We start from the raw sequence: 60,948 nt of genomic DNA, 5'->3' as shown, positions 1-60,948 counted from the left end.
TTAAAACAACTTGAGAGAGTAACTTATGACAAATAGCATTTTTAGGAGAACTATCCCTTTAATGTTAATAAAACAACAAAATGCAAAGAGAAAATCACTCACTGCTCCTGACTGATAACTTTTAATAGTAGCTTTAATAAGTATCAATGTATAATTTATACAGTGAAGTCTATGTTTTGTTTTATTTTCATATTTGTTATTTTTGTTATTTTAAGTACTTTCTTCAATGCTACTGTTAAATACACCTACTGCAGCTGAAAACATAAAGCACTGTTTATTTAATTTGTATATTAAGTTGTGTATGTGTAATGTGTATCTTTGATCTTAATATTTAATAACAAAGAAAATGACAAAAAAAATATCTTCGCCCCTGTCTGCTATTCTTTTTTATTTTATATCTTGTTACCTAAGGCTTTGTTTTTAAAATATGGACATTAGTTTGGCTGTAATGCTCAGTCACAAAATAGTAAAACCAACATTAAAAAAAGAATCGTGATAAAATCGTGAATCGTGATATTATACTTTTGCCATATCGCCCACCCCTAGAGTTGAGCACTGAAAATACATAAAATGTAAATATTTCAACATGTGAATGTGTCTCTTATTATCTCTTTTAAAAAGCCAATTTTCTATTTGTCATTGGTTTGGTAGTATAAATGGTGTATTCCTAGTGATTTTTTAAGGGTTATTTTTTTATTCATTTATATTGCATCTGGTAGTCTACCTGGTACATTAATAGGGTTAGCCTACAAGTTTATCAGTCCAGTATTACATGAATAGGGTGGTGGTGACTGCAGCAGCAGAGGTGGCCTGGCAGTGGAGTCAAATTCCCGGCCTGAATTATTGTCCCAGTCCGCCACTGCTGGTCATTGTCATGAAAAATGTGGATCAAGCATGTTCATTGGTGAAAACAAATTTACAGAGGATCTTCTACAGCAAAAATATCAGCGAAAAGGTAAACAATGATATTTAAATAAGCCCCAGGCTCCATATCCTGTTGCTGACTTGCACATCGAGTTTAAACTTGAGTTTGACCTTCTAAATGATTTGTTCTTAGATGGAATGGTGCAGTATTACAGTGGGTGTTCCAATGTGTCACATCTTTCCAGTGAAGAACTAGGAAACTGAAACCAATGATGACATGGACATTCTAATTTTACAGGTATTAACTCAAATTATACAGGTGGCTGATGACAATGTAATAGACCATTCAGCTAATCAGTCATAATTCATGTGAAGGAGAAACTTGTTTCATCCTTACTGTATACATTGTAGACATAGGTTTTTATAGTTTTTCTTTATATACATACATTTTTAAATGAGAGATTTAATCTATGGTTAAAAAATTTATATTTCTTTAAATTTTCTGGTGGATCTAAGAGTCAAGAGACTTTTCAAGGTTTATTAGCAGGAAGATATTTAGGCAACTTACCAGATGTGGACCAGACAGAAATGCAAGGCCTACCTTTTTGGTTTTGAGAATGAAATGACAGAACGAACAATCATTGAAGCACACGTCGCATAAGTCAGGTTTATTGACATTCAACATCAAATCCACCAAAACATGTTATTCAATACTTTTCTGATAATTTAGTTCATTATGCAGATATGAAATGTTTAAATAGTAGCACCACAGACATTTCCAAAAACATTACAAATAACATCTACAGCATGGCACAGGTGGCGAGGGCGAGAGAATGAAAGAGAGAACAGTGTGCCCACACTGCTCAAACACAATCATTAACACTGCTTTACAAAACCAGTGTATACAGCCATGTGCTATGGTGCTAAGTAAGAAGACCTCGGGTCACTAAAATGATCAATTTGAACAACAATCCTACAGGACACTATTTCTCACTGCTAAACAGCCAGGTTACTTATCTGTGCAATATATTTTCATTTTCAATCTCAACCTTGTTGATCTAAGTTAAGCCTAAATAATGTAGCTCTCTCAACCAATAAGCAAGTAATAATTTTTGATAATTTATCATAAATTAGAGGAAAGAAATATTAAATGTGGCAATGTCAAGTTACAACATTTAAACTAAAGCGTAAGAATAGCCATAACATTTACTGTCGTTCATGTCACTGAATTCCAAATGTAAAAAATAATAATAATAATAATAATACAAAAAATGTAAAGTGTCAACTTTCAGAAAATAACTGTAGGCACTGATTACTGAACTCTGGCACTTATAAAAGAGAGCTGAGGCAAAATCTGTGTTCTGAATGATTGTAAAGTTGGGAAAATGGGATGGTAGTTTTTGATGTGAGAACACCTTTAGCATCCACATTTCTTGCCTTTTCAAAGACCAAAAAAATGTACACTCTAAATGTGGCTTACTGACTTCTTCATAACATACCAATAACAGTTCCAATAAAATAGTTACAAAGCAGAGTCACCCAATTTTGTCTTTGGAATGTTCCAGATACTATAATTGTATTATTGTTATGTAAAACAGGGCAACGTAACACCCATGTGTCCTTATTTGTGCTGGCCTCTTGCAAAGTGACAGGCAAAGTCATAGCTGTTTCTGCATCTGTGTCCGCATATGTTACACTGAAAAGGGTTCTCGTAACCATGGCAACCCATGTGGATGGTGTAGAGGATGTTGTCGGGGAAATATATGTGACAGTGGGGGCAGTGGTGGAGCATCTGGGGGTCCTGTACTGGTGTGGGCGTCCCTGGCTGGCTGTTGGTACCGCTGGGAGTGCTGGTTCTCTCGCTGCAGGGTCCCACCCCTGGGCTACAGCCACTGTGCGCTGCCGGTCTTGGCTCGGGGGTGATGGGAGAAGAAGCTTGAGCCGCGCTGACAGAGACGGCAGCGGGTGCCATCACAGGCTGCTGGACGAGGAATGTGGGTTTTTCGTCGGGTAGAGATTCTGCTCCGGGAGATACCGGTGCACCTTGGGCTTCAGACGGGATGCTGGCAAGCTGACCGGCCAAAGTCGAAAGCTGGTTCAGCGGGTTGTCCAAGACCATGTCCTGGTCCTCCCTAGAGCCACTTCCAATTGCTCCACCAATTTGCGCATCCTTTCCTAGACTGTTAAAGGCCTCCTGATGGAGGTGGGCGTGAGGAGGCAGATCATGACCGAAGTCACCCAAGTGGTGCTGCTCTGAGTTGGGCTTTTGCAATACCATGGATGGCGGGCTGAGGTTGATGAGCAGCCGGCGGCCATAACCCAGAGAGTTTCCTCTCTTCTGGAGGACACTGAGCATTTTTCGGTGTGAGATAGCAGAGCGCGCGCCCTTCATGGGAAGGAGTTTGTGTCTTCGACGCCGGTGATGAGAAAGGTTACTGCGATCGCTGCAGCGGAAAGAGCACAGCTCACATTTGTAGGGCTTCTCACCCGTGTGAGAGCGCATGTGCGCCTCCAGGTGGCGCTCGTACGCTGAGGCGAAAGGACACAAGTGGCATCTATGGGGTTTTTCACCTGGAGGAAGAGATAGAGAACATCTCAACATGTACTTGGTAAGCTGATGAAAAGACCAAAGAGCACCTATATAAGTGCAACTAAAGTTAAAGATCAGTCTTACCTGTGTGGATGCGAATGTGTTCGATTAACCTTGCAGTGCCTCTAGTGGCGTAGTTGCAATAGCGGCACTTGAGTTTGCCATCATATGTTCTCTCAAAGCCATCCACTAACATCCCTGAACTATCCTCTAAGGACATGTCCACTGCTGGGTGCTCCAGGCCATTCTGGCCAAGTTCTTTAAGGTAAGAAAACAAAAACAGAAAATAACTAAGATCAAGACATATGATTAAGATGAGGATATATAGTAAGTTATATTAGAGTTTTGCATTCAGCACACTAGAATCAGCATGCACTTTCCACAAATAAGGTACCGGTACACATTTTTCAAGAATTAGAGGCATGAATCCAAATGTTGAGAAAAATGTTGGACATGTTAATCTATAATAAAATAACCTAAAGGTAAAATATGTAACTTTTTTATTTATTTTAATTTTAATAAATTGTTCACAATAGATAATGCTTTACAATGAACTCTGTTAGAGAGCTACAAATGGCAATTTATCTGTTCAATAAAATGCCTTACTTGTTGAGCAAAAAAAATCTTCACTTTTACAACATTTCAAATCCCTCAGTTCTCGCCATCTCCAAAAAGCCAAGCCAATGTGGATTCTTGTTTTAATACAAGATCTGTATCTGTCAGCAGATTCTATTCTGCGTTTATTGTAAAGGGGTGATTCGAGATTTAGCCTGCCCCATGTCATCCTTTCTCGCTCGTTGTGAAAATTAACCTATGCCTCTCCCACACCATGTACAAAGTAGCTGGAGAAACTTTTCTCTATCTACGGATATGACTAGACACTCACGGCGAGTGACGCATGTATGCAATTTCCCGTGAAAACCATCCTGCCCTTACCATAGTGAATCAGAGTAAGAGAAAAACATGTTTTGGAAGAAGGACTGATGATGTATTGACAAATTATTACAATTTTATTCATTTCGAACAAAAAAGATACTGTACCTTTAATTTATTGTTTAATTCATTCCAAAATAACAAAAAAGTAACAACATTGGGATCCCTACAGCGTGGCTAGAACAAGAAGACATAAATAATTAAATAAAAACAATAAATAAATATTTAAATGCTTAAAATAAATAAATAAATACCATTAAAAGTTTATAAATAACTACAAACCAACATTTGGTCTCAAACTAGCACCTACCAAATGACAGCTTAAAGGGTTAGTTCACCCAAAAATTTTAATTCTGTCATTATTTACTCATCCTCATGTCGTTCCAAACTTGTAAGACTTTCGTTCATCTTCAGAACACAAATGAAGATATTTTTCATAAAATCTGAGAGCTTTCTGTCCGCCCATTGACAGCTTCGCAACTGACACTTTGATGCTTCAAAAAGTTCATAAAGAGATTGTACAACTAATCCATACGAATTGAGAGCGGTTTAGTCCAAATTTTCTGAAGAGACACGATCGCTTTATATGATGAACAGATTCAATTTAGGCTTTTATTAAACATTCATCAACTCACACATTAGTTGTGGTAAATGGAAGCTCAAACATGTTCGCTTGACATGCCAGACCCAATGAGGTTCATTCTTGTGTTACGAAGCACGTTTGAGCTTCTGTTTATGTTTGCTGGTAAGGTTAAATGTTTTTCTGTGAATAAAAGCCTAAATACAATCTTTTATCGAAAAATATAAAGCGATCGAGTCTCTTCAGGAAATTTGGAATAACCCGTTCAATTCATGCGGATTAGTTTTTACAATTTCTTTATGAACTTTTTGAAGAGGCCAAGTTTCAGTTGCGTAGCTGTCAATGGAGGGACAAAAATCTCTCAGATTTCATCAAAAATTGTGTTCTGAAGATGAACGAAAGTCGTACAGTTTTGAAACGACATAATGACAGAGTTTTCTTTTTTGGGAACATATTTAGTCAAGTCTAAAACAACACACTGGAAGGCCCTCTAAGCATTACCTCCTTGGAGATCCTCACTGTCTTTCCCTCCGATGACAGAGCCAGATATCATGTTGACATGTTGGGTCTGTTGACTCAGGTACTCCTGAAAGTCCTTCACAAAATCCAGAGGTTCTGGCTTCTCCTCGCCCATTGAAAGATCTAACGTTACGCCGTCGTCCTCTGTTGTCTTAAACTAGACCAAACAGGCTGTGAATAAAATACAACCAGAAGATCTTACATATGTAAATTTAATAAACGAATTATATAACATGATACTGACTTTAAACAGAAACAAAAGAAAAGTTTACAAGAAATTTGTAAAGTGTGAATCCAGTCGATTCTTCTACAATAACACGCAACCATAGACCAACGGGTGCGGTAAACATATGATATAGCGTTATCTTAAGCTCATAAGTTATAGTGGAGCTTGCGACAATTGTACTAATCAGTTGTATTAACGTTAGTCTGGCTGTTATCCAGTTGACAAGGTAACATGCGTTGCTATGATAGCGAGTGAACGTTGACGTTGCTAAGCATTCCCAACATTTACGTTATCTTTAAAAAAAACAATTAACAACAGTTACCTTCTCAAAGACGTCAGAGGAATTAAAACCACACTCAGTTGTTGAATGTATTGACTGTCGACCCGTTCTTTAAGGGGATATTAGAAAAATGGGAGTAAATAAAGCTTCATGTTGAAGTTGGACAGCTAACGTCAACGAGTTAGCACGACTGATTCAGTTGAACAGATTTTAAACGAGCTTTACATTTGACCAGCAGTTAGATCGACGTATTTGAAACATACTCAGTGTGTCCATTAGGACTGTGTCATTAGTAAACAGACAGTAAAAACTGGTGTTTGGTGGCCTAAATGATGCTCTGCGACATCAAAACAAAAGAAAACGAAGGGGTGAAAGTTCAAACAGGAGGTGCGCTGCTGAAATGATTCCGACTTCGCTCCGATAAATGAACTTTAGTTCCTGTGTGTCATTGTGAGTATACGGGACTTTTGCAGAGCAAACCAGACTTTTAAAAATTAATGTATCCTAACACAGTATCCTAAAATGTGCGAATACAGTATTTACTTACATAATTTCCATTTCTTGAATTGAGCAGGTGTTGCTATTTTGCCATGTCTTTAGTTGTTAGCCTATATGTAGCCCACATTTGTTAAAATAACAAACTGTAGGCTAAAACATTTAAGACGTATTCAGCTTTTCCATTCCTCTAATCAAATCATGTTTTCTTCTGAATATTGTTTTAATTGATATTCAAGCTTCCCGATGCTCTAATATTCCTTTATTTTAAATAACAAAAGCCATGTTCCTGACGCCATCGAAAGGACATCGTTTTGGTGGAAAACAACAGCACAAATATTTGTAAGTATTTACAATGGAGTTTAACTTGATGTCACATTAAACATGCTGTCATTAGCAACATAAATCTGTATGATATTATAAATATTTCAAAAAGATTTAAAATATTACATTTAACTCTCATTCTCAATCCCTCATTGAGCAATGACTAGCTCTTTATTTCCATCTTGTGTTAGGCATCCTGTAAATTTTCTTTTAATTAAAAACATATTTCTGAAAGTGGTGTGTACCATTTTAGCATTTTTAATACTTTCTTAAATTACATCTTAATCATATTAATTGATATTCATATCCAAAAGGTACTGCAAAACAGCTTTGATCCATTAAAGAAAAAAGAAAAAGAAAACACTTTTAGAGTTCTGCATCAAGTGCATTGATGATTCATCACCTTTTACCAGATTAGCTAAATACATGGATAATTTCCATATTCAAATGTCACGGGCAATTTGATGAGTACTTGAGCCAATTGCATTACTTTAAATAGCAGGATTGGCTCATTTATGTTTCATAGCGTTTAATATTTAACAAGAGGGGAAGTTAGCCGAAGATCGCATTGCCCCATTTGTGTCAGGGTTGTAGGAAAACCATTGAAGAGGGTGTGACAAATGACCAGTTAGCGAGAGCTTTGGATCCTTATGACACTCTTCAGAGTTGTAATGAGAGGGTTCTAGTGTAACATGCGGCAATTCATTCCCTGTGATCATGGTTCAAATGACCAGAGAACAACTTGCCTTGCTCCCATCGTAGACTAAAATGTTAACAAACTGTCTCATATAGCCTTTGTATATATATATATATATATATATATATATATATATATATATATATATATATATATATATATATATATAATTTAGTTGCTTAGTATTTATTTATTTTCTACACTGTTTTTCTTTAGACTTTTCCACAGACACTGCATCTCAAACAGACAATTCTTCTTACCAAAAGCATATCATTGCTGTTGTATGTCTAATTCTATACTTTACTGTAAATAGGGCTGAATCCAGCTTTATTTCACAGTTAGGACACTAGATGGCGCAGGATGTCAAGTTGTGATGACCATGATGGGAAATAAGGTAGGCCTGTATGTTTTAATATAATTTTTTTCTTTTTCTTTTATTATGCACAAAGCATATTGAGAGTTGTCAGTATTTTGATTGTTGCATATGAATAAGCTGAGAAGTCTTGATTCAAAGTGCACTGTTATATTAGCATTATTGAGTGAGAATTACAAATAGACTTTAGACAGTTACTATGAGGTGCAGTATTTACAGTCTGCGGGTTTCAGTGAAAAGCGCCGTAAACTGATCCAAAGGCAGGCAAGACAGCCTGACCTTGTGGGGTTGAACTACGACCCCTGAAGCAGTCAATTACAACACTTCCTAATGGCCTGTCCACACTAATGTTATTTTATAGCAATTTAATTATGCTCAGGTTTCCCGTGAAGCCACTTCCCCTTAAATAATTCAAGCAGGGTGACAGTAATTTGTCAGTTGAAAAAGATTAATTGGGGTTTCAAGTGGGCTTCTTTTCATGAAGCGTTATTGTTTTCAAAGCCGGGGAGCAACAGTGGGCCTACATGCGAAAAATAGTTGCTGTGATGATAACAGTTAATTAGATTAAGAGATTCTGGAAATCTAGAAAAATATTGTTTCAGTATCTAACGATGTTGCAGTATGTTTTATAAATGCCAATAACATTTCTTTCTTTCTTTCTTTTTGGTTTTGACAAATATTTGATTACACCTTTATATACATTCGAACTCCGCACAGGCTTCATGACTTGAAGTAACTCGGTCACAAATGAGTATCAGTTCAATTTGTTTGTCCGGCTTAGTTTCCTCCCTTCTCACTCGCCATTTTAATTTAGCATCTGCAGAGTGTCTGAAGCCGCTCCATCGACACCTGCTCGGGGGTAAGTCAGACCAAGTTCCCCCGTTGCACCCTAATTCACATTTAAAAGCCTTTGAATGAGCGGGCCCCCTTCTCCCCTCCAAAGCGCTTGATTTATGTGCTGTTTGTGGTTTTATAGAACGCGAAACAATTCATTTTCTCCTGAAAAGGAATTGGGTATTAATTTGGAGAAGGCCCCTGAGCACTTTTTTAAGACTCCAATCATATGCTGGAGTCATTTAAAGGCTGCCGTGGACATTAGCCCCCGAAGAAAGGCTTTTAATCCTGCCTGAAGAGCGCAGCTATAGAAACGGCTGCCCCAACGCCAAATCATTACTGCTAAAGGGTGAAGGAGGACCACTGCTGGATTTATTCTTCACGCCCCCAAGACTATTTATTTCTGGAGAGACCCTATCTAACACCCCCCACCCTTGTGCGACACGGGGCGTGTGTAGAAGCAGAGAAAGGGAAAGAAATAGGATAAAGGAAGTACATATTAAGCTTTTCATTTTCCTGCCACTTAATTTCCTCGCGGCCGCCTGTGTAATGAATGTAATTGCTACCTTTGATGAGAACACTATTATCTGAATCACACTTTAAATGGGCAAACAAGGCCCCCTCCATCCTCTCTCGCTCCCCCCCTCACAAAGCGGGTATAAGATCTCTAATTATGTGACAGAACAAGTGGTTTTTCTCAAAGCCGTGGCGTTGCGCTCGATTGCCAAAGAGCAGCCTTGGTTACATTTGCACAAAGGCGCAGATTAGCAGCGATACGCACGCCACACACAAAGATGGGCGTTTTTTATCATTAATTTCCTGCGTAAACCAATGAATGTCTCTGTACAGGAAATTCTCATTTAGTCGAATGCCAGATCTCATTTTCTAAAAGTCGGGGCCAATCTGGCTGATTGGAATATTGCATTGAAATCAAAGCAATAGGGCCTAAAGGGAATAAAAAGGAATGCCAGAATACAAAAGCAAAGAGTAAAATAAACTTTATTTATTCCCTTAAGAAAAGTGCAAGTAGTAGCCTGTTCATATTATGCTGTTTTGTTATAGATTAATTTACATAGGCCTATATGAAATCTGAGAAAAGTCTATCTATCTATCTATCTATCCATCCATCCATCCATCCATCCATCTATAGCCATTGTATTAATTTAAATAACAATACAAAGTCAAATATCCTAAAAAGCTATTATTGTACCTCATCATATATGTGCTGCTAGGATCACGTTCTAACTTTTGTATGACACACCGATCCTCAAACAGACAGTTCAGTTATTCATGAGGATTTATCTTTGCACAGCTCTCGGCGCGCACGCGGTGAATAGCTGTTTAATAAAAGTGTCGGGCGCGTCCTACAGATGACGTGCCTTTACGAGGCGACGCACGATAAAACCGCTGTCACCTTATGAAGTCTGAACGCGCGCGTCCCTCTGGCAAAGTATTAAAGCTTCGCTGGAGAGATTTTCAAACGTCACAGGTGACAGCACGCTTCTATTCCGTCGAGCTCTTTAGCCCCGCCGAGATGCAAAAAACTATAAAGCAACGTCACAAATGATGAATTACACAATTATTCTTAAATGGCTGGCGTTTTGAACTATATGCAAAGCCATTTGGCACCTTAAATGTGAGTTATTATTCTTTAAAGCAAGCTATACTTAAATGATAAAGTGATAATCAATTCCTTTGACTATGATGCCTCGCTTGGAGCCTGGGGGAAAAACTACTGATCACTTCTATTGGTCTGCAAATGATGGTACTTACATCATGACAGATGGCTGGCAGGAGCAATGTGTGACTTTAGAAAGGTTTATAATGTCTGAAACAGGCTGCCATTCGGGCCCAGTCAGGCAACAGAGGAATGGGCCAATATTTCTGAGTGAAGTGGCATTTTAGCTGTATTTATCTGAGGATCTCTACACCAAAACCATAGGCACTAATAAAGAAGATGCTGTAATAGCTTTTGACTGGGTCCAGTCGCTCTGGATGGGGAATGAACTGTCCTTTGCTGAATTATTGTGGCCAAATGCCATTTGTACAGCCTGAAAAGTGGGGGCATTTATCCTGACTGTCAGCGCTTGGCAATAGCTCATAGTCCTGAATGATATCTCCCAACGCACAGTTGCCCCAATACTCGCATTTCATGCTCGGCGCTGAGAGGGAAACTAATGGATAGCACTGTCTGAAGGCAGATAATTTAGAGCATCTTCTGTCAAATCTTTAAAACACATGGCTCTACACAAGCCAGCGGATACAGTGGAGTGCATTCAGCGGCACCACCCCTGCGCCTCCCTGCCACTTTGGGGCACTGAACCAGGGAAATTCATTAGAAATGGCTTTTGAATTCTCAAAAAGTAGGTAGAGTATGGGGATCAGTTGATTTTATGCTAAATTTGGGTAATGTTTAGTTTCGTTTTAGTCTTCCTGTGCACAAATATACAAGTGTATGTAAATGTGTTCACAGTGAAAATGGGTTTCTCCATGAAATTTGCAATATTAAGTAGATGTTTGTATTAACTCATTATATTAAAGTAACAGTTCACTCGGTTCATCATTTACTCACCCTCGTGTCATTCCAAACCTGTATGACTTTTTTCTGCTGAACACAAATGAAAATCTTTAAAGAATGTTGGGGTCCAATGTTGTTCCAAACAACATTAAACCCAATTACTTTAATATTGACAAAATAAATCACTAATCATTTTTTTCAAAATATCTTGATACAGGTCATTAATATCATGTGGTGCTATAGAAAAGACAGTTTCTAAAAAATGTAACAGAAGTAAAACTAAAATGATGCGAATGTATTATTGTATGGACATGCTGTTTGTGTGGTTGACTGTCTGTATTACAAACATTAGGTAGCATCCAGACACAGAGGACATCTCAGGTTAAAGAGATCCAATAGAGTATTGATTATTGATAATAGCTGATCATTGGTATAATCATGTCTAATTGACTCCTTATCTCTTTTTCAGACTATAACCATTCATTGCAGAGCAGATGTTCTGCACCTCCAAACCTGTTCATTTCCATTCTTCTTGGTTTCAGTAACTACTCTTTTAGAAACTGTTTTCACCACATGATATTTTACCATTGAGCCCTCCGCCCAGTGTTTTCTGTAGCCCAGTCTATCATTTCGAAACATATGTCCAGTTTGTTTTCCACATCACAGTGCTTAGTATGTTTCATTTATACTCCACAGAAGTTGACGCTGTAACAAGGAAGTACTCCATTACCTCTGTATTCTGTTTCTGAATGAATAGGCCCTCTAGTATTATTCACTTTCCCTGAACACTGCTCTTATCTTGCTCTTTACCCAGTAGGCCTCGTTAGTCACCATATGAGGTGAGTGGCCAGGTCATAATGGGAGGGAGGAATGACCCTCGACCTCCTTGACCTCTTATCGATCTCTGGGCCTAGTGCAGCTGGGCCTCTGTGAGTCTGTGTTCCAATGCATAGGGGGAGGAATTTAAACATGACACGCACTGTACCATGCCAGCGTGCTGTTGGGGAGATCATTAATAACATGCATTTTACCTGTACATCAGTGACAAACCAACCAGAACACAGAGAAGCAGGGAGTTTATGAACACAAAAACTTGGGGTTCACATAAAGAAGCAATGAAAGAGAATGGATAAAGAGCTGTAGATAAACAAAACCCAATAAATCAATGTTTCTGTCTGTCTGAATTCTCAGGGATTACAAATTTTGGGAGGCTGATGAAGTGATAAATAGATAATGAATTGTTCTGAATAACCTCAACTGCCGTGCTCATGTTAATCAGAGGAGCAGTTTGGTTTAAGCAATTATGTCGGATATGTCTTAATTACAGACCTGTACAGGTGAAGCTGGGGAAGGTGGAGGGTCTAATCATCTATTTAAATGTTTAGCAGCAAGCTCATTGGCTGCAGATGTGACAGGAACCAATCAGCTTGTGCCATGTAGTAAACGATGTAAATAACATCAGGTTGCATTAAGAACCCATCAGCCTGTGCCACCTAGAGTTTCATGACAGAACTTGTGCTGAATTCGGAAGCACATTATACTACTCTGACTATTTTCCCCATATTTTTCTAATAGTAAGAGGAGTATGCAAGTATGCGGTTCTGAATGGTAATGCTGAATTTTTAGCATCATTACTCCAGTCTTCAGTGTCACATGATCCTTCAGAAATCATTCTAATATGTTGATGTGGTGCTCAAGAAACATTTCTTCTTCCTATCAATGTTGAAAACAGTTGTGCTGCTTAATACTCTTCTGGATCTTCAGGATTTTCTTTTTCAGGACTCTTTGCTGTATAAAAAGAAATAGAAAACATTTGATCAATGTAATGCATCCTTGCTGAATAATAGTATTAATTTCTTTAAAAAAAATCCTACTTATACTTCAAACTTTTGTGTAATATGTGTGTGGCATTTAATTTTGTACAAATTTTTTGGCAATTTATAAGCGTCAATTATTTTCACTCTTTCTGTTTCTCTATCTTTCTCTGTTTCTCCCTTTTACTCTTATTCTTTTTATTCTGGTATCTTGTGAGGCTTCTTTTCTTTTCTTTGCATGGGTCTATCACACTGTTTTTCTTTCTTTCTAGATCCTATCACTTCTTACACTTTCACAACTCTGCTTCTTTTTTACATCTTTCTGCTATCAGACACACATGCACTTTTATTCACCTTGATCTTTGGTCCAGTAAAGACTACAGTAGCAGGCCTGTAGACTTTTAAAGAATCGTCTTTGTGGTTTTGTAAAAAAAAAAAAAAATGTTGTAGGCCGCATGGGAGAAGTAAGCCGCTAATGTATGTAATAGTTTTCTATAAATAATCGAATGACAACATGGGCGCAATGGCATCTGGGGACTGTAAAAGAATATGTAACCAATTTTAGTGCTATTAAAGCGAAATAGAGAACAAAATATATAAGAGGTCGAGGGAAAGGTTTCATTTGTAACCAGGGAATAAGGGCTTTATGGCAGCATATAGGATACAGTCACTGTTGAAAATAGAAAAGAAAAAAAGGAACAAAAAGAATTAAAGCAGGGGGAAATATGTGCTGTGCATAAAATCAATTGGTCGATAATTGGCTCACTTCTCATGTGTGTGCAGGTGTGTGGCCATACATCTCTTCCTAGGAGCACTGATTTGATTTGCACTTATGTTTTTACAAATAATCAATGCTTCATTTTGACTGCAACAGATCGTGCCTCGTATAGTACACTTTCATTTGGAGACACCGACAGCTTGAAATTGACATACAAACAAAATAAATATCAGAAAATATGGCCTGGATTCACTTTATTGTTTTATTATGTTGCTTTCTATAGAGTTGTTTTTGTTTCAGAAATACTTAATTTACTGTAAGAAAATACACAATTACAAAGATTCATTATCGTCATAGTCATCTATGCTCATTGTCATCATCATCATCCAGCGAGTCATTGTTATCGCCACCTCCATCAGGGCTATCATCGTCATTTATTACCATTCTAATTTAAGATAATTAAAATAAGTGCCTGTGTCTGATTAATACACCTACGGCTGTAGCATCAGAATCACTCACTGTGCTCAGTATTTGCTAATTTTAAGCTTGCATACTTTGCATAACCTATATGTCATGTCTTTCATTAAAATGTTAACACATTCTTCAGTGTGTGTGTGTGTGTGTGTGTGTGAGATAGGTGTAGTGTAGTAGGGGGAGAGAACAGCATCTAAATTTGTTTGCCATTGATTTGTGGTGCATGTGGGGCTAGACTGATATTTATGGGGAGAAAATGCCCCTCTGCCCCCAGGACTCTGGTACAAATCAGATGTGAGATCCAATATGGCCGTCATGAAGAACGGATGGTGTGAGGCGAATAAAAAGAGTCTTATCTCAAATGGATTTGTGTGGTGACACTAACAAGGGCTTTTAATCTTTCATTCAAGATGAATTCTATTCTCTCCTGGATTATCTATTCTCTATTCGGTTTTTCTATTAAGCAGTACAAGTGTGGTAGGCTTTATTTGGCCAGTTTAATTTTTAGAATAAGATCCCTGTGAATGTCAGTCATGAGTACTTTTTCATAGAAGTCTATCTCTGTCTTTTATTTCTCTCTTTCTCTGCTTTAAGACAGCCCCCTCTCATTGCTCTCTTTGAGCGGTGGCAGTAGCTGCTTAATTATGTAGGGAGGTAGGAGATCTTTATTCTCTGTGTCCATGCTGATAGCATCTCATTCACTCTCAGTGTTTGAGGTTTAGATTTTATCTTGACAGGCTGGCTGACAAATAGGAGTCATCCTACACCTGCACTGGGAACCCGTACTGGTATACATTTATTTTAAATGTAAAATAAATGTATAGATTTAACTGAAGAATTGTAAATAAATTAATATTATACACAGACACACACACACAGATGTATGTATGTATATAAATATAAAATGATTATAATTATAAATGAATATAAATAATAAATTAATATAAAAATAATAAAATAAATATATAAATTCATATAAAATTCATTAAAATATATAATATTTAATAGATTTAAATTAATACATGCAATTATAAAAAATTGCATATTGGGAAATATTATTACAAAATAAAATAACTGTTTTCTTTTTGAATATATTTATATTATAATCATATATTGAATATATATAAAAGTATTAATTTCTCTCTCTTTTTTTTATCTGTCCACAATTGTCTGAATGTTGGTATCATTGTTTCCACAAAAAACATTAAGCACCAGAAAGTTTCACAGGAAAAAATTACATTAAATTTATTACAGTTATTTTAAATTGTAATAATATGACTGTTTTTACTGTATTTAAGAGACTTCTTTCCAAAAAAAAAAAAAAAAAAAATGTTTCCAAACTTTTGACAGGTAGGCCTACCATAAGATCCTTTTCCTGATCATGACAGCTGCTATTTGCATTTGTTCTCATTTTAATTAAAATCCATATTTAATAGCTAATGATACAAATTCTAAAATGAATAATGTTGAAGTATTTAAGCTTATATCTGAGGACATGACAATGAAATTAAAGCTTCTATTAATGACCTGTATTAATTACTGTACTCAGTTTGTTTGATTAATCCATCCCATTACAGCTCGTCTCTCTGTTTCCTTTAGTCAGGAAAAGTCGGTTGCTATGGCCACATTTATATGTGTTCATAAGTGGCCCTGAGTGACTGCTCACCATCTCGGCTCCAAACAACGAGCAATAATCAGCTCATTAAAGAGCTTCCCTCCTCCCCTCATACCCCACGCTCATCTAAATAACAAATAACAGGCTCTCTCTCCATTCTGTCTTTTTCTCCTCTCCGTCCCCCCGCCTTTGAACCACGTTTCATAGAAATGTATTTATGTCTCTATATCTACAATCGAGGCTGTGAGTGGGGAAAGAAAGGGAGAGAAAAAGTGGGTTCTGTCAGAAGTGGTGGGGAAGAGTGTGAAAGTAGCCGATTTTCTTAATACATCCCCTGGGAGCAGATAAGTCTATCAATCTGTTAGATTGGAAAGCCATTAGGTGCCCTGGTTTATGCGTCTCAAGCTGTTAAAGCAGAGCAGATTGATTGTTGAGCCTTTGATGGGATATGCTGATCTAATCTCACTGTGCTTCAGTTTGCAATAAATTACACAATTCATTTCCCCCCATTTAGGGGAAGAAAATGACACCTCCAGGCATGCCTGGCCTCTCCGGGCGAAACAGCACACAGAAGCTATTTTATGGCGCCATTTAGCCAGCAAGCTTTCAGCCAACCAGGCCAATCGTCTCTCTCTCTCTCTCTCTCTCTCTCTCTCTCTCTCTCTCTCTCTCTCTCTCTCTCTCTCTCTCTCTCTCTCTCTCTCTCTCTCTCTTTTCTCTCTCTCCCTCTTTTCTCTCTCTCCCTCTCTCTGCTCTCCTTCCCAAAAAATCGAAGCATAATCAAGGTGTATGTTTAGAAAATTTATTGTTATAATTTCCACCCATAATCTCCTCCATTTTCCTGCAGCCAGAATGACATAGATCATCATCTGGAGTAAAAAAAAAAATAGGAAAATGGATAGCAGTTTAAAATTTATCGGTTTTTGATTCTCAATTATAGGTGTTTATGACTTCATCCGTCTTCAGCCACCTCAACCTTTTCCATTATGGTGGAATATTATTTGTACGGAATCCATTAAATTCACAAGGCAGGACTCTAATGGCGGGGCTGCAGTGCTTTGCAGGGGGAAAAGTTTTTTTGAAAGGTTAGCTTTAGCAAAAGCGCTGCTGTTATGACACCAGAAATTGCTTTATTGATGGGCTTCCTCAGAGCCTGAGCATTTGGGCCATTTGTAACGGGCTCCATATCTCTATCTCCCTTCAGACACTGATGAGAAGCCACTGCTGCCTCAACCCGATTACAGCGCTGTAATGACACACGGTCAGAACGCTTGGCCCAAGAACGCTCACACCTGGCTATATTCTACGGAAGCCATCACCTGTGTGTGTGTGTGTGTGTGTGTGTGTGTGTACCTGGACAGGTGCTGCAAAGCCATTCCACAGATTCAGCCATGTCAGAAAGAATGAATGGGGTCTTTAGTTCTTGGTTGGCACAAGGAAGACACAGATCATTGCATCAATGTCGGACACTGAGGGTCAGGGAACCTGTTGAACATCTCTGTACCTGTAAGCGACGTTTACGCTTCCCAAGGTGGTACATCAGACAAAACATTCTTGATACTCATAACTTAAACACAATGAGAATGATTACATAGACAATATATCATCATTGAGCATATATTTAACCCTACAAGTATTACTTTATTCATGCATGCCTTCTCAATTCTTTATCATTTTTTAAAGGCTAGTTCACAAAACATTTAATTTAAGAATTGTTTTATCCATACAATGAAAGTCAGACGGGACCATAACAGCTTTCATTGTATGGATGAAAAAAAATAGAAACTGGGACATTTCTATTTTCAAAATATTTTCCTTTGTGTTCCACAAAAGAAAGAAAGTCAAACAGATTTGGAGTGAAATGAGCGCAAGTAAATTATGACATTCGCATTTTTAGCTGAACAACCCCTTTAACATGACTCTGCCCAGGACAACGGGCTAATTATAAAGCACTGTTTCTTCTTTTGGGGTTTTTAGAATTAGATTTATACTCAATTCTTTCCACTTTCCACAACAACTTCTGCAGATAGTGTATTATGTGCCAAGATGGACAACCTTGGTCCTGATGGCCTATTGTTAATCCAGTGTTCGGACATGGACTGACCTGTAACCCACTTGGTGAGAGCCTCTTCTCACCCTCAAAGTGACATTGAATTCTGCTCTTTTCTCTGCGCCCCCCATAAGCATATAAAAGCAGCTCACTGATACTTGGCTAATCACGCTGTAACTCAGAGCCTCTAACTATCTCTCTGCCAATCAATAGCTTCACCATCCCAATTAAGGTGGGCCAGGTCAGGGCCAGGCCACAGTCAGTCCTTTACAACTTAAATGCCATGTTTAAATCCATTGTGTGTATTACAGTGGGACGAGCCGCCTGACCTTCAAGCTTTTAATGCCTCGTTTCAATAGTGCCGGACATTAATGCACTGAGAAAGAGCATGCAGTGGTCATTTTGTACAAGTCGGTTAAACAGATCAGGATATTTTAAAGTGAAGGTTTAAACTGTGTGTGCTAATCATGGTGCTTAGAAAACATTTTTAGCTTAGTCTATTTATACTTGTGAATTTGGCATATATTTTTATTCAAAGCAACTTGTAGTGCATTCAAGGCCTACACTTTATTAGTCTGGCAATATTGAAGTAGGCTATCTTATAATGGTCATATGGATCAACAGATCTTAATGGATTGAAATAATTTTTCAATCTGTAATAAATCTAATCTATATATATGTATCTGTAATCAATCTGTATCTATGATAAATTTGTAGTTTATTGACTAAATTTACACACAATTAACAAAATATACCTTTGAACAATAATCATAATTCCCGTGATTGTTCTTTTAATAGTTTTTTAGTGATATCATAGCGACCATTTTTCACTGTGTGGTGCTTTTCGATATTATACTCATGTCTTTTATCACAATTTCGACCAGACGAGAGAAACTCACAAGATATCAAAACAAAAATCTATATATAATACGTGGGCAATTACAGCGCGAAGTTAGCGGCGTCTGGTCATTGTCACAGCGCGGCGCGCTTTTCTCATCTCCCGGGGTCGTTAGACGATGATGGATGTAAACCTATAAAGTATCTAAACTGGACCTTTTAACAAACCATGAGCAATACTATCATTTCTTTAATAGAACCTGCTGACCGTGTCATTCCGTCCCGCCATTCGTCATTTTCCCGGTGAAATAATCAATAAGTCCACGCTCTGAAATAAATAATCTAAAAGTCAGGGAACATTATATCTTCCCACCAGGCAGAGAGATACAAAGAGCCGAGATGAAGACTAATATGAAATATCTACACATAGCCTACATGGCACAAGCCCCAATAAAGGCACGCACCGAACACTGATTCTAATAGTTGTGTGTAGCGTCCATCATTCGTGGATAAAACTCAGTGTGAGCCATTTGTGCGCTGTTAGTTACACTGAATTAATGAATTAGGCCTGCCTATGAGCCTACATCTCATTATAGTTTTGTATATAAAACATCTGTAGACTATTATAGCCTATTCATCTAAGGTATTAGAAATAAGCCTTGTGTTTAAAACTGATAGCCGAAAAATGTATTTTGAAGAGGGGAGTTGCCTGAGTAACATCACTGACTAAACCCCGTCTAACACCATGATGGCGCTAGGGAACGACTTATTTGAACCTAACCTAGGCTATATATTTTGACGATAATAATGCAATAAAAGTAGGCTACACATACATGGTCAAAATATGTTTTAACTGTTGCATTATATATTTTACTTGTAGTGGCGTAAGGTTCAACACTTTAATTTCGGTCTAATAATAATTATACAAATTATTCCGACTCACTGTCTTTGGAAAATGATTTCACAATCCCATAATATAATTTAATTTTTTTTCGACACACTAAGACTAATCCTATTTACATCAAATTTAACATTTAGAAAACCATTTTCTGTTTTGTCACCAAATGCAGTGAAACAAGCAAAAATGTGGACCACGTACATGCAGCTTAATTTGAACAGCAATCAGTAACCTAATATCATAATCAAATGCGCCGTTCTGATTAAGTTGTAATTCCCCTGCTTTTACTCTTTAAATATGCTATTAATAGGCCTACTATTAATTTTGATAATGATAATAATGCTATTGTAATCATAACATCACTTATGTCCAGGACTAAATTGCTCTGTCGATCTAGCTATTGTCAAAGGACTTAATTCATATATATATATATTTATTTATTTTATTTATTTTTTTTACAGCAACAAGCTTGGCTTTTATTGGTTTTATTGGTTTGCTGTTTTGCAAGCGTGCAGTAATTCTTTATAACCTGTAGAGGACGCTCTCATCTCGTTCAATCAGTGACTTATGGCGTCCAATTCAGTCTCGTTAATAATAGAAACAAAATACACTAACACGAACGGGTTTGATTAAAGATGGACAAAGCTGGCAACCTGATGATAGGCCATGCACATATGTTCACAGGTTCATTTTATTTATTTATTTAATTAATTTGTATTTTTATTACTAGTAGTAGGCTAGTAGTAGTATTTATTTTATGTTTTATTTTGTGTGTTTGACAGTGACAGTGATAATGTGCTGTTCCCGACCAAACTCAGCATTTAGTGGCATTAAAAGTATGACCTCATGACCTATCTATACGATTTTTGTGTTTTATTTTGTGGTGTTAAAGTGAGTAATACTTGATTCTAAGACGAATGCAGTAAAGTTCATTCATACTTAGAACTCTGCTCCGATGGCAATTAGTTTGTTACAAATATAAAGATCTAACTTACTAATTAGTTGCAATAAACACAGAGAGAGTGATTTCGACTAATCTATTTTCTATTTGGAAACTTAAAAGAGCGTAGGCTAAATTAAAAATACGCCTGATTTTAGCAATAGCTATTCGTTTAAAAATCTGTACGGGATTTATATTGAAACTGCACTCGCAATGTGCTTCACCTGTAGTAATAATAATAATAATAATAATAATAAATAGATTTCCATATTGTTTACATATTATATAACCTACAGTAGGGTTGTATAATACAATCTTATATTAAAATGATGTAACATTTTAGAGCTACCAGCCTATAAATGTTCTCAAAGCAGCAACTACAGATTAGAGTAGATTTAGGCATATGTGAAAAAAAAAAAAAAAAAATCTAGTTTTGCTTTCAACACTTTTTCCTCATATCTGTTAGTGCATTTCTATCTCTCTGATCCTAACTACAGTTTACACCTTTGTCGTATGCCCATATCAATGTAGAAAGTCTGTATGTAACATTTTATTGATATGCATTGTTCAAAAAGTCAACTTTAACTTTGCAATGTGGCCTAAACCACCTTTTTCGCTATTGCCTTCATCGGCGCACCGCTTGAGCTAAATCCTTGTTCCTTTGTGTTAATGGTCCGTCCTCATTTGCCACCTAATTGGACTATATAAGACCAATAACAGGAGAGAACTCTCAGCCCAGCAGCCAACGCGAAGAGTCTGGGAGGCCCCTCCTCTCTCCCGACTCTCCACTTCCCATCTCTCCCTTCATCCCATTTGCTATTGTACGTGCCCAATCGCCGTATACTTTCTGCATTTAACTCGGGTGACATTTTTATTTCATCATTAGCATCTGGCGCCAGACGGACGCGGTGAGCATCATTTTCACCAAGGAACTCTCGGAAGATGATCAGCAAGATTAATATTGTTTATCTCGCCCCGCGTTATTGTCTTTCGTTTTAACGTCAGTGCTGACCGTAAACAACCGCGTTTAAGTTCCCAACACTGGAAGAGTTTACCAAGGACCTTCAAACTGTTAAAAGATTTTTTTTTTTAAACAATTTTCAAAATATATTATAACCCCGAATTTCCAGCCAACATGCCCGAAACAACCCAGGATACATGTGCTTCGGCAAAAGACTCTCCGTTTTTCATTAAAAATCTTCTAAATTCTGACAGCAAGCCGTCAAAGCCTAAGCCTATTTTGGCTTCAACTAAAGCAGGACTTGATGCCAGCTTCTCGCTCTCTCAGGTTGGGGAATTTAACTTTCCTCGCTTTGAGTTGCCGACCCAGCGCTTTGCGTTACCGGCTTACCTTGAGCGTGCCTCGGCATGGTGGTACCCGTACACACTCAGTGCATCTGCGCATCTTCACAGAACAGAAGGTACGTTTTGATAACTCATAACTGATTGTTGTGTAGTGTGCATTGATTTGTTATTCGTCAGAAATAATAGCGTGATTCTGCTAGCAAATGGTGCATAGCCTACGTAATGTTAATGAGAAACAAGTCAGCTCAGAACATAGTTTGGGAAATGTTTCCTGACAGATAGAGCCCAAATCATATAAACATAGGCTACATGTAGCAATTATCATAAGCTGTGTTTTCATTATTTTCATTATCATAAAATGTGTTTTCATTCTTTAAATAAGAAAGTGACTGAGTTTTATTTTAAAATGCAATGTTTACGTTTAAAAACACTGAGATTTTTTTAAGACAGTACGAATCACACTGGTTTGCACCTGTCATGTGGCTAAGTGACGCGACCTGTGAAACTTGATATTAATACATTTCTGAAAGAAAACGAATACTAATTTGAGCTCTCTTACTGTAGCAGCACAGAAAGTGAGAGACTCGTCACCGAACACAGGCACCGACCGCGACTCACCTGAGCTCGTGCTCAAATCAGACCCGGACGCAAAGGACGATGAAGACGACAACAAAAGTGGAGACGAGATTGTCCTCGAGGAGAGCGACATCGAAGATGGTAAAAAAGAAGGCGGCGTAGACGACTGGAAGAAGAACGACGACGGCGCGGACAAGAAGCCTTGTCGGAAAAAGAAAACTCGCACGGTGTTTTCTCGGAGTCAGGTGTTCCAGCTGGAGTCCACCTTCGACATGAAACGTTACCTCAGCAGCTCGGAGCGCGCCGGCCTTGCTGCCTCCCTTCACCTCACAGAGACCCAAGTCAAAATCTGGTTTCAGAACCGCAGAAACAAATGGAAACGTCAGCTGGCCGCAGAGCTGGAGGCCGCCAACTTGAGCCACGCAGCAGCGCAAAGGATTGTCAGAGTACCCATCCTTTATCACGAGAACTCGTCCTCTGAGAGCTCCAACACAGCGGGCAACGTGCCCGTGAGCCAGCCGCTGCTCACTTTCCCTCATCCGGTTTACTACTCTCATCCCATCGTCACCTCCGTGCCCCTCCTCAGACCGGTTTGAGAGGACGACAGATGCCTTTTTTATGTAACTTATGTAACTAAAACAATTTTACAGAGACTCGAAAAGAGGGAAAAAGAGAAAAGACGGAAATGAAACCAAGAGACAAAGCTATTTTTGTTTAGAAAATAATTTAAAACGAAAGAAAAGAAAATGTACAAAGACGCACTATCATGCATTTGAGCCCTACATATTTTTTTTACAACTCACAAATATACCCATACAACTTCACATAAATAAGGCGAATGTTCTGATGTTGGTGCCAGTTGGTGGTGAATTACAATGATTCGTTAATTTACTGTCATTATTATTATTATCTATAAATATCACAAGTCAACTTGTTGAAACGTCAAAGAAAAGAGTTAATACAACTGGTTAAGTTTTTTTTTTTTTTTTTTTTTTAATAGCACCGGGAAAAATCACACTGAACACGGATGTGCAAAACTACTGTGTATGATCCATATATTTAGGCAACATTTTGTTTTTGAAACTAGTATTTTCTTAAACAAACAGTTCTTAGGTTGAGAAGATAACTGCTGAAAACGATTTTGTGTCCCTGGTCCCGCGTTCAATGGACAATCATAGGCTATATCGGACAGAAATTACAGTTAAACTGAAGACACGCAAACACGAATAATAAAAACTTTTACTTTTATCTATATTATTTACAGATGTATATGTACATGTACAGATATAACGAACCAAAATGAGGAAAGGTGTCATTTGTACAGTAATAGCTAAGTTTTTTTTTACATTGTATTCTGTTGTGAAATAAACGGAGACTATTAAAGTCTACATGTCTTGATTGACGTTGTGGCACGACTGCTGTTTTGAAGCGAAAAATTGTTTCACAATTTAGTAATGTTTAGGCTACATATAAATATGGGCATGCTCGCTAATACACTAGCGAGTACAAATAAAAACATGAATTTCAGTAGGCCTGAAAAATATAGGCCATATGAGTTAAGAAATCAGCATGGGAGTTAAAACTGACATGCATTGCACAACCCCATAACTAGTTACAGTGTGAGGGAAATACTGTAGTCTCAAAATTATATAGAAGTAGTTCTATACATTTCAAAACAACGAAATATTAAAAGGGATGTAAATAAATTAATATGTAAATAATGTATTAATTAAATCAATACGTGGGATAGGCTAATTGGTTTATTTATGAATTAATAATGTATTTTGTCAGTGTGCCTTGCTAAACATTAAAGAAAATAATGTAAAAAATCATCTCTATTATTGTTTATTGAGTTACAGCATATTTTATGAAATATAAAATACCACGAGCTAAACCAAGCTTGCAGCAAAACCGGAATTGTTTCACTTACGCCTCAACAAGCTGAAATACCCATTACCATCTCAATTACAAGCAGGTGCACCTTTAAATCTGGCGGACTCTACAAGCTGTGTTTTGCAAAATCGCGTTGTCAATAAGACCGTATAATTATCGGTCAGAGCTGGCGGAATTGCATTAAGAGTTTCCCCGCTCTTTGTGTGTGTGTGTGTGTGTGTGTGTGTGTGTGTGTGTGTGTGTGTGTGTGACAGAGAGAGAGAGAGAGAGATACTGAAGAGTAAAAACTGAACTCCAACGCATTGTATTTTAAGTATGAAAAAAGTAATGAGTTTATTGCTAGTGCTGTAAAATGCATGCATGCAACCCATTTATACCAACCTAAACCGGTTCATTTATTATTGATGTCAGTGGATTAGGTTAGACAACATAATACTATTTATAATTATATGTATATTATAATAATACTATTATTATTATTATTATTATTATTAGCCTAATCATAATAATAATACAAACTCCCCTTTAGAACGGTCCGTCTAAAATTACTTTGATACCTTAAACCTTCAGATTAATGGCTTCAGATTCAGGGCTTATAATTATTTTCAGATAGGCTATATGTAAATAAAATTTGGAATATAGCTTACTGTTACCAAAACTAAAGGCTTAAAAAAATGAATAAACAGGGACCATAGAGAGGACTTTAATATGGGTCAGTCATGCTCATCGACAAGCATTGGTCTTCCTATTAGTCGAAATCAACTCTCTGCGTTGGGTCTGAGCACTCAGCCAAGAGCACATTCAAATACCGTCGCCTAATAATCATAACTCCTATATTGACGTATAATATAATGCAAGCTCAGCACGAGCCCATTACGGTGAATTAATAGATCGCAGAGGCATTATTGCCTGTAGAGTATTGATCGGATAACGTCTGTAAAATATTGTTTTAAATCAAGGGCATTGTTAACAGTTAACCACCCCCCACCCCCCAATGACCTTGATCCACTGTCATAAACAAAAAAAACAAAAAAAATTATATATAGCTATCACTCGATAATTTCCATTTGACCATGTCTTTATGCAAAGAAGGGAGGTGGGGATAAACAGATAAAATGTTCTATGCGCATTAACATAGAAGACAAGTTAGAATAACATGGAAGAGTTTGGACAAATGCATAACCGGTATTTAAACAACCCCCTCCCAATTTGTGCTCATAAGTCATCTCTTTCTGTCTATGTGATTATTCCTATTTGCACAACAGTGTTTTTCTTTGTGAATTTGGCGGGGTTTGTTAGCTTATCGAAGCTCGGGCTATTCAAACTGAAAGGTGATTTTCGATAAAACACAATACGTTCAGTTAGCCGACCTCACATTTTCGAGCGAAAGGGATAGTAGCTCACTGCGTCATATGAGACTGACAAAATGGACTATCATCTGCCCTATTAAATTATCTTTCGCTGTGTATGGGGAAAATGTTTTTCAGCGCTCTGCAAAGCACATTTACCCACAATAGACGACGAGAACGTGAACTCAATCCCGTGTATAACGCTTGAGAGGGAGCGGGCCTATATTTTTTTATTAGGCTACTTTCTCGAAATGTTTTGGATTTATTCAGGCAAAAGGATATCTTCTTTTTTTTTTTTTTTGCCCCACCTTTCCTATTTGCTTTTGTGATTGAAAGCGAGCATCAGATTTTCATCAAAGTTCTATTAAGTGAAACATAGGTTGCGGGGCAGCCTCTGATTGAAACAGTTTAAATTTTAATTGTGTTTTTAATTTGACATATAGTTGCGGAGAGGAATGACACCACAACGCCGAGGGGCGGTCGATTCGCTTAATTTCTCCCTCAGGGATTGATGAGTATATCAGAGCAGTAGATTGGAAACCCATTAAGACTCAATGGTTAGGTTGTTAATTGGATCTTGATGAATAGAAGCCCTTGGTTGAACTATACTGATCCAATCTTCTTGACTTTCTGTTTTCCAATAAATTACCCAATTCATTTCCCAGCCGTAGATTACATAAATTGTACACCTCCAGGGCTTGAGATTCCCGCCTGCTCTCTCTCTCTCTCTCTCTCTCTCTCTCTCTCTGCAAAACCATTTGAGAAAAAATAAAAGACCAGCCTCAGAATCTTGAATGAAAATCGAAACATAATCAGCGTTTATACTTAGAAAATTTATTGATATCATTTTCTCTGGTAATTTCCTTATCTTAAAGTTGGACATGCCATATATCATAATACACACGTGTAAAGGGCCCATTGTTTAATATTTATCGAAGCTTGATTTGCAGATCAAAGGCGCCCATGACTTCATCCGTCTTTCTAGCGGGAAGCATTTTTTGCCAGAGCTCGATGTGTATGTTCGGTCATTACTGTCTGCCGCATGCACTGACAGCACGTGCAAAAAAAAAGCCTGTTCTGCCGGATTTGAAAGATCTTTAGCTTTGTGAACGCGTGACAGATTGTCCCATAATCGCTGGGTGTTCATCACGGTAAACCTGTCTATGTTTTTGGGAAACATATAGCACTGTTTTCAGTTTGATAGTAGAAACACAACTTTTCGGATTTTTACAATAAGGCATTATGCACATCTTAAAAAATGTTCTTGTTAATTTTTTTTTTTTTTTTTTTTGATAATACCCTACCACTCCCTTCTCAACAAACACGTAGAATATAATAGGCTACTGTGATGGGGCCTACATTTCTGGTGTATTGTTTTTGTTGAATATGTCTAAACGGCCTTTAAGCCATCCAGCCTCGGCTGACAGGCGCAGCGTATAAAACCGGCTCTTTAACGATCATTGCGGATTTCACGCCTTATGTGAATGCGCCATAAATCGTTGGGCCGCTGTGAACTAGGCCCTCATATTTTACGCACTAAATGGCTATATGTGGGCATATGGCCCCTCACAATAGGTCTCTTTAACAACCGTTCCAAACAGAGTTGCAGATTGTGACAGTTCAACCACATCGTTTCCATCATCGCGTAGGCTACATGTATAGTAGTGCACGTTTCGTACTTCCAGAGCCTTACTAGACCAAACAAACACCCACTGATATGTTTTCGTAGCCACAGGTTCACTGTAAACGTTCGTGATTGTAGGTTATTAGACTTCAGATCATTGAAAATATGTAGGCTGTTTCTTGCTGAGTATATATTAATCACAAAAATTATAAAGAGGCGTATCAAATATAATAATAATAATAATAATTCATATTTTAATTAAAAAGAAAATGGTCAGGTTTTATTTTATTTTTTTACTGGTATGGCCCATGGTGGTCGGGAGACCATGTGTGCAGGGCACTATTCCCGACCTTTGAAATTTGTAGTCGGGATCGCTCAACCCTGGCTCCCTCAGCTCCATTAGGTGTCCACGCGCTGTCACCACGACAAAGCCAGAGCATTTGTTAAGTGTCGCCAGCCTTTAGAAAACGCTAACGAGAGCTAATGTGGCAGAGCCACAGCTGCCCTCGAGACACGAGTCAGGGGTGGAGCGAGCGCACACCCCCCAATCAATTAGTCAATCAATTAAACAGGGTCCTGTCCGCTCTAGCCGGCCCGCAGAGGCAGTAGATTAGCCCACCATAATGATCAAATTAATTCTTAAACGGAGATAATGGACGTGGAATGAGTTTATTATTTTCAAGAAAAATGAGATAGGATCCATTATTAGTTCCTAGACTGTGTGTTGGATTATTTGACCAATTTGCCATTTATAGCACAGGACTAGTGGAATTTAAAACGACTGTTTAATAAGATATATGATTTTGAACTAAACCATGTATTCAGATGACTTGTGATTATGAGGTTGGTTTATTGTTGGTTATTGATGTGCGCATGAACTTGAGAACTCTAGGCGTGTACTTGAGATGCCTAGAACTCCATTCATGAACAAAGAGGACCTCTGTGGATCAGCAGCATGCTCGTCTGTGTGATGACCACAGTCTACAGTAAAAGCTGTTTAAAACGTGCTTCTGGATCTGGATCTCTGAATTGCACAGTCAAATGTTGTGACAATCTCTAACGTCTTTTGAACCTAACAAAAAAACGCATGGATTTGTTACATTTTTAATTATATTTCTGAGGCCTGCGTCATGGGCTTCCAATACAAGTCAAAATCTGAACATCAATGAATAAATATTTAAATTTAAACTCGTTATCCTGTAAACAGAAACATATTATGTCGATATAAGGGAGCAGAAAATTACTGAAAATAATCACAATTTATCAAAGTGGGAAACCAGAGGCACGTACATGACAATGAATAATTATCCATCACGTAGTTCACAGAAAGCTATTAAAATGTTGGTTGTAATTTCTCGTTACAGTTATATTCTGCAGGCAAACGTCCGGCTATTAAGTTGTGGAGGAAAAAGACAAATGTTGACCATACAAGCTAAACGGTTACATGTACAGTGTAAAGCATTTTTGGGTACATTTATAGTAGAAAAAATGCATATAATGTTAACAATGATGTTAATTATTTGAGCCTTTAATATTAAATATTTATTACTGCAAAATGTACTGATAGCACTTGGTGGCACAATTGAAGGCCATATGACTTTGTTTTAATCAAATTTGGCTTTCCCAACTGTGGTCAATAAAACACAAACGACACTAAAATAAAGCAATGCACATTAATTAATTAAATAAGCTTAAACTATTAAACTAAACAAGATAAAATGCCAAATTAAATACTCTAATGTTCATGAAACAAATGGGATGTTTTGCCCAGTGAATTCTGAGAATGCCCCTTTCCCCATGCATAAATTATAAGGTGCTTTTTACTTTTTAAAACATTTGTTAACAAAATCTATAGTAGCCTAGGCTAAATGTATTGCCTTACTAAATAGAATATAAATGTGTAAATTAAAAAGTAATTCACACTTTTTACTGATATTGTTTTTTAATATTTTACAGTAAAATGCTATCTATAAAACATAATATTGTTAAAATTAAAATAAAATAAATAAAATAAAATTAGCCACCTTTTTATCACTCGTACGAATTCGTACGAATTGGTCGTGAGATCATGTTGCAATGTTGGTTATTCACGGCCAAATAACAGGTTTGTGCTGGTTTGAACTGTTGCATTTTACATTCTTTTCCCATTTAAAATTACTGACATTTTTTCTTTTTGCAGTGTAGCCTAATGTTTTGCAGCAAGTTAATCTCCATCGAGCGCTCCATTGAGGAACTCAAATATTATAAAATTTGAAATTTCCGGGTGCGCTTTGAGCGCGTGATTGGCCAGCGCCGGTCTTACCTACATGCAAATGAGGGCACGTTCCACCCGCCTTGAGACCAGAGCGCGTGGAAGTGGAGAGGAATGCATTCGAACACTTTTGAGCCCACGAAAAACAAGTTTTTTAACGTCCCATCAGCTCTAACAAACCATTTTTAGATTTGAAGAAAACACTCTCTATGTGTAGCGGAACGTATTGCTGCGTTGACATTTGATCATTTTTAGATTTTTTTTGAACTGTTATGAGGCGAGAATGAATAATTCGGAGGACAGCGGAAGCAAGTGCTCGCCTGCCCCCATTTCAAGCTTCACGATCCAGTCCATTTTGGGCACCTCCAACGAGGGAGTCCGGTCAGCTGGAAAGGACAGTCCCAAATCCCAGCCGAGGAAGCGGACGTTGTCCGTGTCATCAGAGGACGACTGTAGTGCCGGAGAGGATTCCGGCGACTGTTACTGCTCTGAGTCCGGTGTACCAGAGCCCTGCAACCCGCACCAGCCTCTCAACTTCTGCCTCGGTAAGTCACGATACCACCAGTGTCATTTTATTGCTATAGACACTCGTTGCCACCATGGTCAATATAAATATATTTGTGATTTCATGATGTTTAGTAAGAAAGTCACTTTTGTAAAACGTCTCACTGAATCATTAAGTATAAAACACTACTTTTGTTGTCAGCATGGTGACTGTCCTCTAATGTTGTCCCCATTGCCAACACTGAATAAAACTGCAGTCGTGTTTTTATCCGACATATTATCGCGCCTCGGTGAACAGGGGAAAGGTCAAATAATTAACCGAATTTAATCGAGTCTGCTAATTGATTATGCCGGCTTTCAGAGGCAACGCTGCGTTTCGTCAATTGAGCGTTAAATGTAACACGATTTAATTAATATCGTGCACCAGTGCTAGTCATATTGTATTGTTTATTTAACAGGGCACTTGTAACCTTTCAACAGTCGATCAAACAGTCAGAGTTCAAATTTAATGAACTCTTGTGTAAAGTATCGAGTAATGGCGATGTTTAGCCTAACGGGGGAAAAACAGAGCGAATTTGATGATGGACGAATATTCAAAGCACTTTTTATACCTCATTAAATATAAACGTGTTTTCAACTACTAGGCTATTTATTGAATTCACTAATGTGGACACATCAGTCATGCATATTGTTCCCACTGAAGCACGAAAGCTTTATCTCAATGGCTGTTATTCTTCAAGCACAATTTGATAAGACGATAGTTTTGTGCTGTATTTGTTGCAGGTGCCACAAAGGGACTTCTACCTGTGCAGGATGGGATCGACCGCCGGCCGCATTTGACACCATCCATACTACCGGATTACAAAGAGGAGCAGGAGCGAGCGTGTAGCCAAATGTCTCCCGTTTCTGAAGAGAGACACCGTGACGGTCCGGACAAACAGAGCAGTTCCGCCAAGAAGAAGACGCGCACCGTTTTCTCTCGGAGTCAGGTTTATCAGCTCGAGTCCACATTCGACATGAAACGCTATTTGAGCAGCTCCGAGAGAGCCTGTCTCGCCTCCAGCCTGCAGTTAACGGAGACTCAAGTGAAAACGTGGTTTCAGAACCGGCGGAACAAATGGAAACGGCAGCTCTCTGCGGAACTGGAAGCTGCGAACATGGCGCACGCATCGGCGCAGACTTTGGTTGGGATGCCACTCGTTTTCAGAGAAAATTCGTTGCTCCGGGTGCCGGTTCCGAGGTCCATCGCTTTTCCAACCCCACTCTATTACCCTGGAAGTAATTTACCAGCTTTACCATTATACAATCTTTACAATAAGATTGAATATTAACTTTTGCGCACAACGAACATTCTTTGCTAAAGGATGACTATTACACTATTACACACTAAAACGTACAAATACACATTTAACTATGTTTGACGAAATTCATGTCTATTTATACCTCTTTATTTGGTGAAAAATTATATTTCTTAATATGCAGCAATTAAACGAGTCTGTGTAAAACACAAAAGCAACACGGTTCTGTACATGTCCTATAAAATACACCATGTGTATACTGATTATTTTGTACTTTTATTTACATTTTTCTCCCCCGATTAACCCGTTTTACACATTATGAGGAGTGAAAACATTGAAATAAAAGTGTAATCATTCGATTCCTGTCTCTAAAATGAAAACATCTGAGATTAGAAAAGAACACTCATTAATAACAACAACAATTATGATGATAATAATAATGTTTTATTTATAAAATTATATTGTATTTCATTTTTATTTTAAAGAGAGGTCTATACACGGTGAATTACCAGCTCGTTACAATGTCTCGTTTTGATTTAATGCCTTTGCTTTTAAACAACCACATTTTCCTAATATTTTGAATCGCAGAAGGCCTCATGAATTTTAGTGAATTCATCTTTAGTGGTTCAGTGTGTGTGTGTGTGTGTGTGTGTGTATATATAGCCTATATATATAAATAAATATATAGGCTATATATATATATATATATATATATATATATATATATATATATATATATATATTAGGCTATATGACAGTGCTCTCTTTTTCGTGTGCTTATCAGCTCAAGACAAACATTTGTGTTACAGTGACACTGGGTCATGTAAAGTGTCCCCAGTTGATGCTTTCGCAATTAGGGATAATTACATGTTGCTTGTCACACGAACACGCATTCAAACATTCTTGGAGACAAGCGGAACGTCAAAAGCGCAGCGGGGCCTCAGAGAAGCCGCAGTCAAGAATGACAGTGCTCGCGGTGCAATCTGATAAGACTCACCCGCTGTCAAATTACAAAGGGTGTAGTGGTGTCGTGTTGTACTGATTCCATGTTCTCTATTCCGGCCACGGAGAAAGTTCATTATCAACACACAAGCCCACTTTTTCCGACATTATGACAACAGTTTGAATTCCATCTCGAAATGTGTTATTTTGGATCGATTGCAGATTAAACAACGTAATTTTTAAAGGACTCTGGAGAAAAATGTGATGTTGCGCACAAATAGGTTAAATATTAACTAATACATTTTAAATAAAATTCTACATACATTTTTAACATATCATTTAATCCCATCATTCATTCTTCATAGGTGGCAGATATGGTCTTAATATAGAAAATTTAAAAAATATTTGTATTAATAAATTTGTATAGTGCTTTATAGGTTTTATTTCGTTGGTTATATAGGCTAGCCTATTGAATATTTTATTTTTATTATTAATTATTATTATTTATTTATTTTAGTTTTTTTTTTTTTCTTCACCCTAAAATGGCAAATGACTAAAAAACTGAAACACCAGTGACTTCCCTAAAGGCAGGATAAAGAGAAGCTCCTAGCTTGCTGGTAATACTGTTGTTGCTGTCTGTTTGATTGACAGCTCAGACCAGAGGTCAGATTGCTTATGACATACATGCAAGCATAAACTCATGTGGCTTCCGTGTAAATTTCATCCTGTGGGTTTTCAGTGTTTTCTCACTGAGTGAAAGCGCGTACACTTCCATTTACTGCTTCACACACCCATCTGTAGGTGAAATGGCAGGTGTGAATTACAAATTTTAATAGCACAGCAATGAAAATGATTTGAAGTGGTTTGAAGAGGTGGAAGACAGTGTGGAGCAGATTTGTTGAGATGATGTGTTGTGCCTCAGGATTCATCAAACTTGCCTGGCACAGCGAAAAGCAGGAGTAATTCAGTTTGGGATGTAATTTATGAGCAAGGTAATGGGCACTATATATAAAGTGGGGAGAGAGAAAGAGAGCTAGAGAGCAATAGAAATACACAGAGAGAGAGAGAGATGGAGAGAAATGTTTTTCCATTCCTCTAATATCAGAACTGACATTGGTCTATTAATTTAAAAGCAGTGCTAAATCAAAAAAAATAAAAATAAAAAACCTTCGACATTGCTCCCATGCTCTCTGTGCCAACTTAGACAAAAGACCTATAAAAGGTGTTTTTAAAAAATACTGATATCTGTGTCCATATATTAGCTGATGATCTGTTTTCATAGCATGCATGTGTCTGTGTTTTGTTGAAACAGCAGCTGAACGTCTAACCGCTCAATAATGAAGCAGTGCTGCGGGTTTGGATGGACATTTGCCATAATTGTCACTCACTACAAACAGCATCTAGCAGAAGCTGCTTTTCTCTAAACGAATTTAAGAAAAACATAACCAAGTTTCTGATTGGCCTGTGTATCACTTATGTTCCCCACATGAGCGGCTGTACCACCAGACTAATGGTTCAAATTAGGAGCTTGAGTCTGAACTGATTCTGGCTTATATCAAATCTTAATGGAGGAGCCGAAGGGAAATTATGTTTAGATCCCCCCAGACAATAACTAAATATAAAGCCACTTAGTAATTTCCAGATGCACTCTGAGATAACTTTCAGTTATATGACAGAGTTTAACATTTCATTGATGCAGTGTTTTAGAATGAGCATCATTCACAACAAAGTACAATACACACAATATGTATAGAAATAGATAAGATATATAAATATATATTTATCACAAAATAAAAGTTATTTCTTCCCAAGCGATGATGAAAACTACCCGGCTTCCCTAATGTCTTCAATCCAGCGAGGCTGATCCCTTCTTTCACTGGGAAGTAGAAAGAAAGTCCATTATATTGAGCAAAATCAATAATCATGGTATATAAGTATCTTTGTCTGCTGAACTTTTCTCTCAGAGATGAAAGGTGATCACATTTATCCATTAGTTCACATTGATTGTGCAGAAAGCGCTTAATTAGCCGTTTTTAGAGGCACACTACAATTGCTCATAATTCCTGTAATAAAAGTTGCAGGAATTAATAAATAAAAAAAAATAAAAAAAATGTTTTTTTTTTTTTTTGAGCTACAGAGTTTAAGAAATACACGGAAAATTAACCAACTTGAAAATAATAAAATACTTATTTTTTTACAGATTATGGTAAAAAAACAATATATTTTCTCCCTAAAACAGTTGCATTGTTGTAAAACATCGAAGACGCATTCAAACCACTGAATAAATAAATGCAGCAAAAGTGCTTCTTTTCTCGCATGAAATATCATTGATGCAGTCACTGCAACAGTTGTGTGAGCCTCTCTCTTCTATTCTCTCTCTCATCTGTACTATCTTACTCTTTGTCTCTTTCTTTCAGACCCCTTTTTCATACTGGAAAAGGAGGAGGAGGAGGGGGGGGGGGGTCATTATTCTATTTAAGAGGTACAATTTTAGTAATGGCTTTGCTGCAGTCCACAGAGGCACAGCCAGCCTCCCTCAATATCCTGAACATTATTTGCTCGTTTAGTTAAATGATGTTTCTAATTGGTTCATAATTAGTTGTAATGAGGCGGGCCCGAACGTCTCTGATGCAGATACGTCTTAATTCAACATGGCATCTTGCTTCTTCAGGAATAGTTGCCCATGGTTCTCAGAGGGTTGGGAGCGAGAGGAAGGCTGGAAGGGGGAGGTTTCCTGCCATTGTGTGTTCCCGTAAATTGGAAAATGAAGTTTGCAGAGCAGCGGGGTTGAAGACCGGGCCATCATGTGCGCTGCTGCTGTCTGTCTTAAATGATTTGGTCAGCCAATTGTCAAGAACCAAATAGATGACTGTTACTTTGACATATAACAAGCAGAATAGACTAGTTAGTATGGCATGTTGTTGATTTTTTATGAATGTTTACTAAAACATAAAAAAAATTATGGTAGATGCAAATTTTGTGCGTGAATGTGGGTCTGTGCTCGTAATTGAATGCTGTGAAAGAGGGAAACTGAAGGTCATTGCGGCTGGTGTTAACATAAGACCCTTTTGTGGTTTTGTATAAATGAACATGTCCATTCACTGGAGCCCACTCACCCCTTTTAAGCAGAACAGGCCAATAACGCGCACACACACACAGACTATCACACACAATCAGTGGTACACAATCACTTTGCTTAAACAACTCTAGCAACTGCATGCAGCCATGCGTCTGCCATCCCTCTGCTCTATGTTGATTTTTCTCGCTTTCTTTTCTTTCTCTCACCCACATGCTCATTCACTGAGATTCATGTAGGATAGTAAAAGTTGATCACTCATTCACTTACTCACTTAAGAGTGACTTATATAAACCAACAGAGAGAAAAGTAAATATTTGTTTGAACAATGAATTATTGAGCCTTTCCTAGAACGTAACATACGTGTGTGTGTGTGAGTGTTTGTGTGTACCATATAGCCTATATATTCACTACACTTTTTAGCATGCATATTGCTAGCATTTTGGCTGTTTATTAGTACTTATAAAGCACATATTAATGCCTTAGTCAGTAATTAGGAGTTTATTGAGGGGAAAAGGGGTCAAATCTCAGAGAATATATGTGGGAATATATTTGGGAATCCCAGAGAATAGTTCTTTGGGAAGAAATATGCCCCCTAAGTAAACCCACACACTCATGGTTTCTCACCTGTAAGGTAATCAGTGTATAGGTGGAAGGAAAACCCTGATTAGAGAGATTTATAAGCACTAGGAGGCAGGGGTCATTCAGGTGTGAGGTGAGTCAGGTAAATGTGAAATGCACCTGTGCTTTATAGAGGCAGCTTGAATGATGAGGTGACTGTAGTCTAGTATTTATGTATTTACATGCTCTTTTTTTATTAAATTTCAAGTAGCCTGACAACTTTGTTAAAAATAACTGAACAGGTATCTGCTAAGTATGTTTAACTTTAGCAAAAAAAAGATGAGGTTTATGTTGCAAATGCCCTGGAGAGCACTTGACTGAGGTTGTTTTTAGTAAACAAGCAACTCGGTTTTTGAGAGATCTCTGCATAATGCGCCACGTCTGGATAACAATTCAGACGTGTGTGTGTGTGTGTGTGTAAGTGTGTATGTACTAGGGAGGCCCGCTAGAGATCTTTTTCTCACAGGGAACATATTTGTAACCATTAGTTGGGTCTCCTGTTTCATGTTTCATGTCGTCTCTGAGCTAACAGCATCATCAGAGTGTATATGTGTGTCCTGAAGCTCCATGTTAGTGGAAGGAGACTCTGGTGCCTCTTCGTCCCGTGGATGATGCATCATTCTGGGTGTAAAGAGTAACCTGAGCCCTTCTTCCAGCATGGCTGTGGTTCTCCGTGGCCCCACAGAGCCCTGGGGAGGCTTTTAAGGAGATTTGGTGCTAGAGAAAACAGCTCTTCAAAAGAAGTGTCGTTACATTACTGAGTAATTAGCACTGCACTAGGGGCAAAGAAGCTCTCTGGCTAACCAGCAGAAGCCACTGCTACACAAGACGTACACAAGTAATGTGTGTGCGCCTGCTTTTGTTTCGCATTAGTTCAAAGCACCTTTTAGAAAAGCGCGCGTGTTTTGTCTTTGACGAGGAAAAAAAACTGCAGTCGACAGCCTTGTTATACTACCGTCTTTCCACGTCTCCGTAATCATTTAACACATTTACTGCGGCTTGTTCTGTTTCACTGAGTGAGAGAGTCACTAAGTGCCTTTTAAAAGCATAACAAACATTACAGGTTAACAAATGTGACATTTTAGATATATGCTATAAAGGGAAAACCACCCAACATTTCACTACATTTAATTTGACAGAATGGGAAAATGGCAATTTGAGGCATTAGCGCTTGACTTTGAAAGCACCCGTTTGAAGTAAAAGACATGCTGATTGCTTTAATTGATAATCTGTGGTTGGTTAAGTGCAGTTTTCGGTGTGTGTGGTCTTAATAAATAAATGTGTATTTTTTTTTTTTGCCTGTTTTCCTCTCTCATTCTCTCGCTCTTTAATTCAGCCTGACTAACCGCCTGGTAAAAGAACAATACAGAAATGCTACACGGGTTGAATTCACACTACCGTAGACTATCCATCCAATCCTTTTTCTCCTCAAAGTAGGATTGTTTAGGCAAAAAGGAGCTTGTATTTCTTACTTCAAAGAATGTTTGAGGGTCTTGATGGTTCTCTGAGAGGTAAAAGAAGATACACACAGTACAAAAGTCACACACACACACACAAACACAGGTAGGTCCACACTCAACCAAGTGGCCGAAGTCACCACTTACCCTTAGTCCTCGTTAAGGAGACTGTTATCATATTAGAATCATATTAGCAGAGCATGGCTTAACCTGAAAGGTCAAAGGTCACAGATCAAAGGTACAGACCTGTGGGAAGCACAGAAGGAGAGGATGATCCTCACCTCTGTAACGGAATCCTCTCATTACAATAAAGCTCCACTCTGCCTGCCGGGGAGAGAGAGAGAAGCCACGGTCATGTGATAGGAACCAAGCCAGAGGGAACGGAGCAGATTTAGGGCCAGCCAACCAATAAAAAAGGAAACGATGACATCATGATGACACAGAAGGACAGGTGGCTTTATCCTTGTGGAATTTCAAAGCAACAGGTAAAGATGATAGAGAAACTGGTTCTTAGATCAAGCGATCAAGTTAAGACAAGTGGTCCATATCAACATAAAACTGAGACTGCTAACCATTAAGCAGAATACAAATTATCTTAAATTTATACTTTATATCCTGAAAAATCCATAATTTTGCCACATTGCTATTTTGTTGTTATTTTATTGAACTAGAACATGGGTTTTCAAACTAGTGCTCATGGTGTCCACAGAACAAAACAAAAAATATATAAAAATATAATATTTTATTTATTAATAATAATATTTTTCATATTAATAATAATATTTTTCATATTAATAATTGTTTTCCAGATAATACTTCATAATTTTTTCTTTTTTTGCTTTACTACAACAAAGTAAATGCCAGTTATTTATAATTATCTTCATAATATTTCACTTTGTATTGTTCTCACACAGTATAAATGAGTATAAATATAAATGAATATAAATATAATATATATTTCAAGAAGGGGGCTGATCATTATATTATGTGTTTTGAAAACCTCTGAGCTAGACTAAATAAGCAAAATGAACACCAAAACCGAACACTCACAAACAAGTATAACTGTATACTGTATTCACACTGTAATGTTAACACAATCCGTTATGAGTTGATTAATTGGTTGATTAATTCAATGTTGGTTTTGTCAATTATAATTATTTACAGTATTTTCATTATTATTAAATCAATAATCAACTTGTGGACTTAAATTCTTCACAGACCACCAGGTTTTGAGAACCAGAAAAAGGACATAAAGCTCAGGACGAGCCTGTGGGCTTCTGGCCTCTCATTGGCTGAGGTCACAGGCTGTGATCAGGGTCATGACCTCTGACTCCTGGCTTAAAGGAACAGAGGCAGACACTGAGGAGGAGTTGCCATCTCAGAGTGAATAAAGATCTTTGACCTTCACCTGAGATTAGTATCAGTATCAGAACTAGTGTTTATTTCACTTCCACCCTCTAACTAAACCTCTCTTTCTTTCTGTCTCAGTCTTTGTCCTCCAAAAATGACATGCAACGGGTGGTTGAATCCTGGCAGAATGAGACACATGGTGGTGAAGGACATTTGTAACAGCCCTCACCTGGATGTATTGCTTGCAATTTGTTAAAGTATCTTTTTGAATGAAATGATTCACTTGCCCTTTCGCTAAAATACAAAAATATTTGGGCACTTTAGTTGCAGAATGCCATTGTGTTATAAAACAAAGCAGAACAATTTTGCAAAAAGAAGGCTGCTATGTTTTAAAATGATAAAACAACAGACTGATTACATGTAATGATGTAATCAGATTCCAAAAATGAAGTAGGCCTACTTGTGATTGGATTATATTACTTTTTAAAATACTCGTAATCAGACTAGTTACTTTTTCATGGATTATGTATTATTCTTATTATTCTTATTCTTAAATTATTCATAATTAAATGATTCTCACAAAAGCCTACTACTGCTTATATACATTCAGAAGGTCTTCCAGGTTTGTGGAATCGCACTAACAGACCAGACACTAGTCATGAGCCGATCACTGAAAACTGAGACGCACACAGCACTTAATCACTGGATTTACAGGAAACATTTCACTTTCAAGAAGTGTTTTCTCAACATTGCATATCTAATCAGCCCCTGACAAACACATTCATTATTATTTGAATGAACACTGTCAGTCATTTAACCATGTATTAATGTCTTTGGAAGGCTTTTGTCTTTCAAACACTTTAAAATGTACAAATTTACGTTATTTACATGCAATGCAGGGATTCCCCAAGTTTTTTGTCATCTGAACCTCTTTGACCTAATATATTTACTTGAAGTAACCCCTGATATTTTAAGTTTATAATTTAGGTCAATAATAAAATTAATACAATAGTTCTCTGATCTTGGTTAATGGCCACATGACATGCAGGTAAACAAATAAAATATTTTTTTTAATCTTTTTTAGTGAGTGTTTTATTTTGATTGTTTTTATTTTAAAATTAGTTATGTAAATGTATTTTTTTTTAACGATTTAATTAATAGTTTTTAATTAAATTCACAAACCCTGATGATACATGATATTATGTAATGTTAGAAACACTTCATGTTTTCTTTCCCCTTATTTTATATATCAATATGGTTCAAGATTATCTATCCTATTCAAATCAATCTGATAAATGAGTTAGGTGAGAAGTAATCTAAAAGTAATCAAAAAGAAGTATTATATTACCTTAAATGTGTAATGTTATGGATTACATTACTAACTACAGTTTGTAAGTAATACCCAGCACTGACAACAGATATATTGTTAAAAATGAAAACAAGAGGTATTTGGCCTTTCTGGTTGTTAAAGTTTGTCATAATATGATGAACTACATTTGTGGTTACTATGCCACAGGAAAAAATGAACTTGAGGGGAACTTGCATAACAAAAACAAAAAGTGAAAGTGAAGTTAGTTCTGAGAAAAGCTCTAGCATCATATGCATGCAGATGCCATTTTATGATATTTTCTAATCTATCTAATTCAATGAAATTCATAAAGTTTATGTGACTTAAGTGTCCAAAAAAATAGAAATTAAAGTTTTACAAAGCTCCTACTTTACCATTAAACAATGTTTGTTAATTTTATTATAAAAATGATTAAATGTGAAAATGCAGTTATTTTGATCAAATTTTTTAAACATTAAAGAAGTAAAACTATATTTTAAACATTCAGTTTTATTTATTTTACTTCAATAATTTGAAAAGTTTTGAAAAGAAATGACAGTATTTGTTATGCATTCAAACACACTGCACCACAACATGGGTAATCCTTGGCTTTGCCAAATTCACCATGCAGTCATTAACCCGGCAAAATGAGCTCAATCTCCACGAGGCTTGAAGACACAGAGAGCAAGGAGGAGATCCACAACCAAAGAAAGAGATCTGAAAGAAAAAGAGAACAGATCTGAAGGCTTTATGGGGGATTAGAGCCAACAGTGTGCTGAGTGATTGGTCAAGTCTTTACGATGTCATCACCTGTCACAGATCGCTATGGGCAGAATTTACAGCTTGCCTGTGACATCTCTCACATATCAAATCATATTCCTGTGAGACACAGTAACTGTCAAACCCGTTCCCTTCTGTGATCCCCACTGAAAGACTGCAGCTCCTTCAAACTCCCAAAGAATGAATGGATAGAAGGGGTCTTAACAGAAAGAGAGGATATAGAGAGAGAGGGAGGAAAAAGAGGGAGGGAAAGGTAGCAATTCTGTCCTTCCTGCAATTAGCATTCACGGTTAGCTAAGCAGAACTAATGCAGTGAATCTAAGAGTGTTGAGTTACGTGCTCACTGTCGAAGAACCCCTGGGCAGATTAGACTGTAGAGAGAGAGAGATGATGAACAAGAAAGAGAGAGAGAGAGAGAGAGAGAGAGAGAGAGAGAGAGAGAGAACAAACCCTTCAGATCCATTACAAGCTTTATTAGGGTGCTGGGTTATTGGTAGTCTGCTCTGCAAGGGGGCAAAAACAGTAGCGCACAGGGAATGGGATGTATTTAGCCTTGAGGAGGTCAGTGCTTAAGAAGTTAATGATGGGATTGTTTTCAAAACAAAAAACAACAAAAATAAGATCTCTTGAGCCTCTGGGAGTCTGGGATTTGTTGTGTGCAGTTTTTGACCGGAAAAAAATTAGCCCGGCTTCAAAGGTAAACAAAAGAATTTCTTGGCCAGACCTTACTTTGTCCGTTTCTTTTACTTTATAAAAAAAAAAGAAATTGAATGGCAAACTGAAACCAATAAAGACTGTATATCATCCCTCTGCTTGGTCTGAGCTGCTGAACTCAATGGTTTTCTCATTTTCCCTTGACAGCTTAAAGAACACTCAACAGAGCCTGCCCCTCTCTCTCTCTCTCTCTCTCTCTCTCTCTCTCTCTCTCTCTCTCTCTCTCTCTCTCTCTCTCTCTCTCTCTCTCTCTCTCTCTCACACACACACACACACAGAGGGCACATGTCTTGTGGGTTACTGCTCTTCAAACACTGTATCTCTGACAGAAGACATAACAGCCGAGGGCAACTGTCCAGTGTGTGTTTAAAATGGTGCATCTGAAAAGGCCCCATTACGGCTGTCAGTCTTTTGCATTTTTTCTATCTACTTTCAGTCTGTGATGCTCTTTTATGTCTGTTTTCACTGGGTTGGGTCAAATTCAGAATTGAATAATTAGCCCCTTCTCAATTCATGAGCTTCTCCACAGGAAGCTGAATTGGAATGACAGAATAAATAATTATATAGAATTTAATGGAAAGATATTCAACACAGGTAATACATTTCATGAAACTAAGTGTTCTTCCACACTGATCCAAAAAAAGTTATATATATATATATATATATATATATATATATGTATACTGTTTTTAGATCCATGTGCAAGAACACTTAGTTTCACACACACACACACACACACACACACACACACACACACACACATATATATATATATATATATATATATATATATATATATATATACAGTATATATAAATAAAACCTTTTTGTAGGGTTTTTGTATAAAGTCCCTTGTGTTCACCGATCATTTATTTGATCAAAAACTGATTTATACTTTAATATATATTAAAATTGATTTTATTTTCTTGTGATGAAAAAGCTACATTTCCAACATCGTTACTCCAGTCCTCAGTATCACATAATCCTTCAGAAATCACTTAATGCTGATTTGCTAAGACAAAAATCTAATGATTATTATCATTGTTGAAAAAGTTTTAATGATTAAAAAATGTAATGCATCTTGTTGAATATTAATTTCTTTAAAAATGATAATTTCTGAGGCATTTTTCAAAACTTTCAAATATAAACCTTTGTCAAGCCAACATTCACTGTAATTTTTCTATTAAAAATGACAGTTACAGTTTCAAATTCCATTGCCAGAAAAGTTGCCACAGGAAGCGCCTATTTAAATGCCCTTTCATTGTGACTGACAGGATTAAAGGAACATGCTCCTCCTGAACGCTCAATTGCAACTATTTCATTTCACAAGCTAATTGTAGCCCTCATTGTATATGCTTTTAAAAAAAGAATATCCAGTCTTTTCTCAAGCATGTAGGTCATGAATGTTGTTCTGTGATCTCATTGGACTCTGTAAAGTCATACAGGCATCTCCTGTCCTTTATTCGGAGCAGTGTGATCTCATGGGTCTTGGATGTCACTTCTTCGTCGGTCATTAAGAAGTTTTCTCACGCCACCCGTTAGCTTTCAGAGAGGCTGAGAAGTTCCACTTGTCCTCCTTCATAATAGGAACATGCTGCCCTTGATATATTTACTTGCTCTCTTTTCTGGCATGAAATCAAACACCTTACACATGCTTTACAGCTGATCATTTGTTGCATCTGACAGGGATGAGCGCATACTTGAGGTGTGGTGGCGGGAACTTAAAGTGTTAAACTCCCGATCTCTTTTCCACCATCACATTTGTAAATGAATGCATACATGCAAACAAACACACTGTTTCAGCAGAAGAAAAAAAGGCACCTATGATCGATCTGTTGTGACTGGGCCATTGAGGTGATCAGGAACTCCAATCAATAACCTGTTGTCCTGCTATAAGCACTTTCAGATATATGTTGACACATGCTGAGAGGACATTATGAGATAAAGTTACATTTATGTCTTTTGATGATCATTCCAAGCACCTAATAATCAATATGAGTATGTCCTTGTGTCCACACACACATGTTGGGGTTTCATGTTTGAGGACTTTCCATAGTGACAGAATGATTTTTATACTGTACAAACTGGGTATTGTACTCATGTATTGTACGCAACTCATCACAGAAAACTTTCTGCATTTTTAGCTCTTTAAAAGGCACACACACATAAGCTGCTTTCCTCAAAAAATTTCTCCACAAGGTCAAGGATTTCAGAAATTGCCATCTTCATGGGACCACACACACAGTGCTCCAAAAGAAACACAAGTAGAGAAAGAGGACTTGCATTCATGCAGGCACACAAACGCACACACAATCTGGCAGATTTTGCTGCTCGCTGATCTGTAATTGCAGTGGATTGAATCTACAGTTTAGCAAAGAGAAATAATTACCTAGCTAATCAGAGTAATTCAAGGTAATGGTTGATTCACATTTCGCAATATGGCCCATAGCACTTCTGTTTAATGAATGCTGCTTGCCAATATTTACTGCTAAAGGTTTTTAGCAGAAAGTCGATAATGTATCTGTGCTCCCACCAGAAATGGCAGCAATTATTTTGCTCATTGAAGAAGCTTGTTTTAGCAAGCTTGTTTGAGCAACATACATTGTGATCAACAGCTGTTTTTTTTAAATGCTGAATAAAAAAAAGAGAGATTTTTTTCTTTTAAAACAAGGTTAGAACGATTTTTAAAAATACAATCACATATTATCTTGATAACTGTTCTGAAGTTCAGTCAGAGGGCAGAGAGGTAATAGAGAGACAGAGAAAATGAAAAAAGCAGAGTGGTGGGTCAGGGAAGATGGAAAAGAAAGGAAAATGGAAAGGAAAGGAAATCTGTGTGAATGAATGTGTTAGTGGGATAAATTAATAACAACCCTAAAACATCACCTCTATCTTTTGTTGTGCAGCATGGTTGTATTTCTACTCTAACTCACTATATCTCTATATAATTTCTCAGTTTCTCTGTTCCATTTTATTTCCCAATTCTCATTATTTTGTTAACATTGTTAAAGATGTGTTATGGTTATTTTTGTGGTTGGCCAGGTAATGCACTTTTTTTTCTTTTTTTTTTAATATAGTATTGAGTCTAAAAAAACTTCTTTGAGGCATAAAGAGAAAGAAGTTGAAAGGATTGTATGTTTATACTGACAATCACAACTAGACTAATAAATCATACTCAAAACAATATTTTCTAAAAGGTACACTTTTCAGATTAAAATTTTTAGGGGCAAGTTGTCACACTAATTTGAGAAGAATTAAAACTATATATTCTTTTAAATGTGAAATACACAAAGTTTTTAAAAAAGCCACTTTTCACAACATATCTCTATTTAAAAAGGTTTATATTCTATTTAATTGCTTTTCAGCAATATTTATAAACAGTGATGAATGATTCTGTAGTAAATACTACAGAAAAAAACAAATGTAATTTCTACTTGAATAAGTTAGTTCAGGCAAGAATTTAAAAAACAAAGTAAATTCTATATTAGTATTCAACTTACGCTAGTATAAATTAAAGCGGGAATATCAACGTTATTGAATTAAGCAAAACCTACTCAACTTTCTGTCCCATCATGCACTGGGGCATGAATAGGTAATAAGGTTGCATTTTTCGCTGTTTACCAGCTGTATTTACACTTTTTTTCAGTTGCTGTTGTTGTTAGGTTTAGTAACTCACTGTTTTGTGACATCTGAAGTTCATTTTCTACTTAAAATGACACATTCATACTCTCAATCATGATCCAACGAATGTTATTGTTGATCGTTATTGTGTACGTCTCTGTGTTTGTGGGTACCATTTTATATATGTTGTCAACACAATATCTAATTTATTATTTATTTATATGTTCTAAGTAAAACACACTTTAAAAGCATGGCTTAATTCAGTATTATATTGTTTGAGCAGAATTTACTTGAAATAGAGTATTTCAAAGTAAACTTCAACTAAATTACTTAACAAACTTTAAAGGAGAACTCCGGTCAATTTTAACATTGAGCTCATTTTTTTGTAAATTTGGAGTGCTGTCAATACAGAGAACAACGACAAAAATCGGTGTTGCCTACACCGTGTTATCCTCTTTTTAAAATTTGCACCCTGTTGACTTCAATGTTTTCGGTCGAAGTCCACAGTAGTCGATTGTCGAGTTCACGCGCGTGATCATAGGTAACTAAACCTATGCGCGTAAACTCGACAATCGATTACTGTGGACTTCGACCGAAAACAGGATGTAAATACAGGTATGTGCGCTGGCTGAAATAACATCACTTTTATTCATATCTTTCACATCTACTGCAGTCAGATTCACCCGTGTTCACTCTGAAGGAATCACTCACATTGGCTGGGCACTTGTAATGACACATCAAGGATGTTAAGAGGCTAAAAGCAGGTTTAAAACTTGCCCCATTGAAGTCAACAGGGTGCAAATTTTAAAAAGAGGATAACACGGTGTAGGCAACACTGATTTTTGTCGTTGTTCTCTGTACTGACAGCACTCCAAATTTACAAAAAAATGATATTTGTTTTGTTAACTTATTTAACAAACTTATTTAAGTAGATTTACTTAATTCCAATATGTGAAATCTACTTAAACATTTGTATGTAAGTCATTTTTTTCAGTGTGGTACAAGCATTAAAAAATGCATGAAATGTATGAAATATTTCCCTGTTCTTAATTCAGTATGCTATTTACATTCACACATCAGTGTGGTTTATTTGTTTATGCCATTACAAACATAGAAATTTAGTTTAGAGGACAAAATAACAAACATTACCATCATTTACAATAGTTTTCAACTATTTGTTTGTTTGAAACCAACAACAAAACCACTGCAAGAGAAATTTGCTTTTGACAGCTGGTTTCTTAATGACTATCCCTGTTTCCACCATGCATTTGTAGTGTATGCATTATACATCCATTAATTCCCAATGATATGAAAACACAATTTAGCCTAAAAAACAAAACAAAACAAAAAAACATTTTTTTTTAAAGTAGGCCTATCCACGACAAGTGTCCTCCTTTATACCATATTCTTCTTTTCTTTTCTTTTACATATACATACATTTTACATATAAAGAGAGCACTTTGTGTTTTAACTTCATTGGTTGCAGAGTAATGTAAAGAAACTATATTGAGTTTCGGCTCTAGAGTGTTGTGAACTGAACGACTGTGGGAAAGAGCGGGAACAACACGCGCTATTACAAATAGCTTAATTACGATTAGGCTCATTTATTATCTCACTTTCGCTTTGTTACATCCGGTTTTAGTTAAAACAGTTTGTGTGGGAGAGAGAGCACATTATAAAACATTTGCATCACAGGCTGCTACTTAAGCAAAAATGTTGAGATGTTCGTGTCAGGAGTGAGGGAGGGAGAGAGGGAGAGCATTGATTATACGCTGTATTTGTTTAACTAATGTAATCCCCAGATTCAGCGTGTTTGTCTAGTAGCTGATCATTTGGCCGTGCCATGAATCAGAATGACGGAGGCACGGAGGAAAAGTCTAATATATCTGACACAGTCCAGGTCCTGCTCCAGTCGCTCTGCTCGCGTTATTGATGGATCTTTCAGCTCTGACACTCTCTTTACAGCCGCGTGGATGACGAATGAGAAGCCAAACACACACACCGGCCTCCATTTCTGTGCCGTTGAACGCCAGGAGCGCTGGAGCTCAACACCGGCGTTGCATATTGATCGATCTCGGGCCTCTTTGATAATTTGATGCGCGTCACATTTGACAACGTTATGCTGGGGGAGGTTGTATCTAGAGGGCTAATGAAACTGTTAAGCCATAGAAAGGGAAGGGGAGGTGTGGGATAGGCTTGAATAGATGCTGTTTTTCGGCTACATTAACCTTGCAAATAGCTGTCAGAGATTCATAACGCGCACGCAACACACACTCATACATGCGCGCTCACCTCCCTCAACTCCTAATAACTGTGTCATTGTTGACATTAACATTAAACAGAAGCCAAAGCCATTAAAATCCCCTGCGCCTCGACACCAGGCGCATTATGTTGTTGCTGTAGAAAATGAAACTCTTGTTAGCATTATGGCCCGGCGCTTATAGCGAAACGCCGTTGAGTGATTCTGAAAATTTGATTTTGAAAGTGTGCAGTGACTGATGAGCACCGGTGACGTAACGCAGGAAGCGCCAATGATGAATGACAGGATTATGCTTGCGCATCATTCAGAATTCAATTACGAATGCCTTTTAAATTCCACTTCAGTTTCTAAATTGGTTTAAGTTGAAGAGGTATTATGCAGAACTGTGGGCTATTTTTGTACAATTATTAAAAGAAAGATACATTACAGAAAATGTTTTAACTATTTGTCCAAACAAACTCTGAACGTTGGCTTGCCAAAACTTATGACATATGGGAGAGGGTTCTAACACTTTTTGCTTCAACTTCTGTAAAATGTCAAATTAAAAATGATTTATTTAGCCTAAATGTTAAATTAAAAAAAAAAAAAAAAAAAAATCTTAGTTGTATGCAAGGGGATGATTGTAAAACTTTTCAAAGTTGTTACACCCCAGTCCACCCCTGATGGCCATTGTTTAGCTAGCCATAATAGCATAATGGTTTGAAATTAGCAGGTTAAAAATAAGCATATCCGGTCTCCCCTACTTTTAAAGAAAAATAAAACGCCTTGAAGTTCTAAGATTAATAGTCCTTACAGACAAATAAATGAAGGTGACTTGACTACAGAAACACAGATAATCTTATCGTCAGAATACCGATTCTGATTGGCTGCAAGTACATAACAGCAATAGGAAAATTGAGAATATGAATAAAATGAATAATAATATAAAACGTACTTGTATCCTACATTACGTTACTGTCAATGCATCATTGTTGAATCTGAGACCGCTTAAAACTTTCCAAAAAAACTGTCACTGAGTGACATTTTATAACCTGTCCTCACTGGAGCTGTTGCTTTCAGTAAACGATTACAGATTGTCATGCTGACTTCATCCAAGATTTTTAAGAGGGGGTTAAGAAGAAAGAATCCGCCCAAAATATGACCTAGGGCCTAGAATCAGCTATGTTGAGGGTTAAAAAGATGACTATATTTTGAGTGCTTTCCTCTAAATCTGGTTTTCACATTTATTGTTTTATTTTTTTGAATGGCAGGAAATGTAGATTCATCATAAGCCATGTGTTTAGACACAGTTTTGTTTAGATGGAGTGATGTGTTTACTACTGAGAGAGAGAGAGAGAGAGAGATAAAGAGAGACTGAAGAAGAGTGATAATAATATTTCTTCCTGAACCATACAACAGTCATCCCACAAGTTAACCTGGTATTTATGCTAATTTATGCTATCTTGCATATTTTAATGATAAGTAGGCAGATAATATTTTGCTGGTTTTATAAAAGAAATATTGTACACCTTTAGAGATCATCAGAAGAGTGATGACACGAGGTACTGCTTCTACACCTAGGATGCAGAGAGAGAGAGAGAGAGAGAGAGAGAGACTGATGATGCTAGACACAAAAAGCACTAAGATGTTCCACTCAGATCCCATAATTGGTCGAGAGGCTTCATTTCACTGCCTGATTTCCTGTCTTTTGACTGGTTTTAACAAGGCTGATGCTTTTAATAGAGCTCTGAGTACTGACTACTCTGAAGCTTCTCTCTTCCCTCACACCAAAAATCTACCCATCCCTCCCTCTATTCTACTCTCTTTTTTTCCAGCGGATAAAAGAACGAAGACATAAACCATCTTTGCACCATTCTCCATTGAATACCTGAAAACCTTCTGCCACTCCTTATCATGCAGGATCAGACACCAAACAGCCATTTTCCTCACCCAATCACTGCCCTGGCAACATCAGAGAGAGAGAGAGAGAGAGAGAGAGAGAGAGAGAGAGAGAGAGAGAGAGAGAGAGAGAGAGAGAGAAAGAAAGAAAGAGAAAGAAATTGAAAGACATCCTCATGCACTGAATGCTTTGCAGTTTTTTTTTTTCTTCATAAATGAAAGCTGGGTAATGTAAGATACGTTTCTGCCTTTCACAGACCAGTTTACTACACCCCCCTTCACCCCTGAGATGACAGGCAGGTAAAGAGAGAGAAAGAGAGAGGAAGAGAGAATAAAGCAGCCGACAAAATGGGACAGCAAATTACTACATTTCCCCCCTCCGAACGCTGCTTTCATTACCTGGGAAAATATATCAAAAGGTACTTCAGTCCGAAAGGTATTTTAATAATACATTACTGTCCTCATAACTACTCTTAACCTTTAGGTAGAAATGCATTTTGGATGAATGCAGCTGTCGAGGCCTGGTGCCGGGATAATGAGGCTTAGGCCTTATTTACCGCTGTCTGTCTGGAGGAGGAGACAGCCTGCAGCCTCCGGCAGGGAGACGACTGCATCCCGGCCCGCTGATATACACGTCCTGAGTTCAGCCCTTAAAACAGGTGCATGGAGAACAGCAAAGAGAGGTGGTGAGAATTTAAAGGACAATAAAGATCACAGATTCAAAACATGCCCAGCAACAAAGTTTTTTACACAAATGTACAATTTCATTAGATTTTCTCTTATTTTATGAAAATTAGTACTTCAACCCGATCTCATGAAGTGCGTCTCATGATGCGAAAAATGTGTTTTTACGTGCATATGATAAGCACTGTAAACCCCTTGGGTAGGATTAGTGGTGTGGGGTACATACGTATTACACGGCATAAAGCGCGTATCATATGCATGCAAAAACTGTGTGTCATATGCACGTAAAAACTCATTTTCACATAAAAATTGCACGATACATACAATGCGTGCTATAGAGACCCATTTCATGAGATCAGGCTGAGTACTCACTCCCTAAAAGAACATAAGAATCATGCCATTGGAACATAAACCATAAACTTCATATATAACCTTTCAATGAACAGTTCTTAAACTAACCATTTTTTCCTAGTGTGATGAACATTTTATTAATCTTAAGAACCAATTTTTACTATAAAGAACCTTTTGTGGAATGGAAAGGTTCCATGGATTAAAGGTTATTCATAGAACCACTGATAAAGAACATTTATTTTTAAGAGTGTATAGTAGTTTAATGAGTATGTACCATACACTTCATATAGATTAAAATGTATATTAAACAAACGCAAACAAATATATTTTATAATATAATGCTATAATCTATTATATAAGATAAGAAAAAGGAATATACTTATTTTTGTCTGACGATTATTTTGTCTCATTATAGCAACTCTTCTTTTCACTTTTTTCTCAGCCACTATAGATACAAATCACTTCTGAAATGATTCAAGTGAAAACCATGCGCCATGTTTGCAGCTCATAGTCAGTCTGCTTGCAGTCTTACTGTAGTGTTTACTACACAATGTTTATGATTATTAGACTCAGATTATGTTAAATCACTGTCAAGGCTGAGGGCCAACAGCAATCACTCTTTCTCACTTGTTTTCTCTCTCTCCTTCAGGGTGAAAGGTGAAGCAGCAACTCTTGTACTGTATGTGGGTATGTGTGTTTGTGTGTAGCGTCTGTTGTTTTGTTGCTCTGCAGGCCTCAGAAATGCTCCTTTGGCCTTCTGCACGGATGCTCATTATGCTAGCATGGTGCTACATACTCGTGTCGAGGAACGGTAATGAGGGTCTAGGGCTTTTATACTCAAGCGGAGCATCTTTGCTGCCAGGGAACATAAACATCATTTGAGAGAGGGAACAGGCAGATGATAACCAGCGAAGAAGCAAAAAATAGACTTTCACAGATATTTATTATTTTTTTGCGATCATCCCCATTCTTGATGGACAGAATTGTCAATAAGTGCGGCATGTTTTGGAATATTCCAATGCATCAATGCATATAGGCTACATAACTCTTAAAAAAAGGTTATTTTAACGTCCATGTAACGTCCATGTAACCTTTCCATTTGACAAAATGTTCTTCATATAGAGGAAAAGGGTTGCTCTTCAGACTAAGAAAAAAATGGTTCTTATATGGCATCGCTTCAAAAACTACATTTTTTAAGAGTGATATATAGTAGTTTAATATATTAGTATAGTACCTTTAATTATATGTATAATGGGTATATAATGGGTTACGATTATAAAGATTAGTGATGCTAACAGTGGCCTGCTTAGTTTCCCATTGTATGGCTGTGTAAAGCCAGAGAGGTCAAGTAAGGGGGGGTGACACCGAGAGGTAGATGGGGTCTCTGCTTTTTGCCCAATCAAATATTGTTAGGATAAGAAACTCATCGTGCTGGCTACTACTGACAAATACGTTTAAAAAAAGAAAGAAAAAAGGATGCCAGCTTTGTTATGAGCACCATATAGTGACACCTTCCAAATCCAGGCACTCTAGACTCCCTCCAGCCGATTATTTTCAGTAGAGGAACAAAGGCTGGCTCTATTAAAGACTGTTAATTAAATCCAGCGCCTGTCTAACGCTTTTACACCTACACTTCAGCAGGCTCTCTCTTTATCCTATTCAGATAACTCCGCACCATTTCCTTCTCTCGGCTGTCTTTAGAAAAGAGCAAGTCACAATGAATGTTAACGGGAATGAAAGACCCCGCAGCGACGTTAATGGTGATTTTAGCCCATAGAGTGCTACACTAATGGTTAGCGCTAATTACAGCGGTATCCTGGGCCATCAAAAAAAGGAGAGGGATCGATATGTAACATAGGAGTAACTTTCGTTCGTGTGGTTCATGCCGACGTCACCTTCTGACAACAAGACATCATTACATGAGAGGGTGTAGAAGCAAATGCTTTGTTCTTTCAGTCTGTGCTATTAGTTAGTTGAACAGGGAGATAATGCGCCTGTCATAGATAGGTCAGCGTGTGTGAAAGAGTGTGTAAGAGAGAAAGTGAGAGGAAGAAGGGGAATCATTATTTATTGAGAATATATTCTGCTTTCTACCTCATATTTTTACTTTTTTTAAATATATGCTGGACTCGGGGCATGTATTTTATTTAATGCATTTTTAATGCAATTTAAGACAATTTGTAATGTCTGCTATCTAGGTAATGTTATTTATCCAAGACTGTGAACATTATTTGCTTTCGCACTATTAGTGATGAGATCTCACACGCAATGTTTTTATATGGAAGTCATATTTGCTAGATCTAAACCTACTCCTAACCTGGCACACAAAACCTGTTGATTACAAAAGAACACAAACAGAAATCTTTTGTAACATCATAAATGTCTTTACTGTATTTTTTTTATTAATTTAATATATACTTGCTGGATAAAAGTATGAATTTCTTTCAAAAAAATGTTACTGACAATAATTATTACAAAATACATTTTTGTTAGAAAAAATATATATCTATATTAATAGCACATTTTCAGCACTCAAACAAACCTGTTTAAATTATTGTCATTATTAGCATTATTTCAAATAGTGTGGACTGCTTCAAATGCTCTCACAAGTCAGAGAACAACATGTTTCACTATACTTATGATTGAGATCTTTAAAAACACTTTATAGCCAAATATGCATGCATGCACACACACACACACACACACACACGTTGTGTTTTCATGTTTTATGGGGACTTTCCATAGACATGATTTTTATACTGTACAAACTGTATCTTCTTTCCCCTTACTTCCATAAACCTACCCATCAAAAACTTTCTGCATTTTTACATTTTTAAAAAAAACATCACTTAGTATGATTTATAAGCTGTTTTTTTCTCAGGGGACAAAATAAATGTCCCCACAAGGACAAGGATTTTGGATATTGCCATTTTTGTGAGGACATTTTGTCCCCACAATGTAGGGTTTACCAGGCCCCAACCACACACTCTCTTTTACCTAGCTTCCTAAATGAGGACATAACGTAAAAAAGGTTAAGCTTCTTATTAGCACCTGCAAAACATTACTTAGGAATCATTTGTCCAACTGATGGTGTCCCTGGATGTCCCCAAAGGAAGTTTATGTCAGATTTAGCTCACTTCTGGGGTCAATTTTGTAGGTACACACACACACACACACACACAGACTTACTAACAGCACACACCTGTACAGGTAAGATGATCTCTGACTGATTGGATGATTTGGCCAGCAATATCCTGCCGGCTCCTGCGTCTCCTCCCCTTCCCCTCAGCAAGCACCCCCCAGGCTCACTCCAGGAAGGATCTTTTTACCGTCCTATGTTGTAGTGGCAAGTCACTTTATGAAACCTCTCCGCCCACCCCCAGAGTGACAAGGACCCCTTTGTCGCCACTCGTCTGGAGCTGGGACACGAGCTGAGCGGCCCTGTCTTATATGTCTCTGTATAGGCCACGCACCAGCCATCACTCATATTTTCAAAGGAGGATGGAGAAAGAGGGACAGAGAGGGAAAACGACAGAAGGATGGGTGATGGGTATCTGGTCCCCGTATAATGACCCTTTGATGAGAGTTTCTGGGGTTCCTGATATGATGTGATGACAGGGAGTGGTTAAACAGACCGCGACCTTTGAACACACACACAAACCCTGCACAGAATACAGACTACTCTGTAAAAAAGGAATTGTGAACAGTTAAAAATTCGAGGCAACCATGGCTGGACTGGCCATTGGGCATACCGGGCATTTTCCCGGTGGGCCGATGTGCTTTTCGGGCCGATACATCTCATACTCATATACATTTTTATTTTTTTATTTTTTTAACGGCCCATAAAATTTGTACATCGGCGGCCCATTCGTTTGGTTTTGTTTTGCTTAATTGGCGGCGCTGGGTTTGTGCCGGTGTAATGCATTGGTCCAAAAAAGTCAGTGTTAGTTTTTTTTTTTCTGACAGACCAGCCCATGAAACACGTAGATCAGCGGCCCATTGGTTCTTTTCTTGATTGACACTGGGCTGGCCCAATCACAACTTTAAACGAGTGAGCGAGCGTGCAGCAGTGGCAGTGTGTATCTGTCAAAATAGTCAGCGAGATGGAGAAGAAACGCAAGGAATGTGCAGAGAAATAGCGTGAAAAAATAGAACCAGGCCCTTAAAGCAGACGCTTTATGTGTCAAAATATATGTTTTCTGACCTTCATCAGCTCCTTCATCAGCTCCAGTGGCAGATGATGATAGTGAGGAGGATCAGGAGAGAGATGAGAAAGTGTAGAGCCTGAGGTAAGCAGAACTACTTTCAAAACACTTAGGCTATGTAATGAGTGTAGGAACCCATAACCCAGTTACAGATTATTTCCACATCTGCATAGTTGACGATTACCGCAATTCACTAGAAATCTAATGAGAGGCGTTTGTAAACCATGTTTTCCGCCAAAATAAAAGCTTGATGCAGTTTGCGTCAAAATAAAAGATCATGTGCTTATCTCTTTCAAGTATAGAAATTGGTACAAAACTAATTATGAAAGTTTCCTTTATTTTTTAGTGCATTTGTTTTACAAAATATGGCAATTACTGTCATTGGATTAATATTATAACTATTATTATGTAGTAGGTGTAATGTAAATAGACACTGTAACTAAAAGAGGTTTGAATTTTTCTTTGTTTAATTTGCACACTGAATATGGGTTGGAGCTTTTAATTTTGAACTCTCAAAGTGCACCAGATTGATGAATTTAACATTAAAATGCACAAAATTTTCTCAGGGGGGGGGGGGGGGGGGGGCATGCCCCCGAACCCCCCTAGAAGGACCGAGGTCCACCCACCACAGTTTTAACAAAAATCATGTAAGAAAAACTTGTATTGCTATGCTAATGCAGATTATAGCGTGTGTTAGGATTCACCACTGTGAAGTATAGTTCAACTGTATTAATAAATGTCAAATTTTTACTTATTTCATCTGTTAACTCTCACTCGTTCCTATTCTCACTCATTACATGGCATTAGTGGTTTTAATGAATAGGAGTTGGTATGCATATAATTAAGGACGTGCAAAGATGGGTGGTGTTTATGATCATAGTGGGCCGGTCTGGGCCAAAATGCCCCGGCCGATTTTTTGTCCCAGTCCAGCCCTGGAGGCAACAATGTATTTTTTTAAGCTCTCTCAGCGATTGTCTAAATAATTGTCCTAACACTACTTTGTTTTGTCAATTTTAATTTGTTCGTTCACTAAATGTAAACTGCCTTATTCCGCTAATACATTTGTGAATGTAACTACAGATGTCTTGTTCAGTGGATTTTCAGTTACTAATACAATAAATGTATCTATTATTTTGATAACCATATAGTTTTTTTTTTTTGAACACTTCACATGTGAAGTGAAATACAAAGTTCTGTCATGAAACTCTAGATGGCGCAGTTAAAAGCTCCTTAACTCAATCTCCTTGTTATCACATCGTTATCACAGGTTTCAAATACTTTGTATAAATTTGCATAGCAGTGCAGCACACTTTCAGAAACTCTCCACCTTCCCCAGCTCCACCTGTATAGATCTGCTACAGGTAATTCATGTACACTTTTTTGTACAACAGCAGCATGTCTTGCTTGCTCACAACAGTGTATTGGCAGTAGCAAGTCCCATACTTGCTCTGCAGCAGCAATAACAGATCTCTTTCGCCAAGATCAAACATATCAACATTGTCATATCCATTACCATGCCAAACTGAGTTGTCATGACAAAACTATGGTATATTTGATTTGTAAGGTGATTGCTCCTTCAGAAACACAGATATCTGGGATATAGTTTTAAAAGGTTGTACACAGACCTCAACATTTGACACACAGCAACTCCAATAAGAGTAACCTTGCAATTTAATCATGCTGCAGTGCATGCTGGGAACTCAAGAACCCTTAACATTTCCGCAATTTTGCCTAATATGAAATTCTTTGATTAGACATAACATGTTTCAATAGTTCGGAAAACATTTAGAATTCTAGGAATTCTGTTGGTCTAACTTGGGGTCACATTTCTCAGTATTTGTAACTAAAAACCCACAAATCTTTTATTTTTTTTAAACAGTGTAGAGCAGGGGTGCCCAATCCTGTTCCTGGAGATCAACTTACTTGCAGAGTTCAGATCCAACCCTGATCCACCACTCCTGTCTGTATTTATTAAGTGCTCCTGAAGATCTTAATTAGCTGAGTCAGTCATGTTTGATCAGGGTTGGAGCTGAACTTTGCAGGAAGGCAGATCTCCAGGAACAAGATTGGGCACCCCTGGTGTAGAGGAAGACAACTGCTATAAATGTTATATCATATATACTGTATATTAGGGCTGTGCAACGATTAATCACATCCAAAATAAAATTTTGTGTTTACATAATATGTGTGTATACGGTCTATAATTATTTTGTATATATAAATACACACACATGCATGTATATATATACTTGAAAAATATTTGCATGTATATATATATATATATATATATAATTTATATTATATATAAATATTTTATATATAAATAACACGTTTTTCTCACGACTATGCACAGCCCTAGTATGTATGTATGCATGTATGTATGTATGTATGTATGTATGTATGTATGTATGTATGTATGTATATATATATATATATATATATATACACACACATATATGAATATTTAGAGACATTCATTCATTAGGGTTCCATAAAATGAAACACTAAATTGTCCCAAAAAAGGGTGTTCACAAGCATTTAAATATGCTTTTTTGCTAAACCATCACAGTTTCGGGTACACGGCAGACTACTACCTGAAAGTCTATTGGGCTGCGTTTAACTCTACTTTTAGACATACACTCGCCAACTTCATCAAGTGTACGAAAGAAGTTTACTTAAACAGATCTTCTGAGTCTCGGCCCCTTTATTTTGACAGAGGAAGCAAGTCTACTCGTATGTACACAAAAGGCAGATCCATAGACCACAATGCAGCACGATTGTGTCGTCACAACAGCAACTCGCATAGCAGATTTCAAGGGATCAAGACTTAGGGCGTTCCATTTAAACCCATCGCAAGGGATCCGCCAGTAGTGGACACTCACACAACATGAGCACTGATGTACAGCGGAGTGAAAATACATTTTTGCTAACACTCATGGATGCTTTATTAAGTGTTAGACTGAGTTGCAATGTACTGCTATTGTATTCACCGAACTGCATATTAATCAAATGAAACAGGTTTAAAACGACATAAGGGTGATTAAATGTGGATGAACTATCCCTTTAACGACTAATACACAGTATGTAAACTGGTAGTTTCCCAGGAAACTTCAAAGTTCAAAGACTGCTAATCTGACTACAGATAGTTGCAGGCATATGTATCTCTATTAGATGGAGCTTTTGCTACACATCAGTCTCATGTGTAGACCTATACTTCAGATTCTTATTTCCTGTTATTGTGTGAACAATGACCCATGACAAGCAAACAGATGAGAGGACAGAACATTATTACATTTCCATGTAAATGACAAGTATGCGTGTGATGCACGCAAGTGTCCGGCTTCACACAAAACAATTTGTTTTCATCTTGATGCTCTAGTATTGTACAAAGCACTTTACCTCAAGTTCCATAAATTATACGAACAAAACACACTTAATAGACCTGATATTTGCGCCATTGTGCCTCTGATACCAAGCTAATAGATTTCGCCAGTATCCGAACACTTGAGGCTTGGAGGAGGTCAGGGCAACATGAAGGTTGGAGCTGCAGCGAAGTCCTTTGGTGCCTGAAAATGAGTTTGTTTGTTTTGTGGTGTTTTGTATATGCTCTGTTCTCCTTTTCCTCTCTTCGATGAGGAGGTCTGATGAAGAACGAGGATGCTACACAACTGCCCTGAGGTTAATAACTCTTTCTGATCTGCAGATGGGACTGAGAGAACGCCTGGAGAGAAATATTTGGAACACGTTGAGTTTTATATTCTTGGTTTATGGCAGCATTTTTAAAAGCAAGTTGACTCTGAATGTGGAACGGATACTACAGAAAGTTATCAATCATGCACACTTTACTACTTTTAAATTGCATGAGAATAATTCAAGAAATATACATAACATTACAAACCTCAGTTGCATGCACTTCCATGAATCCGTTTTGATGTTTGGTGATGAGTCCATTGACAAGGTGCCAGGTGCTCAAGTAACATTATAGTTTGAATATGGCACAGGTGATTGAAGCTGGGCTTCTGCAGACTTTATTTTAGTAGGCCTTGGACATTAGTTCAGAACCTTTCGGTGTGTTGTGAGAGCTGAGCAGGTCAGCACTCTGAAGTTTTTCAATGAATTGCAGAGCCTTCTGGTTGATGGACTCCATTGATGGATCTTAGAGCCTCTGGTCCTTCCATCAATGCACCCGCCAACAGATACCTCCCCACCCAAATCTCTGATCTTCGCTGAGGCCCAAAGAGCTTCAGCCCATAATAAAAAAAAATAATCCAGTTGCCATTCAAGAAGATGGCATCAGGACATAAAAAAGCTCTCTTTTTACTAGGAGTACTCTCAAGTCTGCCTAGAGCGTTGTGGTATTGATGTAGCAAACTAAATTTGAGTCAATCTTGCCTCAGAAAAATGGATGGAAGACCTGTTAATGCGTTTCAAGTGGACGTCATGAAGGACAGAGTAGAAATGAAAGGATATTAAGATGAGACACAGAGCAGAGGGCAGAACAGACACCTCTGAAAAGGGCTAAGAATGACAAATGTAGTTCAGTGATTGCTAATAATGGTGGTAAAAGGGGAAAAAAGGCTCCAACGTTAGAATATGAAGCCTCTGATGCTTTAGACATAAAAGCAGTCACACTCCTGGATCAAACACGCAACGGCACTGCAGCTAAAATGCTGAATTAACACCAAGACTCAAAAAAACACACAAGATATATACTTTCTAACAGCGAACGGGAAACACCGTCATCTACGGTGATGACGACATTCTACATCCGGTCCTTGTCAAAAGAGGTCACACATTTTAATCTCTTCCAATTAGCACATTAAACACCACCCCTAAGTGCTACAGAACCACACGGGCAATGAACCTGGAGCAAACGAGCCAGCTGATTTAATTGGTAATTAACGAGTGGTCTAAAGTGCTAGCAGGCAGCAGAATTGTAATTCAAAACAAGGGAAAATTAATCACCCTAATTATTCAGGAAAAATGCATTCATTATCATAATTGAGGCTGGTAGGATTAAAGTTCGCTCCAGCGCAGGGGCCGCAGCTCATTCTCTCGCAACACAGTTTATCATGCTCGAGCAATTACTTAATTGTATTATTATTTAATAACCCAGATCTTTATTTATGGTTCACACTGTATCAAGGCTTGTGGAAAGTTTTATTGTTGAAAATGACTGATGGGAAGTGTGCCTAAAAGTGACAGCACCTTACTGTATAAGTTCTAAGAATGTTCCAGACGTGATGGATTTCTTCTAGAAGCACTAAAACTTTTTTCACTTGTGATTTAAATGAGGTTATCCAGACCATTCCAACATGTCAGGAATATACCTTGTTAAAAGAACGCTTTGAAACGTTTATCCTGGATGCCCACATCAGGCTATTGTAATTGCAGAGAATGTATCTGTTTCTTTCTCAGCATCTGTTGCCTGTGTGAGGGGAAAAACATTAGCGTGGAAAGCTCAGGCAAATTACCCCCTCCCCAAAGAACGCCCAGATGGTTTCTTTTTTTAATGGCGTCATTATGCACTAAATTAAAAGGTGGTGTAAATGGATCTGTAAAATTTAAATGACTTGGAAAAAGTCACACTCTTCAGTCAGGACCGCAACCACTAGTGTGCTAAATGGGGTCAGAGTCAGCATGGAGAGAGTTAATCATACACATATGAAATAATGATGAAGGAATGGGGCATAGAGTTGGGTGGCAGTCCATAAGCCGTTATATTTAATACACCAGCTGTTCTCTGGAACTGAATAGTTTGTTTTTGAACAAGCCATCAAGTGATGCAATAAGGCAGGAGTCTCAGTGCAGAAATAAAGAAAGGGAAGCAGAAAAGAGAGTTCCTCACCTTCAATGAAATGCAATCAGTTTTTTAACCAACTAATACTTGAACGTGACTGCAGAAAATATTTAATCGTGAAATAAAGCAAACAAATGAACTTTTATCACTATAAATTTGTCCTTTATTACCCATAAATGTGTTGTTTTGTGTAAAATAAACTATTGAAAAACTATTAAATGTTGCTTGAATTTCTTCTAATTTGTTTATTTAGATGAATTAAAGAAATTAGTTTATAATTTAAATATACTTTTTATTCATAATGTATTTGCAGATACTTGCCTTTCTTCTAATCATTTATTCAATGTAAATGAACGAGTAAATGAATATGTATTTATTTAATTACATAAATAAATAAATAAATATTTAAATAAATACACTGAATGAGTAAATTAATGAAATTCATTAATGTGACATTAACATTGCATTGCAGCTATAAATTTTCATGTCAAACATGAACAAAT

The 60,948-nt window shown here is 37.4% G+C and overlaps 3 protein-coding genes across 5 annotated transcripts; 2 read left to right on the top strand and 1 right to left on the bottom strand.

Moving 5' to 3' along the window:
• Window positions 1-1,505: 1,505 nt before the first annotated feature.
• Window positions 1,506-6,386, bottom strand: ikzf5 (IKAROS family zinc finger 5). The gene is made up of 4 exons (XM_084096655.1): window positions 6,035-6,386; window positions 5,469-5,657; window positions 3,539-3,712; window positions 1,506-3,435 (listed from the first exon to the last, which is right to left on the bottom strand). The coding sequence occupies exons 2-4, from the start codon at window positions 5,599-5,601 to the stop codon at window positions 2,486-2,488; spliced, it is 1,257 nt and encodes a 418-aa protein (XP_083952781.1). The 5' UTR covers window positions 5,602-5,657; window positions 6,035-6,386; the 3' UTR covers window positions 1,506-2,485.
• Window positions 6,387-6,804: 418 nt separating this feature from the next.
• Window positions 6,805-31,737, top strand: hmx2 (H6 family homeobox 2). 2 transcript variants are annotated; one of them, XM_084097498.1, is made up of 4 exons: window positions 6,805-6,829; window positions 7,847-7,902; window positions 29,855-30,122; window positions 30,865-31,737. In XM_084097498.1, exons 2-4 carry the CDS (start codon window positions 7,882-7,884, stop codon window positions 31,410-31,412), a joined length of 837 nt encoding a protein of 278 aa, XP_083953624.1. In that variant the 5' UTR covers window positions 6,805-6,829; window positions 7,847-7,881; the 3' UTR covers window positions 31,413-31,737. The 2 variants fall into 2 exon arrangements, with proteins under 2 accessions (XP_083953624.1, XP_083953625.1); XM_084097499.1 differs by lacking the exon at window positions 6,805-6,829 and having other exon boundaries at window positions 7,883-7,902; window positions 29,506-30,122.
• Window positions 21,312-24,283, top strand: hmx3a (H6 family homeobox 3a). 2 transcript variants are annotated; one of them, XM_084097299.1, is made up of 2 exons: window positions 21,312-22,000; window positions 22,449-24,283. In XM_084097299.1, exons 1-2 carry the CDS (start codon window positions 21,715-21,717, stop codon window positions 23,054-23,056), a joined length of 894 nt encoding a protein of 297 aa, XP_083953425.1. In that variant the 5' UTR covers window positions 21,312-21,714; the 3' UTR covers window positions 23,057-24,283. The 2 variants fall into 2 exon arrangements, with proteins under 2 accessions (XP_083953425.1, XP_083953426.1); XM_084097300.1 differs by having other exon boundaries at window positions 21,424-22,000; window positions 22,452-24,277.
• Window positions 31,738-60,948: the final 29,211 nt, after the last annotated feature.

The sequence above is a fragment of the Abramis brama genome (assembly GCF_963993115.1).
Source record: "Abramis brama genome assembly, chromosome: 21".
In the NCBI taxonomy this organism is placed as follows: domain Eukaryota; kingdom Metazoa; phylum Chordata; class Actinopteri; order Cypriniformes; family Leuciscidae; genus Abramis; species Abramis brama.
This window is presented reverse-complemented; position numbering and strand designations above follow the sequence as displayed.

Excerpts from the sequence above, each read along its gene's own strand:
- ikzf5 (XM_084096655.1), bottom strand. The coding sequence starts at position 5,601 with ATGGGCGAGGAGAAGCCAGAACCTCTGGATTTTGTGAAGGACTTTCAG. Across the intron at positions 3,713-5,468 it reads CAGTGAGGATCTCCAAGGAG|AACTTGGCCAGAATGGCCTG; the intron begins GTAATGCTTAGA and ends CTTACCTTAAAG. Across the intron at positions 3,436-3,538 it reads ACACATTCGCATCCACACAG|GTGAAAAACCCCATAGATGC; the intron begins GTAAGACTGATC and ends CTCTTCCTCCAG.
- hmx2 (XM_084097498.1), top strand. The coding sequence starts at position 7,882 with ATGACCATGATGGGAAATAAG. Across the intron at positions 7,903-29,854 it reads TGACCATGATGGGAAATAAG|GCGAGAATGAATAATTCGGA; the intron begins GTAGGCCTGTAT and ends AACTGTTATGAG. Across the intron at positions 30,123-30,864 it reads GCCTCTCAACTTCTGCCTCG|GTGCCACAAAGGGACTTCTA; the intron begins GTAAGTCACGAT and ends TATTTGTTGCAG.
- hmx3a (XM_084097299.1), top strand. The coding sequence starts at position 21,715 with ATGCCCGAAACAACCCAGGATACATGTGCTTCGGCAAAAGACTCTCCG. Across the intron at positions 22,001-22,448 it reads GCATCTTCACAGAACAGAAG|CAGCACAGAAAGTGAGAGAC; the intron begins GTACGTTTTGAT and ends CTCTTACTGTAG.